This window comes from Pinus tabuliformis, chromosome 2_1 (genome assembly GCF_031772625.1).
Source record: "Pinus tabuliformis cultivar Carrire ecotype Pingquan chromosome 2_1, CPIR1, whole genome shotgun sequence".
Lineage (NCBI taxonomy): Eukaryota > Viridiplantae > Streptophyta > Pinopsida > Pinales > Pinaceae > Pinus > Pinus tabuliformis.
Genome location: NC_142299.1, coordinates 545,886,380 through 545,958,468, shown reverse-complemented (window position 1 = coordinate 545,958,468; position 72,089 = coordinate 545,886,380). Strand labels below are relative to the sequence as shown.

Sequence of the window (72,089 nt, the reverse complement as noted above, 5' to 3'; positions counted from 1 at the left end):
AATAAAAATAATACATGAGCAGATGGATTTGATGGGCCAAGCACATGCGGAAATTCAGAAGGCCAAGACAGTACTAGGAAACAAAACATAACAGGCAAACAGGATGATAGACTTCCTGAATAGACAGGAAAGGGAAGAATTGACAGCCATAGGCATTCCCAACAGAACAGAAGCTGTCCTCTCTGCCAAGAAGGCACTAACTCTAAGAAACTATATACAAACAGTAGAGAGGAAATTTTTTGAAATGCAAGCAGATGTGGAGGAATACAAGGCCAAAATGGGAGTGCTGCAAGCAAAAGGCCTGCCCAGCTTGCTAAGTGGTGCAGGAAAGCTGATCTCCCTAGATCAAATGGCCAACAGAATGGCAACCACTATTGAAAATCAGATTATTGCATCTGGCAGTACATCTGAACCAGCAGGGCCTCCTACAGGACAGAGTTTATATGAAAAACTTGAAGGCATGTTCTTCATTGAGAATGAGGTGAATCACCTGTTTGAGACCCCTCCCAATCTTTACAAACATACAGAGGCAGAGGAAACATTGATAAAAATACGCAGGCATCAAATGCCTAAGGAGGATTGGTGGCAGTTTATGCTTCAGATTTTGCCACGATAGCTTCAGTCATACAGGTCACTGCCAGCTCCAGGTCACTAGAAGACAAACAGCGGAAAAGGGTTAGCATTTAAAAACAGCTAAGAAGTGACTCATCACATAAGACGATGAAAGTTAGCCAAGTTTTGAACAGCGCATCTCCAACCGACTCTAACAGCCATAAAGACCAAATATCTTCTGACTATTTGACAGCTGAAGCATAAAGGAATTTCAGCTGCATTCACTCCTTCAGCTACTGCATTCCAGAGATTAGCATATCATAAATGAGATATTAACAAATTTCGTTGATATTTTTGATGTAAATTTTGTATATAAACTCCCCTGAGTAACTCACAAGGGGTTGGTAATTTTCTCTATGAGAACACTTGTATTGTACACTTTCAGAATTATCTAATACAAAGGGCTGGATGAGCTCAGTGATTTCCTGAAATTATTTGATGTCTGGAGGATGCTCCCTGTGTTGATGCAGAATTCCTGTGCTGTCTAATGAAATAACAAGTTTTCTTCAAAACTCTGTTTCTTGTCTTTCTTATGTTTATCAAATCATACTTATCTCATACTAAGCTAGCAGTGAAGAAAAAGAATAGTACAAGATCTGTTTTATTACACCTTGTGCTCAATTTTTGCTGCTGTAAATGTTTGTCTTCAGGGTTAAATATGCACATGAATTCTTAATTGCTCATGTGTCTGTTAATTCTATGTGTATGAATATCACCTAGAAATTCTTAAATGCTCCTGGGTCAATATTCTCACTGTCTTACTCCAACAGTTAACTGTAAGATTCTTAATTGCCTTGCACTAACTGGATACACTCCATTCCATCATTATTACAAAAGTTATTTCTCAGACACTAATCTGGCTCTGCAGCATCACTACAGTATCACAGCATCACATCAAGCATCTAAAGGACCACTGACTCCATAGCCCAATGGACTAGAACACTTTGGAAATTGCATAAGAACCTAGACTAAAATTATCACCCAACTAAAACCTCAAAACAGACCTGAACTTATACCTAGCCTAAAATCATTACAAACAGAGATAAATTATAAAGAGAGAGCCCTCTCTGACTACAGTTTGGCTAGAAACTGTCGTCCAAAGATTGGTTAGTGGTTACCCCGGCCGTATTCCCTTGGGAGTCATAGGGAACAACCTGGGTGTTAACACCTAGCACGATGAAAATGTAGAATTCTTTAACCCTGATATACTAGCCTACATATGCATCATGGTGGCTAAGTGTAGGTGTTTAGGTGATGGTCATTGGTAAGTTCAAAAAAATTTAGTGCACCATCTTTAGACCTTGGAGGGCGCGAGGGAAAGGTAGAACGAAGGATGGCATAGGTGGGTATTCAATTCGACAATACCCATCTCGTGCTATGCAATCTACCCAGGGTTATAGGCATTGTTTTACCTCATGTTCCTCTAACTTTGGCAACCACTAACTCCATCGAAAGCTCTGTTGATTTAATTCCTCACACCAACCTGGCTCCCCTCCTCTCCCTTCTCCTCTAGTGGCAAAAGTCAAAGGAAAAGGCATTGTTGTCCAAGGATCATTTCCTAGTGAAAAACCTCAATAAAAGGCAGATAATTAGCTGAAGTCTCCCACAAGTGTAAACCACACCACTGAAGCAAAACCCTTTGAGGAAGAAACCATTTCCTATCGCTACTTTATCATCAAAGAAAATGGATAAAAGGGTACACCTAGAAATGTTGGAGTAGGCGAAGAAGACCACAACAATGCACAAAAGCACCAAACAGTTCCAGAGGGAAGAAAACACATTGATGGGGTCTCCCAATATGCTTTATTTGACAATTATTTCTTTATATTATTATGTCATTTAAGTTTCTATGGTCACACTAGTAGGTATCCTTTTTGCAGGGTCTTTGTTCAGTTTTATATGTCCTATCTACATTTTTGTATGGTCCATGATTTCCAACGATATATTTGCTCATACTAAAGGACCAACTGGTTTCCCTTTCACAGGAGATGATCCATCCCTATCTCTTTTCAATCTAGAATTAGCACTTTGCATACTTCTCCTCATCTCAACTATACCTTTATAGTTCTTTTCACAATGTACTCTATGTAAAATATTTTTTGTAATATAATGTTTCTTACTTGCCTACAAAAAAAATAACAATATTGTTAAAAATGTAGTATTAATAAAAAACACTTTTAATAATATAATTAATAATATTATTAAATTTATCATGTTACATTAATAAATCAAATAATGTATTTGGATCCCTTTCTACTGAGGAGCAGAGGAAAATGGCAGGCTAGGGTTTCTAACAAACCCTTCCGTGACACAGCGGCAGAGAAAGAAGACTCTCTGAATCACGCAGTACCACTGCCAGCGCGGGTCTAGCTGAATTGATCAAAACAACCAATGAACATTCATATGGGGGAGGCCACAGGGCCTCCCCCCATAGGCCGCAACACTGGAAATCGGCCTCATGGGGACGAAAATTAACAGCCCTCATCTAGGAGTGCAGAATAGCCATCGGTACAACCTGCGCAGTAGCAGGAGAAGAACGAAACGACAGATCTGAACAGTGAAAAAGAGAACATCCCTACAACACCTGATGAACCAAAGAAGGCAACATATTCCACCTGCAAGCCCATTGCAGCAGAACGCCCCAAGATTGATCTACCCAGTCATAGAATCAGTGCACAAATACAATATATGAAAGACCATGCAGTGATAGGTAAATTCATAAGCTACAGGCCTACCAAAAAAGCCCTTCAAGGATGGATAACCTCAAAGTGGAAGCCCAAGGGACATGTTTCCCTATAGCTAGGCCCCAAAGGTTTTTTCAAAGCCATCTTCAACTGTATTGAAGACAGTAATTGCGTTCTAGATGGAGGACCCTATTTCTTCAATGCTGCGGGTCTGTATCAGCTGGGCACCAGTCTGGATTTGCATGTATTCCTTACCTCTAGAATACTGGGATGAAGAATCACTCAAATCTATTGGCAACAGGCTAGGAGAATTCATAAAGATTGCAGAGGAAGCAAAGCTTCACAGATACACATCATATGCTCGCATTTGCATTTATATGAAACTAGGAAAGACACTTACGGATTTGGTAAGTCTCCTTCACGATGAATTTGAATGGATTCAACCCATAGATTATGAACATGTGCCCTTTAGATGCAGGAAATGCCACGCCCATGGACATTTATTCCGTGATTGTCCTCTAAATACCTCTCCTAATTCTACATACCATGTGGAAAAATCTAACTCTGAAGGGTTTACCAAAGTTTCTCATAGAAAGAAGCATAACAAAAGCCCCCCAATCCCACCAAAAAACGCAATACCATCCTCCGTTGCACCATCTTCTAGCAACAGTTTTGACCTTATGTCAAACCTAGATATGACAGAATTAGATCCTTCCAATATAGTCAAGACAACTCCTGTGCCATCCACCAAACCATTCCTTGTACCTACTCCTAATTTTGTTAGTCAAACAACCTCCGAGACTAACTTAGACCCGCAACCAACAACCTCTCAACCTACCTCCCTTCAAGATTACAACAAAGCCCTCTAGTCTGCAAAAGGAATGGATGTTGACAACTTGTTGACAGACCAACTCAAAACAAACCATCATATGGATGAGAGCAGTCAATAAATTCACATGGAAGAAGAACCTGAAAGGTTTGATTTAGGAGACCTAGACATCTTCAGCCTAGAACAAGCGTGAAAAAAGAAAGAGTTCGACAAAATACAGGACAGGCAGCTCGAAAATCTGGAAGTGGTACTCTCAAGGGTGCACCAGCACAGAACCCTGGGCATACAACAAGGAAGCAGTTGGGATGGGAAACACATCACCAAAGATGGGAATAAAAGTGGAAGAAAGACAGATTTACAATGCACCATCCTTATTGGGGAAATGCTAGTGTAGTCTGGTAGGTGCTCCAAGCTGAATAAATACTATAGATCCTTACCTACTGGTCAACCATGAAGCTCATCTCAAGGAATGTTCGAGGACTTAATAGTCCTGAGAAATACAAGATGATAAAAAACATGATACAGCATGAAAAAGCACATATTCTCTTCATGCAGGAAACAAAATGTAATACTAGCACATTAGCTTCTATTTTATCGAAAGCCTGGTGAGGATGCCAAACTGTCACGGTAGATGCAACTGGAGCTTCGAGAGGGATTGCTATTTCCTAGAATACGCAACACATCTCCCTCACTGACTTTCATGCATCTCATCATAACATCCAATCCACTTTTCACATCATAGGAACTAATATACATGGTCATCTGACAAATGTATACTTCCCTCAAGATTCTATGCAAAAGAATGTGTTGCTCAAATCGTTGGAAACTCTCAACTCCACAAGAACTCATCCACTCTAGATCATAGGCGGTGACTTCAATATGATCACTCGTTTGGAGGGAAAAGGCAGAGGGAAGCTAGACACTGAAAGCATCGGTTTCAAAGAATACATTCAAGATAATTGGCTAATTGATTTACCATTTGATAATGGTCTTTTCACATGGAACAATAAAAGGTCAAGCTCTCAACAAATCACATCTAGGTTGGACAGATTCCTCATCTCAGATAACTCAGTACATCTGGGAGGTGATATCACCACCTCAATACTCCCCATTGCGGGCTTAAATCACTAGCCCATTTCCCTTGAATGGATGGGTCCCGGAAACTCAAACAGGAAACCATTCAGATTTGAAACTTTTTGGCTCACCCACCCTGATTTCAAAAATATAGTCAAATCAACTTGGGAAATATTTATTCCCTTTGGCGGCTCAGCTATGTATAAATTCCAACAGAGGCTAAAGCATATCAAAAGAAAAATCAAGCACTGGAATCATACCACATTTGGTAATATTTTTCAATATCAAAAAGTGCTTGAGCAAAGTATGATAGAGCTACAGCAGAAGATCATTATAGGAGGCCGAACCGAGACTTTAGAAAGTTAAGAACAAACTCTTCTCATGCAAATAGAAGAAAGAAGGAAACAAGATGAAATGTTATGCAAACAAAAATCAAGAATCAGATGGCTAAAAGAGAGGGAAAGAAACACCAAATTCTTTCACTGCACAACTATCCAAAGAAGAATGAACAACACCATTACGCATCTTCAAAATTCACAGGGAGAACGAATGGAGAAACATGAAGACATTGAGCGAGAGCGCACTAATCACTTCTAAACAGTACATCAATAGTTTCCTACAGGTAGACAACCTGCTATAAGCAAAATACTACAGCATATTCCAAGAATTATAATAGAAGAGCATAATCAGCTCTTGCTGCGACGGGTAACTATGATGGAAGTAGAATCTGCTTTAGCTCAACTAAAAGATGGGAAGGCTCCTAGACCTGATGGCTTCACCTCTAACTTCTACCATCACTTTTGGGATTTAATCAAAGAGGAAGTTTGGAAAGTGGTAGAAGAATCACGAGCTATGCATTGGCTACTTCCTTCTCAAAATGCAACATTTGTAGCTCTCATCCGCAAAGAAGATCAGCCATTTACTTCAGAGAAGTTCAAGCCCATCGCTCTGTGCAATGTCACATACAAAATCATTTCAAAAGTCATTACCAATTGCCTCAAACCACTTCTCCCTCTCCTCATTTCGCCAAAACAATCTGGCTATGTTGAAGGATGTCAAATCTTGGATGGCATGATCTTGACTCATGAAATTATTCATTCCTTAAGGAGCAACAAATAGGCAGGTTTTCTTCTTAAAATTGATCTTTCTAAAGACTTCGATAAACTAAGTTGGACTTATATAAAACAATTGCTTAATGCTTTCGGCTTTAACCAGACCTGGTTCAGATGGATTATGAATCTCATATCATCCCCCTTCTTCTATATCCTAGTTAATGGAATCCCCTCCAAACCCTACTTCCCATCCAAAGGAATTCGTCAAGGTGACCCTTTATCCCCCTTCCTCTTTATTCTTATGGCAGAAGGTTTGGGTTGCCTTATAAAGAATGTTGTTCAATCTCACAACCTCATAGGCATTTCTGCCCATGGAACCTCTACTGTAACTCATCAACAATTTTTTGATGAAAATATTTTGTTCGGTCATCCTTCTGTTAATGAAGCCCATGCTTTCAATGCTCTGCTAGACACTCTTTCCATGGCCTCAGGAACCACCATCAATACTGCTAAATCACAATTCTTCTTTTTCCATACTCCTCCTGCTACCCAAAGAATAATTGCCAGGATCATAGGATTCTCACAAGCTAAACTTCCATCTAAATACTTGGGTGCTCCACTGATAGACTCAGCCTTAAAGAATGCCTCCTGGAACCAACCCATTGAGAAAATCAAAAGCCACTTATCGTCTTGGACCTACAAAACTCTCAACATTGCAAGCAAGCTTATTCTGATAAAGGCGATTTTACAATCCACGCCTCTCTATCTCTTCTTAGTTCTTGCAGCACCGAAATGGCACTCAAAAAGATCAAAGATTTGCAATGCAACTTTTTATGGGGCTCCATAGGGGAAAACTGTAAATGGACGCTAGTAAAATGGGCCACCATTTGCACTCCAAAAAAGCGGGGGGTTTAGGATTGCGAGACTCGCAACACAGTAATACATTGATGGGAGCATGAATATGGTGGCAATGGGTTTCAAGCCCACAGAAGCCATGGGCCCAACTATGGACTACAAAATATGCGAATAATCATCCGCAGGAAGAGTTGATTAGTATCACCACTACAGATACAAGATCTCTAATCGGGAATGCAGCAAAACAACATAAAGAGCTAATACAAAAGCACAACTTCTGGGAGATACGAGATGGTTGAGCTGCGCGTTTTTGGGTGGATTCGTGGCAACAGAGGCCAAAAATTGCAGAAATCCTTCCCCCTCCAAATCATGATGGAAATAACCTCAACCAAACTGACCATGTATCACAGTACTGGACTCAATGTAACAATCAAGGCTTTAGACAATGGAAACCAACTGAACAGATAATACATCATGAAACTGAAGACTTTTACTCGGAGTTACACAAGGAACTCACCAGAAGGAAAATCAGATACATAACTGGAAAATATGTTCTGAGATGGGGTTACACTCCAAGGGGAACTTTCACAACAAAAGAAGCATATACGCTGATGCTCCAAACATAGGAACCAGTGGATCCCGCTTGGACTCGTCTCTGGACTACAGGAATATGGCCCAAAATCTCTACCTTCACTTGGTTGCTCTATCATCAGAGAATTCTCACTTGGGATAATTTAATTAAGAGAGGATTCCAGGGAACCTCATACTATCATAATTGTCAAAAAAAAAGGAGGAACTAGCCAACATCTCATGGATTCCTGCCACATGGCTAATCAATTATGGGAAAAACTCACATTCAAATGTCAGCGACCTTGCAGAATCTTGGGGGATATCAAAGGTACCATTCGCAATTGGACCCCTACTCCATATAAAAGTAGACTCTTAAATGCGCTATGGACAACTCTCTTGGGCTTCCTTTTCTGGACAATTTGGAAGGAAAGAAACAAAAGAATTTTCAAAAATCAAAGCACTACATTGGAGATCATCTGGACCAATTTATGTTAGAACATTCAAGAAACCCTCACTCTCCAACAGTGGAATGTTGAGGACTTTCCCACTCAGGCACATGAACAGAGTATATGGGACAACTGGAAATTAAGGATCCCACAGGTTCAAAGTGATCCCAACAAATCAAACATTATCAACAAGAAGCCAGCACATTGGAACCCCCCTCCAACAAATGTGATCAAACTAAATTTTGATGGTGCCTCAAAAGGCAATCTAGGAAAAGCAGGACATGGTGGAATATTCAGAGATCAAGAAGGCCGACCTTTGCTAGTATACTTTGGTTCAATTGGATGGGACACAAATAATTCTGCGGAACTGGAAGGGTTGTGGCGAGGTATGAATCTAGTGCACCAATATAGTTTTCACCCTATTATAATAGAAGGGGATTCCCAAATTCTGATAAACATGGTTACCCAAATACAAATGGGAACCATAGCTTCGAGAGTTGCTACCAGCTGGAGACTAGCGACTCGGCTTGAACTAATAGAGAAATGGATGGAAAATAGACAAGCCACCACTTTCATTCACGTCAAAAGAGAAAACAACAAGGTGGCTGATCTTTTGGTAAACATAGGAGTTGAACAGGATCACGTACAACAATATGGAACAATCAACATTTCAAATGACCAAACTCAATTACAAGCCTACACAGACCTGGTGCACAAGGAAGCACAACTCCCGGATGCGGGTGCTCAGCAAGGATAGTAAGGTGGTAGCCGAAATGGACGGCAAGTAGCCATTCCCACATGGCCCTCTGTAATTCGGCACATCAGTCTAAAAATTGCATTAACACTAGCCATAAATGGAATTTAAGTTGGTACCACCTTCAACCACCCTGCAACTACTCACCTCAGCTTCACGCAAAGATGACCTCTGGTGATAATCATACAACCACACCTGTCTCTTATCCTCTACCTCTACAATGTCTATGCCCTCAGGCAGCTGCAACACCTAGCTCTCGCACTACTATGGGGAGGTGCTGCAACATCCTTTGCTGCATTGATTTAGCCCCAAGAACTCACTTCACTCATAGCCTAGCATGCCATTTTGTTTTCCACTCAGCCTCTGCAGCTAATCCCTCCACTGAACTGCCCGCTTATCCTTCCGAGCCTTCTCAACACTTTGAGCCTAATCCCAGCAGAAATTCTCATACACCTGGAGTCAACATGTCGAGAACTTGATATCGAATGTGTAGTCGCAGGGGTGGAAGTAGAGGAAGATTGAATTGTCCCCTTCATTCTCCAGCCTCTGAAACCACATCCTCTTCAGCTCAATAGAATATTGGCTACTACCCAAACACTCGTAGTGGCAGAGGCCACTCATGACCTCACCGCCTCAATCCGACCCCCCCTGCTTCGCCTCCGAGTGGAACTCCTTCCAATCCACAGCCGCCTCTCAATTCCACCCAATTCATCTTTCGTTCCTCCATGAACAGGCCCATTATTACTGCCACCATCTCTTTAGCCTTTCATGAGAAGGACTAAGAAATTGAGGGTGGAAACCATTCCAAAACGCCAGCCAAAGCTGCGGGGAGCTCCCATCCCATCACCTCTAGCAAGGAGGAGTAGACCATTGAAGGTGGTTGCCACACCAGAGCAGAACTAGCCATGGTTTAGAAGAGCACTCACATTGCAGGGACACAACAAAGTGGGAAGGAGACGGACCTGGACCAGCATGACGACAAAGACATGGATCCTTACCACTGTTTTATCGAGGAGGAACAACCGGCGCAGCAAGCAGACAACATGGAGGCTTCAAAGCAGGCAGGGGTCGACATGGAGGCTTACCGATGATTCATTGTTGAGGAACACCCGTCGTCTTCGCCACGTACCTGATCGGCCACACAACCTGCCACGTGTCTGCTATTCTCAGGTTTTGGGAATTTTGCTTTCTGGTTTCTTTTACGGGGCTATCGAAAAAATGATGGTATTTGGTTACTTGGGTGTTTTTTGGTTCTCCTTGAAAAATTGATAAAAAAACTATGCGTAATTGTTGGTTTCCCCTGCGTGAGCAGCAAGATAATTTTGGCAAACTAATTTTGATTCGGACTGGTTTCCCATTATGGATAGTCTAGAGTATGTTTTTGTTGTTTTTGCCCAATACTCAGGCACGGACAAGCACAGGCTAAAGCCTCAGTGTACTATATTTTTCAGTAATAGAATTAGCATAACTTAGAAAATAAATAAATAAATCAAATATATTATTAAAAAATTTAACACTATTAACAACATTAATAATATTATATACAAATATTAGTAAACTTAATAACTCACTTATTGAGCCGAGAGGCTCATTCTACAACGAGTGTGAAGGTGATGTGTAAGTATGTCGACGTGTGTTCCTTTTAAAATGAAAATAAAATATTCTCTAAATAGAAAATCAATGTCAACTATAATAAAAGGGAAAAAATTATATGCTATGCGTGTTTAATTAGTTGTCCATATGAACGAATATAATTTCATGTGAACTAATTAGAATTAAAAAAAATGTGTGAGTAAGATGCTTAAGCCTTACACTTTTTAAAATATTTTAACACGTGATTTAAAAAAAACCTATTTGAAGATCTACATTAACTAAATTTTGTTGACATCAATTTTATATATCTCTATATATAGAAAAAAGTGTTAAAAGAAATTATTTGAATGTTGTATATAACAAAATATCCAATGTGGTTTACGAATAAATTTTTTTAATATGAATTAAAAATATATTAATAACCAAAAAACCATTTTAATGTGCCCTAATAAAATCACTCAATTCACATGTTATGTTTGAAATATTTTATATATTGTTTTAAAAAATAATGAATATCATATAAACTTATTGAAAAAGATAAGTTTTTTTTGGTTAAAACATTTGAAGTGGTCTATGCATTTTAAAGTTTAACACTTTTTTAGGTATATGTTTGTTTGTCAAAATCTAGCAAAGATTTTTTGGAATCATAAGTTTAAGTAATGTAATCTCTATAGCATTCAAAAATAAAATTTAAACAATGAAAAATTACACATTATTTTTTGCACTCTAAACTGAGTTTGCACCTGTACAAATTTGATCCCTCGAAGCTCATGTTAGATCCCTACTTAAGATGGATCTATGTTGGTTTTATTATAGTAAATTTTTATTAATGTTAAGAATAACATTAGAATTGTTATTAGTATTTATGTTATTAATAACATTTAATAATGACGTTACTATTACCAATAATACAATTATTATTAGCATTAACAATGGTAAGTTATTAATAATGATACATTAATTATAACATAAATACACTATTGATATGATTAGTGTAATAATATTATTATAAGTAACGAGTCATGTTATTATTACATATGATAATTCATTTTACTTTAATGTAATAATGTTATTATACTATTATAATGTTGTTGTTAATGTTATTTAATATATTAGTGGTATTATTAATATTACTATTCTTAATAACATTTAGGTCATAGTGTTAACATTAATAATAATAATAATAATGTTGATGATGATATTGTTATTAATACATATAAGAAAGGAGGAAGGAAATTAATACTAACAAACCATCATCATTATTACTAATATTAATAATAAGATTAACAATGTTCTATTATTAATATTAATTTATTAATTATAACACACCCATATACACTTAATATTTTTAATATAATAATATTTATGTAAGGATAATATTGTTATTATTAATGTTAATATGAGTAACAATAATAATGTTAGTATAAATAAACTTAAAAGTGTTATATTTCCTTAATACCCAATAAACTTATTTGTAATTTTCCAAGGGTAAAAATCTAGAAATATAAACAACAAATGTTCTAGAAACTTAAATCACAAATGCGCTGAATTTTCTAACATGCACAACAAAAGATAAATTAGAAAACAAAAGATAAATTAGAAGACAAACACGTCAATACATAAAAACACAAGATATACCTAAGACACCCCAACTCTTGGAAAACTGCAACGTTGTGCGTATTCTATTATTCTAATCTCTAGCAAAGGATTTTCATCTAAGAATTACAAGGGAAAAATTCCTAGTTTACCACAAGTAAAATACTTGTCCACCCCTTAGCTAAATTGATTCCCTTCATGGCTATTGGATCTACAAAATTCCTGCACAAACAAACAATTTGATCCACACATGCAAGCACACTTTCTCTCTCGTACATGCACATGTGAATGGACCATTGCACTTAGCTGTAGATGCTCAAATCTCCCTCGATTTATTCTTCTCAAATGTGGAGGTCTACAATCTGCCAAAACCCTCAATCTTCCTTCGCTTCTCTTTCACACCTACTTATGCTCAACTGAATTTCCACCAACTCCCATGCACCTATGCCGCAACTCTCCAATCTCACTTCCTGAGTCATGCCCTCCTTTTCTAGTAAATTTTGTGATTGTATCAAACTTAAAATCTCTGCAAAGGTTGCTATGTTGTCCTTCTTGTACCCTTTCTTTCTCTTAGTGAATTTAGTAGTGGAATGCCCAAACTAGTGGCACGAGAAATACTTGATCTTGCTGTGATATTTGTTCTTATTCTCTCCCTTGGAACCTAACCGCCCACCAAAACTACTCTTTTTATCCTTATACTTGGTCCCTTTCCGGCCTAAAGTTAAAATTTCTTGATCTTCCTTCCCTTTAACATGAGATGGAACTTGATTTTATCTACGAATCCCCCCTTTGAAATAGTCAACCCACAAATTCTTCCAATCTAGAAAGTTTTCTCAAGCACATATCCCAAATGTGAAGGCTTGCCATGATTTGGTGAAACCCAAAACAACAAAATTTACTAGTTCCCTTTCTTGAACTATCTCACCCCCATTCGACAACTTTTCCCTTACTTTGGGAAACTTGGTAAGGCAAGAAACCACTGAATCTGACTTAGACATTTTAATTCTCCTGAGCTTGTCGTTCAGTACCAGCTTTCTGGCCTCACTCAAACCTTTATAAAGAATAATTATTGTAGACCACATTTATTTGGATTTTTTCTTCCCAATTAGGTGAGGAATAATGTGGTCTTTGACTCCTTCAAGGATAGTCCTTTTTTCCTCAGCATCCATTTTATTATTCTGAGCCAACTACTAAGGATCTATTGGTGTGGTTGGGATATTATGAACAAAATGCCAAGCCCCTTATAACACCACATCTATCCTTTCATTCCATAAATGAAAGTTAGATGCATCATTAAATTGGTCTTCAAATATGACACCCTAATATGCCATACTGCCAAATTACATTGTTAAATACAAATCACACTAGTAGATTCAATGCACACTACTCAAAACCCTAACAACTAAATCGATATGATAACTTTCTTCCTCTGAATCGCATAATTTTCTCTTAAAGATAAAATATGTTCTTGTACCTCAATAAAAAACTAAACCCCCATACCATGTTAGATTTCCTTAAAACTCGTTGAACTGATTTGTAATTTTCTAGAGGAAAAAACCAAGAGATATAAACTACTGATATTATAGAAACTTAAATAAAAAACACACTGAGTTTTCTAACATTCATAATGGAAGATAAATCATAAGGTAAACGTGACAACACATAACACAAGATATACCCACGAAAAACCAACTCTCGGGAGAACCTTCAACGTTGTGTGTAGTTTATTATTCTTCTGCAATAAATTCTTTTGTTTAGATAATTACAACAAGGGAAAAATTTCCAGTATGTCACAAGTGAAATACTCATCCACTCTCCAACTAAATCGATTCCCTTCCTATGCACTAGATCTGTGAAATTCCTGCACAAATCAACAATTTAACCAACCTTAGTCGTTTCTCTGGAAAGAAATCAAAGCATAATTTTCAACCATATTCAATCATAGGCATTATATTCAACATTCCAAAGTCAACAAGGGAATAAACATTAATATAGTCATTAAAGTTAATATATATAACATAAATAATGATTTGCGTTTATGTGATTATAGATAATTGAAAACAATTTTAGACCTCGAAAAGTGTTTTTTCATCCATCGCATTGGGAATGATTCCCTTGAGTTACTGGTCATAGCTTAAATGAGTGATTTAACATAGTAGTTAAGCTAGTCTTCGATATTGTATTTAGATTTTTTACACCATAAAAATGGAGTGTTTGTGAGCTTTGCATCTTTTGTTTACATATGTACTAATGACAATTTATTGGAATTTCAAAATAAGGCGTAATTAGACTCATATTTTACAAATTCTCATTTTATCATTTAATGTGTATTGAAAATCAATGTACCATAAAATTTCTAGCTTTCATTGCATGCTAATATTTTTTATTAATTTTATTTAAATTTTGGTAAAGAATTATATGAAAATGTAATTTTGAATTATTGAAACTGTATAATTTTAATTAATGGGCTTACACATTGTTAGTTAAATAAAGAATATCAATTTAGGAGATAATTACATTAGTTTGTTAATAAAATAATATCAATTTAGGAGATAATTAGCTTAGCTCCCTTGATCATCCTTTGAAGCACATCCTAAGAGCATAGAAGCTCATATTGGAACTCATATCCCTAACGACCTTTTACATAAGGCATGTTTTGTGTTTTGCAATTTTATTTCTTACTCATGGTCTATTGAAACTTCATCTAGGACCAAAAGACTTTATGTTCTTCCCATAGTAATTTCTAAGGCCTCGAGAGCAATCACCACTATGCAATTATATGAGCAATAATATTTCACTTAAAATGTGAATATCCCTTTTAAAAATACTATGAGATAACTCAAAACTCTACTAATGACTTATAAGTCTTAGAAACTTCAGCTCAAGTTTAATTCCCAAATTTTCCTCCTTTTAGGGTAGTTAAAATCCCCAATCCCCAAAACTTATCCCTCTTATCAAAAAGCTCTTTAAAACGAACTCATATTATTATTAGAGATTAAATATCTTACTAAAAAAATTATATAAAATTTAACCTGTCTATCCCTTTTATGAAAACACTCCCAAAAAAACCATATTATTATTAGAGATTAAATATCGTACTAAAAAAATTATATATAAATTTAACTCAATATCCTACTAAAAAATTATATATAAATTTAACTTTGTTACCATAATTTATTACTATTTCAAATATAAACGAATTTGCAGTGGTATGATCCGGATTATCCACAGTTTCATGTTCATTCCGTCGACGTTTCAAACCCCAAAGGGGGTCCATCATCAGGACTAAATCAGAAAGAATATTAATGAAAACTTATTGAGAGAAGAGCTATAATGACCTGGGTATAAATAAACCTAGAACCCTAATTTTCAAGAAGCTGACACTTATGTAAATAATTTTTTTCTCATTTATTTTTATTTATTTATATTATTATTATTTCCAAATTAATTATTCCTCTTAATTTACCTAGAACCTCAATTATTTTAATTGATATATCTGATTCATGAATACGTTTAATTTTTCATTTCCTTCCAACTGTTTTTATTAATTTAACAAATTTTAATTTTATTTAATTTTTTTTGATTAATTAATTAATTAATATAATTCTTACTTATTGTTTTTATTTTCATTTAATTAATTAATTTGAATTTAATTGATTAATTAATTTAATTCATTGTTATTTACCATTCTAATTAATTAGTTAATTAATTACTTTAATTAATTACTTTAATTTAATTAGATTAATTTATAATCTTAATTATTTATTAATCCAATGTTAATCCTTGGTTATTATTAATTCTTTTAATTAATTGACTAATTTTATTTAATTTTTATTTTAATTAGAATAGAATAACTAAATTAATTAATTTTGATTTAATTGATCTATTTAGATTAATTAAATAATTGATTTATAATCCTTCCTATTATTTTTATTCGATTAGTTAATTAAATTAAATTTATTGATTAATTAATCTTATTGATTAATTAATTTTATTTTTATTTAATTAATTAATTAAATTAAATTTATTTATTAATTAATTTTATTGATTAATTAACTTTATTTAAATTAATTATAACCATAATTCTTTTTAATTAATTATTGATATTTACAATTTTAGCCTATTAAGCCTTCATTGCCTAATTAATTAATTGATTAATTAATTAATTAATTAATTGATTAATTAATTAATTAATTAATTGATTAATTAATTAATTAATTGATTGATTAATTGATTGATTAATTAATTGATTAATTAATTAATTGATTGATTGATTAATTAATTGATTAATTAATTAATTAATTAATTGATTGATTAATTAATTAATTAATTAATTTTATTTTATTTTATTTTTATTTTATTTTAATATTTTTAATTATTTGAGAAATTTTATTTAATTCTTATTTAGAATTAATTACAATTTTTATTAAATTAATATAATTAATTAAATAATAAAATTTAAATTTAATTAATTAATTTTGATTTAATTAATCTAATTAAATTCTAATTAAATTTATCTAATTAAATTTTATTTTTATTAAGAGACCCTGATATTATGCTTCCAAAGCCCTGGAGGGGTTTATTTGTCTGATCAGGGGAAGCCAGTTTCCACTAATTTCACTCCCATTGTCCCTGTCGAGGTTTTGAGGAAATTTCATAATTTCGATGGCCTCTCTGATTTTTATTTTGTGATAATTATCCTCTCTTGCAATCACTTTAGCATCCTCCACACACACATGATGTTTGGTTTTGGACGAGCGTTCCGCAAGGGCCGATGTACGGGATCTCTCATTCTTTATATCAGCCACGTGCTCCTTTAGTCTTATTTTCAGAGATCGATCTGTTTCCCCAATATAACTCTTACCACAAGAGCAGTCAATCTTATACACACCCTTGAGTTGTTGAGGATCGATGTTATCCTTTACTGACCTCATCATCTGCCTTATAGTTCCACATGTTGTAAATTGAGTGTTTATGTTCTTCTTCCTTAAAAATTTTGCAATCTTATCTGTAATCCCCTGGATGAATGGACGGTAGACCTTCCCAAAATCTTCTTTCTTGTGTTCAGGAGGATGCTTGGAGAGGGCCTTATCCTGAGCTCTTCTTATAGCCTTCTTGATACTCCATTCTTTGTATCCAAGGTTTTTGAAGACAGAGGTTAAGTGCTCAATCTCTTCTTTTAGGTGATCCGGGTCAGAAATCCTGAAAGCCCTAACAGCTAGAGTGTTTAAGACGCCAGATTTTTGGGAAGGATGATGGTAAGAGTCAGCGTGAAGATAGCTATCAGTATGAGTTTTCTTTCTGTAGACCTGGTGTCCCAAAGTACCATCCTCTTTTCTACTGATTAGAACATCTAGAAAGGGGATCTTACCGTTCTCTTCAAGCTCCATAGTAAATTTGATCTCGGAAGATATAGAGTTAAGATGACTGAAAAACTTCTCCAGCTCCGCCTTACCATGAGTCCAATTCAGGTTAGTGTCATCGACAAATCTTTTCCACCAAGCTGGCTTCAAAGGGTATGAGTCAAGGGCTTTTCTTTCAAAGTACTCCATGTATAAGTTGGCAACAATAGGTGAGAGAGGGGAGCCCATGGCGACACCAGATATTTGCTCATAATAGTGATCTTGAAAACTGAAAAAAGTGGACCGTAAACAAATCTCTGCAAGCTTAGCTGTCTCAGGATCGGTGGCCATCTTTATAACATGGACATCTTCATCTAGAGGAATCTTTGTAAACAAAGAAACCACATCAAAAGTTACTAGAATATCGTCTTTATCCACCCTTTTATTCTTAATGAGTTTTACAAAATCATTTGAGTCTTTTATAAAAGAGTCTGTGTTACCAACCAGAGGTTTTAGGAGCTTAGCTACATACTTAGCTAATTCATAGGCAGGGGAACCAATGGTGTTAACAATTGTTCTAAGAGGGACCCCTTCCTTATGGATTTTTGGTAATCCATATATTCTAGGAATAACCTCACAGGAGGGAATCAGCTTCTTTTTTATTTTATCATCCAGGCTGGTTTCCATGATGGCTTTCTTGACTTGTTTCATCACCTTGGGAATAGGGTTGGAGTTGACTCTTCTATAACTCCCACAATTTAAATGCTCATTCATTTTATGAATGTAATCTTCCTTATTTAACACAACAGTGGCTCCTCCTTTATCAACTTTAAGAACCACTATCTTATCATTATTTCAGAGAGATCTAAGAGCCTCTCGCCCCTCTTTATTCAGATTACTCTTTGGACGTTTGGATTTCAACATAGCTAGGGAACATTCTTGTCTTAATATCTCTTTATTGTTTTATGAAAGGCCTTGAGTCCCATACTCAATGTTGCAAATGATTCTTTCGAATGGAATGTTCCTAGGAGAGACCGCAAATCCCAAACCTTTGCTCAGGATATTGATTTCTTCAGAAGTGAGCATCATGGATGAGAGATTAACAACCCTCTTATCATGTTTATTTGGAACATTGGGGTTACTAATAACAGGTCTGCCATTGCCTGAAAATTTAGATCCTGCCTCAGATTGATTATCACTTGAAGCACTATCCTTTTTAATATTACAATCCGCATTAGTTTTTTTATTCATACCTACTATGCTGCTTTTTTCTTCCATATACCTATTAAAATAATAGTGAGCTGGAGTATTTCCACTCTCCATGATCTTGTTTTCAACAACCTTAATCGCTTCATCCATGTTAATAACGGGTGCACTGCCCTCATTTATTCTTGCACTGGCCTTATTAAAATTAATGTTGTAGGAATCAATGTTAATCATTTTATCTATGTTAATAACGTTCTCACTACCAATGCTTGCATCGGCCTTATTATCAGCGCTGTTTGTGCAGGCAATATTGTGCTTCTTATCACCAACGTAGCTGGAACTACTCTTGTTATTCATGATGTTGTTATTCATGTTGCTGGTATAGGTGCTAGCGTAAGGAACAGCGTGGGAGAAGCCCATTATGCGTTCTGGTGGATGGCAGGGAACAGCGCAGTCAAAGGGACCAGCCCAGGAAGCTATCAGGTGTTCTGCTGGCTCGACAATGTAGGAGTTTATCACTGGTTCTGCTGGCATGATTTCAGTGTACTGCTTCATCTTGCTGGAGCATGAGTTTTCAGCGCTATCATCCCCAGCTACGCTGATTGCTTCTTCGTTCTCTTTTGATGGAATCCTCTTGCTACCCTTTTTTGAGGCTTCATTGTCAACATCAGCGTTAAGATGTAAACCCACGCCTTCTTCTAACCTGGCCAGCTTCCTGGACTGTCTCTCCCTGGCAATTCTACCCTCCGAGCCTTCAATGCAGCTTTTGCATCAATTATTCTCCATAGATTGAAGATGATTATTATGGTTAGTTTTAGATGAGTGGAAAGGGCCAAGCGATTGAGCTTGTCTAATGATGCCCTCGTTCTTTTGATTTCACTTCGAATAAGGGCCAGACTTAATTTTAAAAATGATTTATTATTGTAATGATTAAGAAGTCTATGATTTACCTTAGCAAAAGGAGGAATGATCTTCTTGTTTCTACATTGTTTCAGAAATTGCAGGTCTGCAGTTCTCCTCTGAATTTTTATCCTCAAGATTTCGAGAAGACAAATCTCTTTCCACTACGCTAGCACCTATACCAGCAGCATGAATAACAACATCATGAATAACAAGAGTAGTTCCAGCTACGTTGGTGGCAAGAAGCACAATATTGCCTGCACAAACACCGCTGATAATAAGGCTGATGCAAGCATTGGTAGTGAGTCCGTTATTAACATAGATAAAAAGATTAACGTTGATTCCTACAGCATTAATTTTAATAAGGCCGGTGCAAGAATAAATGAGAGAAGTGCACCCATTATTAACATGGATGAAGCGATTAAGGTTGTTGAAAACAAGATCATGGAGAGTGGAAATACTCCAGCTCACTATTATTTTAATAGGTATATGGAAGAAAAAAGCAGCATAGTAGGTATGAATAAAAAAACTAATGCGGATTGTAATATTAAAAAGGATAGTGCTTCAAGTGATAATCAATCTGAGGCAGGATCTAAATTTTCAGGCAATGGCAAACCTATTATTACTAACCCCAATGTTCCAAATAAACATGATAAGAGGGTTGTTAATCTCTCATCCATGATGCTCACTTCTGAAGAAATCAATATCCTGAGCAAAGGTTTGGGATTTGCGGTCGCTCCTAAGAACATTCCATTCGAAAGCATCATTTGCAACATTGAGTATGGGACTCAAGGCCTTTCATCAAACAATAAAGAGATATTAAGACAAGAATGCTCCCTAGCTATGTTGAAATCCAAACGTCCAAAGAGTAATCTGAATAAAGAGGGGCGAGAGGCTCTTAGATCTCTCTGAAATAATGATAAGATAGTGGTTCTTAAAGCTGATAAAGGAGGAGCCATTGTTGTGTTAAATAAGGAAGATTACATTCATAAAATGAATGAGTATTTAAATTGTGGGAGTTATAGAAGAGTCAACTCCAACCCTATTCCCAAGGTGATGAAACAAGTCAGGAAAGCCATCATGGAAACCAGCGTGGATGATAAAATAAAAAAGAAGTTGATTCCCTCCTGTGAGGTTATTCCTAGAATCTATGGATTACCAAAAATCCATAAGGAAGGGGTCCCTCTTAGACCAATTGTTAACACCATTGGTTCCCCTACCTACGAATTAGCTAAGTATGTAGCTAAGCTCCTAAAACCTCTGGTTGGTAACACAGACTCTTTTATAAAAGACTCAAATGATTTTGTAAAACTCTTTAAGAATAAAAGGGTGGATAAAGACAATATTCTAGTAAGTTTTGATGTGGTTTCTTTGTTTACAAATATTCCTCTAGATGAAGTTGTTCATGTTATAAAGATGGCCACCGATCCTGAGACAGCTAAGCTTGCAGAGATTTGTTTACGGTCCACTTTTTTCAGTTTTCAAGATCACTATTATGAGAAAATATCTGGTGTCGCCATGGGCTCCCCTCTCTCACCTATTGTTGCCAACTTATACATGGAGTACTTTGAAAGAAAATCCCTTGACTCATAGCCTTTGAAGCCAGCTTTGTGGAAAATATTTGTCGATGACACTAACCTGAATTGGACTCATGGTAAGGCGGAGCTGGAGAAGTTTTTCAGTCATCTTAACTCTATATCTTCTGAGATCAAATTTACTATGGAGCTTGAAGAGAACGATAATATCCCCTTTGTAGATGTTCTAATTAGTAGAAAAGAGGATGGTACTTTGGGACACCAGGTCTACAGAAAGAAAACTCATACTGATAGCTATCTTCACGCTGACTCTTACCATCATCCTTCCCAAAAATCTGGCGTCTTAAACACTCTAGCTGTTAGGGCTTTCAGGATTTCTGACCCGGATCACCTAAAAGAAGAGATTGAGCACTTAACCTCTGTCTTCAAAAACCTTGGATACAAAGAATGGAGTATCAAGAAGGCTATAAGAAGAGCTCAGGATAAGGCCCTCTCCAAGCATCCTCCTGAAGACAAGAAAGAAGATTCTGGGAAGGTCTACCTTCCATTCATCCAAGGGATTACAGATAAGATTGCAAAAAATTTAAGGAAGAAGAACATAAACACTCAATTTACAACATGTGGAACTATAAGGCAGATGATGAGGTCAGTAAAGGATAACATCGATCCTCAACAACTCAAGGGTGTGTATAAGATTCACTGCTCTTGTGGTAAGAGTTATATTGGGGAAACAGGTCGATCTCTGAAAATAAGACTAAAGGAGCACGTGGCTGATATAAAGAATGAGACATCCTGTACATCGGCGCTTGTGGAAAACTCGTCCAAAACCAAACATCATGTGTGTGTGGAGGACGCTAAAGTGATTGCAAGAGAGGATAATTATCACAAAAGAAAAATCACAGAGGCCATCAAAATTATGAAATTTCCTCAAAACCTCAACAGGGACAATGCGAGTGAAATTAGTGGAAACTGGCTTCCCCTGATCAAACAAATAAACCCCTCGAGGGCTTTGGAAGCATAGTATCAGTGTCTCTTAATAAAAATAAAATTTAATTAGATAAATTTAATTAGAATTTAATTAGATTAATTAAATCAAAATTAATTAATTAAATTAAAATTTTATTATTTAATTAATTATATTAATTTAATAAAAATTGTAATTAATTCTAAATAAGAATTAAATAAAATTTCTCAAATAATTAATAATAATAAAATAAAATAAAAATAAAATAAAATAAAATTAATTAATTAATTAATTAATCAATCACTTAATTAATTAATTAATTAATCAATTAATTAATTAATTAATTAATCAATTAATTAATTAGGCAATGAAGGCTTAATAGGTTAAAATGGTAAATATAAAAAATTAATTAAAAATAATTATGGTTATAATTAAATTAAATAAAGTTAATTAATCAATAAAATTAATTAATCAATAAATTTAATTAATTAATTAATTAAATAAAAATAAAATTAATTAATCAATAAGATTAATTAATCAATAAATTTAATTTAATTAATTAACTAAATAAAAATTAATTAATCAATAATATTAATTAATCAATACATTTAATTTAATTAACTAATCGAATAAAAATAATAGGAAGAATTATTAATCAATTATTTAATTAATCTAAATAGATCAATTAAATCAAAATTAATTAATTTAGTTATACTATTCTAATTAAAATAAGAATTAAATAAAATTAGCCAATTAATTAAAAGAATTAATAATAACCAAGGATTAACATTGGATTAATAAATAATTAAAATTAATCTAATTAAATTAAAGTAATTAATTAACTAATTAATTAAAATGGTAAATAACAATAAATTAAATTAATTAATCAATTAAATTCAAATTAATTAATTAAATGAAAATAAAAACAATAAGTAAGAATTATATTAATTAATTAATTAATCAAATAAAATTAAATAAAATTAAAATTTGTTAAATTAATAAAAACAGTTGGAAGGAAATGAAAAATTAAACTTATTCATGAATCAGATATATCAATTAAAATAATTTAGGTTCTACGTAAATAATTAATTTGGAAATAATAATAATATAAATAAATAAAAATAAATGAGAAAAAAATTATGCTTCTTAAAAATTAGGGTTCTAGGTTTATTTATACCTAGGTCATTATAGCTCTTCTCTCAATAAGTTTTCATTCATATTCTTTCTGATTTAGTCGTGATGATGGACCCCCTTTGGGGTTTGAAACGTCGACGGAATGAACATGAAACTGTGGATAATGTGGATCATACCACTGCAAAAAACTACCACAGAAACTTAAAATCTAAATAAACGAATTTTTTTAATTAAAACGTGTAACATAAATTTCCTAAACACCTTTTCAAAGAGGTAATATATAACTTCTCCGGTGAATCATGATAACTCGACGTACCTGGTTGATCCGGCGAGTAGTCATATGCTTATCTCAAAAATTAAGCCATGCATGTCTAAATATGAATATTGGAATGTGCATACTTTATTTGTCCATGAGCATTTCTAAATCATGATTACGCTGCTAAATAACGTGTGTTTAGTTTCCCATGGTTTTAATCACTATGTTGCACTTTATCGATCTATCTTAAACCATGTTTACCTAAAAAGCTTTACTCTGTGTACCATGAACCATTAGTCTGATTCCGATTCAGTTAACTCGCGGTTATGCATGACGTTAATAAAATCAATGTAACGGCCCCGCGTAGACCTGTTATAAGCGTGATTTAAGTTTATTAATTATTAATATTCGTTTCTATGTGGTCGCCGCAGCCACTCTGGAAGCTGCACGAACGCGTTGTCCATTCGGTTAACGATGTCAAATTAGCGCACCTCCGATCAAACACACCTTCCTCGTCAGTCTTCTCTATTGGATAAGGAGAGACCATGCAGGCACACCGGCCGTTTGGAAACCGTGCACGCGTGAACGCTGTTTCCACGCGGTATACCGTGTTTAATATTCAACTCTGGCTATATATATACCGGACTAATTCCCTACCATTCATTCATGTAATCTAATCTGCTCAGGAATTTGAGTATTGTCAGCGGGTAAAAGTCATTGTCTGCATTTCCTTACATTGCATTGGGATCTACAGATTTGATTATTGTAAGGGTATATAAGTGGTTTTCGAATTTCCTTTCAAACCGTTGTAATTGAAATCAATTTCGGAAAGCATGTCTGAGAATAAACACCATCACTTCCACCATCACAAGAACCAGAACGCCAACTCGGAGGCGACGCCGTACGAGAAAGCGATGAAGGAGGAGAAGCACCATAAGCGAATGGAGCATTTAGGTGAACTGGGAGCAGTCGCTGCTGGAACGTTTGCACTGGTACTATATATATATCTCTCTTATTCTGTAATTTTTAGTAAGTTGATAAACTAAATCAGGTTTATAGAGTTTACCTATACAATTATAGGATTACTAATTCTCTCATTGGGTATGCAGTACGAGAAACATAAAGCAAAGAAGGATCCAGAGAACGCGCACAGGCACAAGATTGAGGAGGAGATTGCAGCAACAGCTGCAGTGGGAGCTGGGGGCTATGCCTTCCACGAGCATCACAAAAAGAAGGCAGCCAAAAAGGAAGTGAAAGATCATCATTTCTAGCCACCTGCGCCCCGTACCTATGCTTTAAAACAGTTTTCATTCTTTCGCTGAAAAAGTCATCCGTCATGTTGACACTGGCTTCAGCTTCATTCGTTCATTGTATCTCTTTATGATCCTAACAAGCATTTTAACGTAAATACTTAATAGTATTGTGATGCTGTTATTGTTATTAATATTTGTATGGTGATTCTCAGTCCACCAACACCTCTATTCCAATTCCATACCTCCAAAATTCCGAAATCAATCAATTCCATACCTCCAAAATTGTCATACCTTAAAAAGACAAATTTTCATACCTTAAAAGACTGATTTAACATATTAGTCAACCTAATTATACCATTGGGAATGAAAGATACTTCTTAATATCTTCCGAGTTGGGAAAAATTGTTTTTGTTTTATCTAAATGCATTTATAATTAAAAATGGATTGTGTCTTTTATAATTGACTATACATGTATGTTGATGAAATTACATTCCATTACATTCAAAAAAATATTTTATAAAAAGTATATATCTTCCAAATTTTATTTTGCAAATGCCGTTATAAAATGTTTGGTTATTTATCAAATGCCTAGATGTTCATTCACATTCCCCACTTTCCCATGACAAGTGGCTTAGCCCTTAGGAATGTGGACTACTAAAATGCCCTCTCATTCTCGTTCTCCTCCACTCTTGGAATAAAAAAATCCAAAAAATCTATACCCCATTTATGGCCCATCATCAGAGCCCTTAATTCACTATTGTATTTCAACTTCAATTCTCCCTTTAGATGTTTAGCTTCTTGGAGTTAGATTTGGGATTTGGGTAGAGAATATTAGGTTTTTTAGCCTAGGTAATTTTAGCATTTATGGCGAGGGTTTGAGAAGAGCTTTTGCTTGGGACTGAGAGTGGTGGAACTTCTGCTAAGTGGTGGAACTTTCGGTAAGATCCAGTGGTACCAATGGAATGATTATGTTGACAACAATGAAATGATTCTCGCAAATTTTTGGATTTTATAACAACAATGGAATGATTTTAGATTGTGCTATTGGTAAGGTTTTGTGTCATTCTTCATTTATTTTTTTTAACAATTATAATATTCCTGGTAAGGTTTTGTGTCATTGTTAATTTTTTTTAATAATTGTGCCAATTTTCTTTAACTTAGGAAATGATGTTTTTTTTAGAAATTGTCTCTCCATTCTAATCCATCACATGTATTTGCTTCATTTTAAATAATGTGTTAGCCTAAGAGCCTCAGCTTGTAGAATAATTTGATTTTTGATGTTGCACATAAAATAAGTTGTGAAATATAATTGGCTTGCAAATCACCCACAATAGGAAATAGGGAATTACATCAACCTCGACATGACTAGAAGCAAGGAATTACATCAACTTATTTGGATAAGACAATAAGTATAATTAATACTCCAATAAACTCACTAACCACTTATCACTTAATCAAAAAAATAAACCTTGATCACTCATCCAAGAAGCTTGCTTTTTGCCATCACTAGAGCTCAAGACTACAAATATCTAGATGCGTACAATGTAGCTAGAAATAAATGAAGAATTGGAGCCAGTGCCTTTGTAATCATATTCCATAACTAATAACTTATTTGATAATCGTATGTGGTTATGGATTGACTATACTCTTGATAAGAAATAACTAATGTTGAAGCTTGCTTATGGATTTAACATGGGTTGTTGAATTGATTGACAATATTCTTGATATGTAATAATTAATGTTGAAGCTTACTTCTAGATTTAACAAGGGTTGTTGAATTTCACTATTGCAACTTCTTTTTTGTGAAATTTAATTTCTTCATTTTGTCTTTTCAAAATCAATACACACGTAAATCTCGCAGAAAAAAACTTATTAAAGAAACACAATTCATAGAGATTTAGATTTCAATACAAGTACAATTTATAAACATATAATTTTTTTTAATATGTTTGATAAATTTATATTGGAAAAAATAAATAATTATAATTATAATTTAAATATTAAATATATATAAATTTTCATGTTAAGAAATTTGTAAATTAATTATATTTTAAATAATATATATAATTTAAATATGTTATAAAAAATTAAATGAGATATTTTTTAATATTAATATTAAAATTGTCAGATTTAGTAACCTTTCCTTTAAATTATATATAAGTGTTATTTTTTTATATCTAATTACATTATAACCAATTGTTTATGCTACCATGATTGCGAAATAAAAGCACTTGAGTAACTCGCACGTTCTAACCTTTATTTTTACTTTATTTCATCAATTTGCTTCCTTTCTTTTGTCTCTTTCACTCATTTTTTTTTACTTTATTTCATCAATTTGCTTCCTTTCTTTTGTCTCTTTGACTCATTTTTCCGTAGTTGTATTCAACCTTTTTTACTCCAACCTTTCCTTATCAAACGTATTCGATTCGCATCTTTCTCTACTAGGGTTAGTGGTTAGGCATGGGCATGGATAAACGCAATAAAAATAATTAAATGTGATTGTGATTAAATGTGGTTATTTGTTGGCCGCCTTATGAGGTTTCGTTGTTGAAGAAATGCGGAGAAAAGCTACCATTAGGGTTTTCCTTGCATTAAGGTTTTAAGTGGTTAAATGCGGTTATTTGGTGGCTTCTTTATGTGGTTTGTTGTTGAAGAAGTGGAAATAATAAGAGGGTTTTCTTGCATCAAGGTTTAGGTCTTAATGCTAAATGGTGAAATATTAAGATTTTATTTGATGTATTATTTATTTTAGGTTTAAAATAATGGTTAATATTAAAATAAATTTGATATTATATTATTCTTGTATTATTAATTTTTACTTTAATATTATAAAATTATTTTCAATATTTAGTTATATTATTAATAATATTAATAATGTTTTTGATATTAATATTAATATTATTATTGTTCATAAGTCTGATTGGGTGCTATGTTAACGTATTCTTTGATGTGAAGTTAATAGTTTAATTCCCTGTCTCGATTAGGATGATATATTGGACATGATGAAGATGTAGTCCTGCTAAGCTTACAAAAAGAAATGTCAATAATATCATTAATAATAATATTTGTAATTCCTTGATTGGGATTCTATTTTGGCATAGAAATATAGTCCTCCATCAAAAATGTGATCGATGTCTTCCAGGTTCGCAAAGACAATAGTGAAGAACCCTTTGGCCCCCAGGTGTAACCTGACATCTCCCTTAGGCTTCCATTGTTCCTTGATCCAGAAACAGAGGACTTTTTTCGTAGGCCAAAAGCCCATGAACTTACAGATCACTACATGTATTGACATATGGTCTCTATAAGCTTGCATTTCAGGGTCGGTGATAACAACCCGCAGAATCTCTGTCTTTTTGGGATTGCAGAGCCCCAGGTCCTCCTGTTTTCTTGTCTTTGTGGCAGATCCCTTTAGATTTGGGCCATGCTAGGGCAGGGCCTCAGTTCCCATAGTTTTTTTGTTTTTCCTTCTGTTCGTTGTGGTTCCTTCTCGGGACTGGGGTTCTTGTTGTCTTTTCCTTCCAGAATCTTAATTCCATTTGTCTATTTTTGACTTTTGGTTTCCTTGGTTTGCCCATCGGCCTTTTTCTTCTTGCTTAGCTCATATTTTCCTACATTTTTAGATCCAGAGATCTGCACCTCTTGTCCCTGTGTGCCTTGTTTGTTGGGCCAAGGCAAGCCCACGCCTCCGAAGCTCTGAGAACAGGGCACTGCCCTCCGCCAGAGTTTGTGACAATATTCAGATTGTAGACCGAACCCCTCTCTGAACCTTCCTCTCCCGAATTCACAACTTTGTCTATTATTATATAAAAACATTATAATAATTTTCAAAATTTCTTCTCTATTTAATTATTAATTATAAGAAAAATAAATAATGATAGACCCTCTATTGGAAATTCACACGTTAATCCCTTTCAGAATTATAGATTCCAATTATATGATTGGTATTGAAAGGCATTGACATATTCTCGTAATGTCCTATAGATGGATTGAGGGATTTTCAAACAATAACTTCTTTTTATATCTAAATGTTATGCTCAAGCAATGTTTAAACTAAAAATTAACTAAGTATAATCTAGATTAATGAAAATTAGATTTACATACATTGAAAAAATACCTTGTAAAAGGTACATATCTTTGTAACCTGACTTTGGAAAGGTTCCCATGGTTATGAAATTTTTGGCCATTTATCAAATGCCAATAAGGTCATGCACATTCCTCATTTCCCCATGGTAGTTCATTCACACTCTTCATTGTAGTGTGTCGTAGAGTGACTACCTAGGGTTCCACCTTTGTTAGTATCCTTGATGAAAGAAAAGATTTTCTTTATTCATCCACCATAATCTTTTGTTGCATTTATGTATTTAAGATGGTAATTTTTTAATAAAGGGTATTGTTTACTATACTATATTTTTATAAAGACTTACCATGATTAACAATTAATGAGAATTATCAAAAACCTATTCTCATTTACCTCTACTCATCTTGGCGTCATGGTTAGTAGTGTGGTTCCTGGACTTCCAAATCACACTCATATTAGCATTCACATCCAATGGTGGCAAAAACAAATCCAAAAAAATTGAAAATCGATTCATTCCCCTTCATCGAAGCCTTGAAGCCATTACTCTATTTTAAATTAAATTCCTCTTTCACATATTCAGGTTCTTGGAGCATGATTTTAGATTTGGGTGGAGAGAATTAAGGTTTCTAGCATTGGAAACTCTAGCATTTATGGCTAGGGCTTGAGCAGTGGAGCAGTTGGTTAAATTCTCCTTGGGACTAAGAAATTAAACTTTTGCTTTACACTGAGTGGTGAAGTGCCAATGCTAGGATCTAGTGAAAACAATGGAATGATTTTGGTAAATTTTGGGATTCTGTCACAACAATTTAATGATTTCAGATTCTTCTATTAGTAAGTTTTTTTGTCATTCTTTTATTAAATTCTCGTTAACAATTGTGCCCTTCTTTTAACTTAGGCAAGGGTCTTTTTCTATAAATTATCTGATCCAGGTGGATATTGGTGGCCACCTGCCAGGTCCACCTGGACCCCCACCATTGTCTTTCTCAGCATTTTCAGTTTCCTTAATTGTAGCACAGTTTACTATTTTTAGCAGTTTTTCGGGTCCTGAACTTCCGGAGCCGTTTTGAGGCCCTAAACGACGTTTTTTTGGAATTCTGGGGCGACCGAGCCCTATGTTTCCTCCCAAAGTGGTAGTACTCGGATAGATCTTTCTAACGAGCTATCGTACGCGTCAAACGGAGATCGTATGCCAAAGTTACGACCCCGGGAAATTGATGTACCAATTTACCCAAACGGGGCCCACAATTTGGCGTTTCATCTTCTAGGGTTAGGTTTCGGTATGTGAAGGGTTTTCCATTGTTTCTCAACAATAAATAGGCCTTCGAGCCTCATTGTAATACAGTTCAGAACAGTTCAGAGGCATGTAGCCATCACATCTCTTCTCAGAGATAAGCTACCATCGCCCTAGCTAGTTTATTGCCATTTCTGTTTGTAAGCATATGTCAGTATTTTCCATTAATGAAATGAAGTATTATTTCCGCTGCATCTTTGTGTATATGGTTATCTCTGTAATTTGTTACGTTCCTGCTTAAATCTGGATCAGTGGTATTAGAGCGGTCTGCTTTTTCTCTGTTTTTCTTTGCATGTCCCCAACAAGGTCGGGATATAAGGTGTTAGGGCTTGAACTGGTTGAACCTTTGCAAGACCAGCCTCGCAAATCCCGACGGCCTCCCATGGCGGACGAGAAGAAAGACGAGGAGGCAGGAGATCCCATCAAAATCTTGCTCGAAGAAGCACTCGAGCGACAACGGAACGCGATGATGGACAGCTTTGCGCAGATCCTTCAGCGGCTACCCAGAAGCGGCGCATCGGCTTCCAGCAGCTCCTCTGGAAACGCCACACCCTTTAAGGTACAAGTTAATTTTGAAATCCCCATATTCGAGGGTCAGATAGACGCCGATGCCGTAGATAAATGGTTAAATCTGCTAGAGGGTTATTTTTCTGTTCATGAATTTTCGAGTCGGGAAAAGATTGTTTTTGCTCTTCTCAAAGCAGCCCCCCACGTCAAGGACTGGTGGGAAACCTACTGCGAGCAGAAGGATGAAAGTACTGGCTCACTATTTTCAGCCGCACCCACCTGGGATTCGTTCCGGGATGCCATCAAGGAGTAGTACTACCCTGTCGGAAGCTATGAGGATGAATACATAAAGTGGACCACGCTGCGGCAGGGAAGGGACCAAGATGTGCCGGAGTTCACCAATCTTTTCCATACCCTTCGCACAAAGTTGGGTATCAAGGATTCGGAGCAACATTTGATACTCAAATACCGTGGCTGCCTGCACAAGTACATCCAGGAAGAAATACAGTTCCTAAACATCCCCTCGCTCGGCGCAGCATACCGGTATGCCGTCAAAGTCGAGCAGAAGTTTAAACAAAAGAAGCGAGACTTTGGATCTGCGAATCCAAAGTAGGGGAAAGGTGCCCCTAAACCACAGAACAAAGGAAAAAGCCAAGGCGGGACAGCCCAAGACAACCAGCTGAAGCTGCAAGCAAAGAGCAACGCCGCGAAGCCGAGAAAGGACACTGGAAAATGGTGCGAGTTCCATAAGAGCTCCACTCACAACACAAGTGAGTGTCGGGCCAAACAGTCACTGGTGGCTGAGCTAAAGGTTTCAGAATCATATGCATGTTCCGACTCTGAGTCAGAACCCGATAAGGGGTATGAAAAAGGGAAGCAGATCATTGATGCGGATCCCAGCGCCACTGTTGCTACCGCAAAGATCCAGAAAAATGAACCCGAAGATCCAGAGGAGGAGGAGCGTCTCTTCCACTCCCAGATGTGGGTCAAGGGCTCCCCGATACAGTTCATTGTTGATAGCGGGAGTCAAAAGAACCTCATTTCGGCAGAGGTCGTGAAGCGGTTGGGCTTACCGACCACAGCACATCCACAACCATACACCATTGGGTGGCTTTACCAAGGGCGAGATCTTCGCGTGAGCCAGCAGTGTCGCCTTCCATACAACATCAAGCCCTTCACGGATGAGGTATTGTGTGACATTGCTCCCCTTGAAGTTTGTGATGTATTACTAGGACAACCATACTTGTGGAAGCGACATGCTGTGTATGAATCAAGGCCCCGTGCTGTTATTATTACATTGGGAAATAAGTTGTTCAGGATACCAGAGGTACCACCACCTGCCGCCATCTCTTTGATTACTGCAAAACAATGCAGTAAGATCATTTCGAAAACCAGGAAATTTGTTTTCCTGATGATACACCCTCAAGGGAAGAAGAAGACAGTGGCCGCGGCCTCCAAACGAGGTCCCTCTGCACGGCAGCTACAAATGGACAAGATTGTGGAGGAGTACAAAGACATCTTCACCTCCCCGGCAGGGGTTCCTCTGCACTGTCAAGTCAAGTACTCCATTGATCTGACCCCAGGTGCGCCGCTACCCAATGGACCAATTTATCGGTGCTCCGTTCTGGAGAACAATGAAATCAAGAGGCAGATTCAGGAGCTCCTACAGAAAGGTCAAATCCGTCCGATTTCTTCGCCCTGTGGGAGCCCGATAGTGTTGGTACAGAAGAAGGATGGGACGTGGAGACTCTGTATTGACTATCGGGCGCTGAACAAGATCACTGTCCGTAATAGGTACCCGATCCCGCGGATTGATGACCTCCTAGACCAACTAAAGGGGGCGAAATATTTCAGCAAGATCGATCTGAAGTCAGGATATCACCAGGTACCAATTGAACCCTCAGATGTGTGGAAGACTGCCTTCAAATCCAAGGAGGGCCTCTTCGAATGGTTGGTCATGCCTTTCGGATTGACGAATGCTCCTGCAACCTTTATGAGGCTAATGGATGACATCTTGCGGCCATTCACCAACTCCTTTGTAGTAGTATACTTGGATGACATTCTGATCTTCAGCCAGAGTTGGGAAGAGCACCTCCACCACATCCGACAGGTTCTCCAAACACTGCGGCAACACAAGCTATGTGCCAATTTGGAGAAATGCACTTTTGGCATGACCGAGGTCTAGTATCTGGGATACATCATTGATGAACAGGGGGTGCATGTCGATCCAGCCAAGGTCCAATTCATTCGGGATTGGCCCTCTGCAACCACTCTAACAGAGCTCCGCAGCTTTCTAGGTCTTGCCAACTTCTACCGCAGGTTTGTGTTGGGATTTTCTCATATTTCTTGGCCCTTGAGTCAAGTCACCAAGGGCGGGGCGAAAGAAAAATTCTTTTGGTCTGAATCTCAACAGAAGGCATTCAGGGAGTTGAAGGATCGCCTCTGCACGACACCAGTGCTCACGTTACAAGATTTACAACAACCATTTGAGGTTGAGACAGATGCCTCTGACTATGCTATTGGGGCAGTCCTTACTCAACATGGACATCCAGTGGCATATCACAGTGAAACACTTTCAGACACAGTCCGGAAGTACCCCACTTATGATAAAGAGATGTATTCCATTGTACAGGCCTGCCGACAATGGAAGCATTACATTTTGGGGAAGGAAACGGTCATCCACACAGACCACCGACCTCTGCAATTCATACAGACCCAAGGGAAATTGCAGAATGATCGCCATCAGAAGTGGTCTACATACCTGCAACAGTTTCACTTGAATATCAAGTATAAAAAGGGCAGCACCAATAATGTTGCAGATTGCCTCAGTCGACCACCGATCATGGCGCTAACCACCGTGCTCAACTCTTGCGGGCACGAGACTTCTGATTGGCCACTTCTCTACAAAAGCGACCCAGAATTCGGCCACACATACCAGACACTCTTGGAGGGTCGGCAGGTTGCAGATTTTCACCTCCAGGATGCCCTATTATGCCACCTCGGTCACCTTTGTGTTCCTTCAAGCGAGCGTGCCAAGATGATTTGGGAAGCACACTACAGTCGGGCTGCTGGGCATTTCGGGGTCGAGAAAACAGTGGCAGTACTGCAAAACTATTTCTATTGGCCGAATCTTCGACAGGATGTTGGGAAGTACATCCGATCATGTACTGCCTGTGCCATTGCCAAACCGACCATTAAGAAGCAAGGCCTTTATACCCCGTTGCCTAACCCTAGTCGACCTTGGGAATCCATCTCCATGGATTACATGTCAGGCCTTCCTTCCACTAAGCATGGAAATGACTGTGTTTTTGTGGTCGTCGACAGGTTCTCAAAGATGGCCATTATGATGGCCTGCAAGAAGAATATCACAGCAGAAGCCACTGCTAAACTCTTCTTTGAACGAGTGTGGGTGCACTTTGGGATCCCACAGTCTATCATCTCAGATCGGGACAGTCGGTTTCTCAGCACATTTTGGTCCAGTCTCTGGTCAATGCTGGACACCAAACTCACGAAGTCCACAGCCTTCCATCCTCAAACTGATGGCCAGACAGAGGTTGTCAACAGGATGATTGTGCACATTCTGCGCATGTATAACTCAAAGCATCCACGCACATGGGACGAGAGCCTCCCCTATGTTCAGCACAGCTACAACCGAGCTCTTCACAGCTCCACTGGCCATAGCCCTTTTCAGGTGGGTTTAGGATTCCAGCCACTATGCCCCATTGATGTGGCCATGCCACTTGCAGCTACTCACATGAATTCAGCTCATGTCCAGTCCGAAACAGATAAGGCCACCAGCTTCATTGAGCGCATCCAACATATTCGCCAGCAGGTCCATGACATTCTTGAGAAATCAAATGCCAAGTACAAGCAGCGACATGATCAACACCGGGTGCCACACAAGTTTGAGGTGGGCGACAAAGTCTGGTTGCATTTGCAAAAGGAACGCCTTACTTGAGCCTATCGGAAATTGAGACCACTTCGATATGGTCCTTACACCATTACTAAGGCTATGGGAGACAATGCATTTGAGCTCAGCATTCCCCCATTCCTTGGCCTGCACCCAGTGTTCAATGTGGACCGCCTTCGGCCATACTTTCCACCATTGCTAGACACATCCGACATTGCAGAACAGCTCAAACCCACAGAATTAAATCCAGATTGCATGGAACAAGCTGCAACTGATCGGATCATGGACACACAGATCAAGAACACTCGCCAACAGCATATCCAACTGTATCGAGTTGTCAAAGCAGGCCAACTCCTTCAGCAGGGCAAGTGGCTCACCAGGGAACAAGTTCAGCAGAGGTTTCCTCATCTCATGGAGGAGCTCAACGCAATGGGGACCATTGCTTCCTAAGGGGGGAGGAATGATCCAGGTGGATATTGGTGGCCACCTGCCAGGTCCACCTGGACCCCCACCATTGTCTTTCTCAGCATTTTCAGTTTCCTTAATTGTAGCACAGTTTACTATTTTTAGCAGTTTTTCGGGTCCTGAACTTACGGAGCCGTTTTGAGGCCCTAAATGACGTTTTTTTGGAATTCTGGGGCGACCGAGCCCTATGTTGCCTCCCAAAGTGGTAGTACTCGGATAGATCTTTCTAACGAGCTATCGTACGCGTCAAACGGAGATCGTATGCCAAAGTTACGACCCCGGGAAATTGATGTACCAATTTACCCAAACGGGGCCCACAATTTGGCGTTTCATCTTCTAGGGTTAGGTTTCGGTATGTGAAGGGTTTTCCATTGTTTCTCAACAATAAATAGGCCTTCGAGCCTCATTGTAATACAGTTCAGAACAGTTCAGAGGCATGTAGCCATCACATCTCTTCTCAGAGATAAGCTACCATCGCCCTAACTAGTTTATTGCCATTTCTGTTTGTAAGCATATGTCAGTATTTTCCATTAATGAAATGAAGTATTATTTCCGCTGCATCTTTGTGTATATGGTTATCTCTGTAATTTGTTGCGTTCCTGCTTAAATCTGGATCATTATCTCTCCATTCTAATCCATACTATGGATTTGTTTCATTTTATATAATGTGTTACATCATAGATGTGAGAATTAGATTCTATAATAATTTGATTTTTGTGGTTCCAAATAATATGTATTATGAAATCTCTCATGATTGGAAGGAGGGAATTGCATCAACGTCTTTGGACGTGACTGAAAGCAAGGAATTAGATCAACTTATTTTGAAATGACAATAAGTATAATCAATAAACCAAAGTATCTCGCAAAGCACTTATCACTTAATGAAAAAAATAAAACCAAACATCAATGTTTTTGGCTCATCCAAAAATCATGCTTTTTTACATCACCAAAGTTCATGACTTCATATACCAAGATGAATACAACTTAGCGAGCAATACATGTAGAATTTGTTCACGATAACCGTCTTTGAGGTTATCCCTTTGTAAACATATTATATAGCTAAATTTATAATTATATGTGGTTACTTGATCGACTATATTCTTGAACCTTCCATGTGTATTTAAACATTGACTATTGAATTTCACCATTAGAACCTCTTTTTCATAAATTGAATATATCCACTCTCTCAACCATGTTAAGCAATTTAACAATCTATCTATCCATGAGAAAACATATAGCTTATTCTTGTTTCATGTGAAACATATATTTATTTCCAATGGAAACTAACTAAATATTGCATGGAAATATAAACACATTTATTTTCCATGAGATCAAACACATAACATTTATTGTTTCATGCATGAACAAAAACACTTTCCACTTACCAAAATATCTAGCCCAATAACTATACATAATCTTCTCCCAAAAGAAAACTAATACCATAGCTAATCCCTTTAGTGGTGCAAATGCATATTATTCTTCCCAAAATAAGGCTAATACAATCAATATTATGTGATTGCTACTTCCATTTCTCCAGAAATCCAATACCAAAACTATATTTTTCCATGCATGCAAGTGTATATGTTTCTCTAAAGATTATTCCAAAAGAATATTAACACAATAAAGAATATGTTTACCAATTTCAAGGATATAATTCCATAATATATACAAGGACATGTTTTTATTTTCTCTTCTTTTTCAAGAGTTCTAATACAAAAAATACTTCATTGCATACAAATATATATATTTATTTTCCAAGGATTATTATTTTTCCAAAAGTTAGCTAACTCACTAGCTATTATGCATGCAATACAAAATGTTTTCCTATCATTTCACACATTAGACAAATTTGTCATATTTCATCAAGAAATAGCATGAATAAAAAATCATTCTCAAATAACACAACAAATGGTATTTTATGCAAATGTTTTATGTGAACTCTCTCTCAAAAACGTTACTCACATATTCATCTCCAGTAGATCAAATATAGTAGGTATTCTTCATATGCACAACTGGAAATGAAGTTTTGAAAACCAAACATAGTTTTTGCTGGCAATGGGTGCATTAGAAAAACATTCTCTAAGGTTTGACACAGGTGTCATGGTTAGGAATATTCGAAAGAATCTTTCAAGGCCATTTTTCCAGATGTAAATATTACATAATTATTCTATTTTTCCATAAACTTTTGACATCGTTTTCTAGAGGTTGGAAATGAATTTTTCAAATATGAAATAGGTGTCTGGAGAGAATGGTCTCATTTACAAAAATATATTTCGTTTTTTACACACCTATCAAAATTTGGGATATACGAAGACATATTTGAACCCTATTTTCTAATAAATCATGCAGTTCACACAATTATTTATCCATGAAGATATTTTAAGAATTCAATGCACATGAAATATTTTAAGAATTGAATGATAAAAACACTTACTCCTACATGCATGGAATTCCATGGATGTTTTCCCAAGAAACATATCCTCGACTCTTTATCATACAATCTTTTTCAGGGAAATAAATTTGATTCTTATTTCTTCATGCACCATATGCAAATAGAGTAATTTTCAAATAACATAGTTACTTGTCTTTTAATGCATGCTTGGAATCCCATTTTAAAAATTGAATGATAAAAACACTTACTCCTACATGGAAATAGGTAACCCACAAATTCTTCCAATCTAGAAATTTTTCTCAAGCACATATCCTAAATGTGAAGGCTTGCCATGATTTGGTGAAAAAAAAAATTACTAGTTCCCTCTCTTGAACTGTCTCACACCCATTAGACAACTTTTCCCTTACTTTGGGAAACTTGGTAAGTAAAGAAACCACTTAATCTGACTTAGACATTTTGATTCTCCTGATCTTGTCACTCAGTACCAGCTTTCTAGACTCTCTCGAACCTTTATAAAGAATTATTATTGTAGTCCACATTTATTTGGATTTCTTATTCCCAATTAGGTGAGGAATAATGTGGTCTTTGACTCCTTCGAGGATAGTCCTTTCTTCCTCAGCATCAATTTTATTATGCTGAGCCAACTACTGAGGATCTATTGGTGTGGTTGGGATATTATCAACAAAATGCCAAGCCCCTTATTCATGCAACACCACTTCTATCCTTTCATTCCATAGATCAAAGTTAGATGCATCATTAAATTGGTCTTCAAATATGAGACCCTCATATGCCATACTGCCAAATTACATTGTTAAATACAAATCACACTAGTATATTCACTGCACACTACTCAAAACCCTAACAAGTAAATCGATATGATAACTTGCTTCCTCTAAATCGCATAATTTTCTCTTGAAGATAAATTATGTTCATGTTCCTCAATCAAAATCTAAGCTCCCATACCATGTTAGATTTCCTTAAAACTCGATGAACCGATTTGTAATTTTCTAGAGGAAAAACTAAGAGATATAAACTACTGATATTATGGAAACTTAAATCACAAACACACTGATTTTTCTAACATGCATAATGGAAGATAAATCATAAGACAAATGTGACAACACATAACACAAGATATACCCAGGAAACACCAACTATCGGGAGAACCTGCAACGTTTTGTGTATTTTATTATTCTAATAAAATTGTTTCTTTAGATAATTACAACAAGGGAAAAATTTCCAATATGTCACAAGGGAAATACTCATCCACTCTCTAGCTAAGTTGATTCCCTTCCTATGCACTAGATCTGAGAAATTCCTGCACAAACCAACAGTTCGACCAACCTTAGTCATTTCTCTTGGAAAGAAATAAAAGCATAATTTTCAACCATATTCAATCATAGGCATTATATTCAACATTCCAAAGTCAACAAGAGAATAGATATTAATATAGTCATTAAAGTTAATATATATAAACTAAATAACAATTTGTGTTTATGTGATTATAGATAATTGAAAACAATTCTAGACGTCCAAAAGTGTTTTTCTAGCCATGGCATTGGGAATAATTCCCTTGAGTTACTGGTCATAGCTTAAATGAGTGATTTAACAAAGTAGTTAAGCTAGTCTTCGATATTGTATTTAATTTTTTTACACCACGACAATGGAGTGTTTGTGGGCTTTGCATCTTTAGTTTACATATGTACTATATAAGGTCGCATATGTGTAATTACAATTGATTGGAATTTCAAGATAAGGCGTAATTAGACTCGTATTTTTCAAATTGTCATTTTATCATTTAATGTGTATTGAAAATCAATGTACCATAAAATTTCTAGCTTTGATTGTGTGTTAATATTTTTTATTAATTTTATTTAAATTTTGGTAAATAATTATATGAAAATGTAATTTTGAATAATTAAAGAGAAGTTTTCGGAAAAAAATGAAAAATATAAAAGTTAATTATTTAAGTTTTAAAAATCACAAATTTATCTATTATTATATAACAACATTCTAATAATTTTCAAAACTTCTTCTCTATTTAATTATTTATTATAAGAAAAATAAATAATGATAGACCCTCTATTGGAAATTCGCACATTAATCCTTTTCATAATTATAGATTCCAATGATATGATTGGTATTGAAAGATGTTTAGATATTCTCGTAATGTCCTATAGATGGATTGAGGGATTTTCAAAAAATAACTTCCTTGTACATCTAAATATTATGTTTAAGCAATGTTTAAATTAAAAATAAACTAAGCATAATGTAGATTAATGAAAATTAGATTTACATACATTGAAAAAATATCTTGTAAAAGGTACATATCCTTGTAACCTGACTTTGGAAAAGGTGCACATGGTTATGAAATGCTTGGCCATTTATCAAATTCCTATAAGTTCATGCACATTCCTCATTTCCCCATGGTAGTTGATTCACACACTTCACTGTAGTGTGTAGTAGAGTAACTACCTAGTGTTGCACCTTTGTTAGTCTCCTTGATGAAAGAAAATATTTTCTTTATTCATCCACCATAATGTTTTGTTTCATCTATGTATTTAAGATGGTATTCTTTTAATAAAGAGTAGTGTTTACTATACTATATTTTTATAAAGACTTACCATGATTAACATTAATGAGAATTATGAAACACCTATTCTCATTTACCTCTACTTGTCCTAACATCATGGTTAGTAGTGTGGTTCCTGGACTTCCAAAGCACACTCATATTAGCATTCTGATCCATTGGTGGCATAAACAAATCCAAAAAAATTGAAAACACATTCATGCCCCTTCATCGAATCCCTGAATCCATTACTCTGTTTCAAATTCAATTCCTCTTTCACATATTGAGGCTCTTGGAGGATGATTTTAGATTTGAGTGGAGAACATTAAGGTTTCTAACATTGGAAACTCTAGCATTTATGGCTAGGGCTTGAGAAGTGGAGTAGTTGGTTAACTTCTCCTTGGGACTAAGAAATTAAACTTCTCATTTACACTGAGTGGTGAAGCGCCAATGCTAGGATGTAGTGAAAACAATGGAATGATTTTGGTAAATTTTTGGATTTTGTCACAACAATGTAATGATTTCAGATTCTTCTATTAGTAAGTTTTTTTGTCATTCTTTTATTAAATTCTCGTTAACAACTACGCCCTTCTTTTAACATAGGCAAGGGTCTTTTCTATAAATTATCTCTCCATTCTAATCCATACTATGGATTTGTTTCATTTTATATAATGTCTTACATCGGAGATGTGAGAATTAGATTCTATAATAATTTGATTTTTGTGGTTCCAAATAATATGTATTATGAAATCTCTCATGATTGGAAGCAAGGAATTGCATCAACGTCTTTGGACGTGACTGAAATCAAGGAATTAGATCAACTTATTTGGAAATGACAATAAGTATAATCAGTACACCAAAGTATCTCACAGGGCACTTATCACTTAATGAAAAAAATAAAACCAAACATCAATGTTTTTGGCTCATCCAAAAATCATGCCTTTTGACATCACCAAAGTTCATGACTTCATATACCAAGATGAATACAACTTAGCAAGAAATACATGTAGAATTTGTTCACGATAATCATCTTGGAGCTCATCCCTTTGTAACCATATTATATAGCTAAATTTATAATTGTATGTTGTTACTTGATCAACTATATTCTTGAACCTTCCATGTGTATTTAAACATTGACTGTTGAATTTCTCCATTACAACCTCTTTTTTCATAAATTGAATTTATCCACTCCCTCAACCATGTTAAGCAATTTAACAATGTATCTATCCATGAGAAAACATATAGCTTATTCTTGTTTCATGTGAAACATATATTTATTTCCAAAGGAAATTGACTAAATATTGCATGGAAATATAAACACATTTATTTTCCAAGAGTTCAAACACATAATATTTATTGTTTCATGCATGAACAAAAACACTTTCCACTTACCAGAATATATAGCCCAATAACTATACATAATCTTCTCCCGAAAGAAAACTAATACCATAGCTAATCCCTTTAGTGGTGCAAATGCAAATTATTCTTCCCAAAATAAGGCTAATACAATCAATATTATGTGATTGCTACTTCCATTTCGCCAAAAATCCAATACCAAAACTATATTTTTCCATGCAGGCAAGTGTATATGTTTCTCTAAAGATTCATCCAAAAGAATATTAACACAATAAAGAATATGCTTACCAATTTCAAGGATATAATTCCAAAATATATACAAGGACATGTTTTTATTTACTCTTCTTTTTTAAGAGTTCTAACACAAAAAATATTTCTTTACATATATATATATATATATATATATATATATATATATATATATATATATTCATTTTCCAAGGATTATTATTTTTCCAAAAGTTAGCTAACTCACTAGCTATTATGCATGCAATACAAAATGTTTTCCTATCGTTTCACACATCAGACAAATTTGTCATATTTCATCAAGAAATAACATGAATAACAAATCATTCTCAAATAACACAACACATGGTATTTTATGCAAAGGTTTTATGTGAACTCTCTCTCAAAAAAGTTACTCACATATTCATCTCCAGTAGATCAAATATACTAGGTATTATTCATATGCACAATTGGAAATGATGTTTTGAAAACCAAACACAGTTTTTGCTGTTAATGGGTGCATTAGAAAAACCCTCTCTAATATTTTACTCAGGTGTCATGGTTAGGAATATTTGAATGAATCTTTGAATGCCATTTTTCCAGATGTAAATATTACATAATTTTTCTATTTTTCCCATAGACTTTTGACACTATTTTCTAGAGGTTGGAAGTGAATTTTGAATATGAAATAGGTGTCTGGCAAGAAATGTCTCATTTACAAAAACATCTTTTGGTTTTTACGCACCTATCAAAATTTTGGGATATACGAAGACATATTTCAACCCAATTTTCTAATAAACCATGCAATTCACACAATTATTTATCCATGAAAATATTTTAAGAATTCAATGCACATGAAATATTTTAAGAATTGAATGATAAAAACACTTACTCCTACATGCATGGAAGTCCATGGATGTTTTCCCAAGAGAATAATCTTGACTCTTTTTCATATGAATTTTTTTCAAGCAAATAAATTTCATTCTTATTTCTTCATGCACCATATGCAAATAGAGTAATTTTCAAATAACATAGTTACATCTCTTTTATTTCATGCTTGGAATCCCATTATAAGAATTGAATGATAAAAACACTTACTCCTACATGCAAGGAATTCCATGGATGTTTTCCCAAGAAAATAATCCCGACTCTTTATGATATGATTTTTTCAAGTAAATAAATTTGATTCTTATTTCTTCATGCACCATATGCAAACACAGTAATTCTTAAATAACATAGTTACTTGTCTTTTAATGCATGCTTTGAATCCATCCTTATTCTCTCTTGGCTTCATTCTACATTTATTATGTCATTAATTCTCATATTTTCCCATAGGCTTACAATAAGTATAATTGAGAAAACACAATAGCTTTTCTAAATTCTAAAAGAATTCCATAGATCACCGATAAATCACTCCATAAATCAGATTTTTCGTAAATACTAAAATCACTCCATAAATTATCCATAAATCATATTTTTCTAAATTCTAAGATCACTAAACAAATCATCCATAAATATCCCATGCTTTCCTTTTGAAGGTAGATTTGTTTTTTCCTTACGAACAAAATATCACTTATCCATAGTTTTTATAAAACTATTACTCTCTATATCTAAAACTCATAAAATATACCAACTTGAAAATATAATATATTTAGATAGAAGAATCTAAATTATTCTAAATAAAATAATTAAGAATAAATTCTTGTAGCATTCTTATAGTAATGGATTACAAGAATATTTTCATGTAATATCAATATAATAATGTTTAATGTTTAATTATTCAACAACCCTCATTTTACGAGAGTTTTTACTTTGACATACCCTATTAGATGGTTTTACCTGATGTATATATGTAATAAATGAAATAGAGCCAAACATTTGGATTAATTATTGTAAATATTTTGTTAATAAAAGAAATTATTATTTGAGGAAATTATGCACTCAAGAGAGACACTCCAGATAAGATTGTCAATTCTTCATGATTAGAATCTTTAAAGATTCTAGATAATATTAAGCATGGGAGGTAAATTCCCTTAGAAACAGCTTAGTTGGTGAAAAATTCTAAGACTGGTTTCCTTTAAAGTATCATGGGTGAGAAAGGTCGCCTTTAAAAGCAAAAGCCTAGGAAAGACAACATTAAATCTTACGAAAGAGGGACGCCTCAGAATTGGAAACATTATCATGAAGAAGGGAATAAATAACCATTGAGGAGATCAACAAGAGGTTTTATATTCTAGGAGGACCATCAAGCTCGGGGGAGAACTGGAGGTAGTTCGTGGTTGGGAGGATGATGTCTCCTACTGCAGGTTTCTCTGCAGCTGATTTCTTAAAGTCTCTAATTTTGTTTATTATGATTTTAGATATAAATTAAGTGTTGTATATTACTATGTTGTGTATAATTATATATTAATATTTTTAGTTTCAAATGTTGATGATGGATTGAACTTTACTTGTTGTAGATTAACATTTTGTGAATCAATATATGTTAAAGACTGTAGATCGTTTAACTGGTTATTGATTCAAACAAAATACTTTAGATTAAAATGCCGTTGTGATCGTACATCAAGTACTGTAGAACAATGCGACTTCCGCGCCATCACCTCATCTAATCTAATATGCTCAACAATCTAAGTATTACAAGACGTTAAAATTCGATATTTGCATTCGCTACCATCTCGTTGCATTCTAATTCAATTTTGGTTTCTTTATTTTTAAAGGTATAAAAATGATTTTTGGATTTCCTTTAAATTCATTGTAATTGAAATTTTGGAAAGGATGTAAACATGAGCTCAGTCATCACTTCGACCATCCAAGAAGCAAAAGTGTACTTTAGAGGTGACAATATACGAGAAGGCGATGGAAGAGGAGAAGTATCATAAGTGAATTGAGCATTTAGGGGAATTGGGAGGATTTGATGCCAAAATGTTTCCACTGGTGTCCCTTGTTCTTTAATATTAAATTTAATGGTGATGATGTCAAACTTTTTCTAAAACTTAAAATGTATGAATCGATCTATGAAATTTGAATTCTCATAATTTTCACAGAGTTGATAAACAAGGGCAACCAAAAAAATATATTTATTAGAAATATAACCCTATAACTACTATTATTGCAATACTAGTTATGTCATTTTGTATGCAGTAGAAGAAATATAGAGAAAAGAAGGATACAGTGAATTCCCACAGGCACAAGATTGAAGATGAGATTAGCTGGGGGTTTCACCTTCCATGAGAATCAAAAAACAAGGAAACTCGGAAAGAAGTAAAAGATCTTGACGTGTGACCAATAACTATTCTTTCTAAATAGTTTTCCTTCTTTCACCAAAAACATCATCGATCCTCTTGATATTGCATTCAAATTTATTTGTTTGTTGTATCACTTTATCTTCCTCATAAGCATTTTGATGTGAATATTTAATAATATTGCGTTGTTTTTAGTAATCTTTGTATTGAGCATCTTGATTTCACTAGCACCCTGTAAAATTTTAGAATATTTGGATTTAAAATGTAAACTATGGATAAGCTAAATAACATATCAAAATTATGTTTTTGTTCATTGCATGGGAATAATCACATAGTTTAAATCAGTAATTTATCATATTAATTAAGGACATATGTGTGTATATTTTGGAATAAGGTTTCTAGAATTTCAATTTGATTATCAATAATTATTAACAATTTAATTTAATTAGAAATAATTATTAAGTGAATGTTAGAGGCTTAATCTCAATTGAATATTTTAAAATATTTTTAGTGATATCAATAAATCAAAAGTTTAGATTTATCTTCAATGTATTTATTTTCTTTTTTGTTATTTTAATTAAATTAATTAATTAGAAAAAAAATATGAACAAATGCCACATAGTTTATTAAGTATGTCCTATTCATAAGCCATCTTATTTTAACAAAGCCTATTTATATATTAAGAATCTCCATAGTGAAGTGACATTGTGAATATGGATGAGAAGAATGGTGTGACATGGTTTTTTAAATGTATATATTTGGATTTCTTAAATAGAGGCCCAAGTGCTCCAACTCTCTACATTGTTCATCAATGATAAAATCAAAAATGCTTTTAAATATGTCGAATAATGTAAAGGGTAAAATTAAGATGAAGAGGGTAATGGATTCCTTACCGAATTTTGGATCTTTCTAGCAATGTTAAGTCCATATATTACGGTTTTCAATGTTAATAGATAAATGGAGAGAGGGAAAAAGCATAGAAAAAATGAAAAAAAAACTATGCTTAGGGGAATTGTGAGAACAAAATATTGAAGAAAAAGCATTCATAGAGAATTGCTCCTCCTATATGAAGTGAAGAGGATGGTTTCCTCAAAATTCTTCACCGTCAATGACCACCAACCAGAAGACAAGTGTTTCTGGTACACTATGTCATATACATAGGGACAATCGATTACATTGTCATGAGTGATAGAGGGAGAGATGAGTAGGGTTAGTAAAATGCTCAGCTTTGATAAAGTGGTCAGAGCTAACGAGCGAGAATGAACAAGGAGTTACTGAGGGCGGAATATGAGCATAGAATTTGTGTTATGATGCTATGATAAAAAAATCACTTTAAACGATTAAATCTATTGTTAATGGGCTTACACTTTGTGTTAAATAAATAATATCAATTTAGGAGATAATTACATTATCTCGTTAATAAAAAAATATCAATTTAGGAGATAATTAGCTTAGCTTATCCCTTGATCATCCTTTGAAGCACATCCTAAGAGCATAGAAGCTCATATTGGAACTCATATCCCGTAACAACCTTCTATATAAGGCATGTTTTGTGTTTTGCAATTTTATTTCTTACTCATGATTTATTGAAACTTCATCTAGGACCAAAAGACTTTATGTTCTTCCCATAGTAATTTCTAAGACCTTGAAAGCAATCACCAGTATGCAATTATATGAGCAATAATATTTCACTTAAAATATGAATATCTCTTTTAAAAATCCTATAAGATAACTCAAGACTCTACTAATGACTTATAATTCTTGGAAACTTGAGCTCAAGTTTAAGTCTTAAACACCTTTTCAAGGAAACTACTTGTGTATTGGAATGTGCATACTTTATTTGTCCATGCGCATTTCTAGAGCATGATTACGCTGGTAAATAACATGTGTTTACTTTCCCATGGGTTTAATCACTATGTTGCACTTTATCGATCTATGTTAAACCATGTTTACCTAAAAAGCTTTATTTTGTGTACCATGAACCAGTTATTCTAATTCTGATTCAGTTAACTCGCGGTTATGCATGACGTTAATAAAATCAATGTGACGCCCCGCCTAGACCTGTTATAAGAGTGATTTAAATTTATTAGTTATTAATATTCGTTACTTCACAATGTCACATTACTCCATCCAATTAAACGTACCTTCCTCGTCATCATTCACTTTCTGATAAGCACAGGCTATGTGGTCGCCGCAGCCACTCTGGAAACTGCACGAACGCGTTGTCCATTCGGTTAACGATGTCAAATTAGCGCACCTCCGATCAAACACACCTTCCTCGTCGGTCTTCTCTATTGGATAAGGACAGAAGGCCATTTGGAAACCGCGCACGCGTGAACGCTGTTTCCACACAGTATAGCGTGTTTAATATTCAACGCTGGCTATATATATACCGGACTAATTCCCTACCATTCATTCATGTAATCTAATCTGCTCAGCAATTTGAGTATTGTAAGCGGGTAAAAGTCATTGTCTGCATTTCCTTACATTGCATCGGGATCTAATTATTCATATCTGTTTTGATTATTGTAAGGGTATATAAGTGGTTTTCGAATTTCCTTTCTGAGAGTAAACACCATCACTTCCACCATCACAAGAACCAGAAAGGATGTCTGAGAATAAACACCTTCACAAGAACCAGAACGCCGACTCGGAGGCGACGCCGTACGAGAAAGCGATGAAGGAGGAGAAGCACCATAAGCGAATGGAGCATTTAGGTGAACTGGGAGCAGTCGCTGCTGGAACGTTTGCACTGGTACTATACTATACTATATATATATATATATATATCTTATTCTGTAATTTTTAGTAAGTCGATAAACTAAATCAGGTTTGTAGAGTTTACCAATACAATTATAGCATTACTAATTCTCTCATTGGGTATGCAGTACGAGAAACATAAAGCAAAGAAGGATCCAGAGAACGCGCACAGGCACAAGATTGAGGAGGAGATTGCAGCAACAGCTGCAGTGGGAGCTGGGGGCTATGCCTTCCACGAGCATCACAAAAAGAAGGCAGCCAAAAAGGAAGTAAAAGATCACCATTTTTAGCCACCCGCGCCCCGTACCTATGCTTTAAAACAGTTTTCATTCTTTCGCTTAAAAAGTCATCCGTCATATTGACACTGGCTTCAGCTTCATTCGTTCATTGTATCTCTTTATGATCCTAATAAGCATTTTAACGTTAATAACCATTTTAACGTAAATACTTAATAGTATTGTGATGCTGTTAATAGTACTTAATAGTATTGTGATGCTGTTAATAGTATTGCGACGCTGTTATTAGTCCCTGCTTCCGGCATAGTAGGGACTATAGTGTTCGATCCAAAGTTTGACTGCTATTAATTCATCAGTTGACTGGATTTTTTTGGGGTTTTTTGTATTTTAATTAAAGTTGATTGCTAATAATTTTGTAGCAACTTTGCCTCAGAATTTTAACCATACTTTTGAATTTAGCCTTTTATTGCAGGTTTGTTCCATTATAATTATATCCGCCTCTTGCATGTGTGCCATCTGCCATGGTGCATCTTCCATCGTTAACCATATGTTCGCCATGGTTGCACACATCTGCCATGGTGCATCTTCCATCGTTCACCATATGTTCGCCATCGTTTTTCACACACCATTTTTCATGAAAACTGTCCATATGGCTCGAAGGAGAAACGTTCAGGTACGACACCCTACCTCTACTCGAGGGAAAAACAATCCAGAGGCGCAAAGCTGCAATCTTGCAGAAAAACTGGCTAGAGGCGCAAAGCTACATTCTTGTAGAAAGCAATATCTGTAAGAAATATATGTAATAGCTGCCACAAAATATATGGAAAAAAGGTTGCAATTTTGCAAAACAAAATAGCTACATGAAGCTGCCACAAAAAAAAGAAAAGGTTAGATAGAAGCTGCAATTTTACAGAAAAAAGAGCTAGAATTTCTGGGTAATTTGACAAATTTGAGAATTTCATTTTAAGTAAATGTTATACTTCTACCTAAAACTGTATTTTCTACAATAATATTGAATTTTCATGAAAATTTGATCTAGAGATTTCTAAATTTGAGATTAGATATTTTGCTCATATTTGCAGTTTGATAAACTTTCTAGGAATCCAATAACATTAAAAGCAACCCTATTTTTAGATGTCTTCAGTTCATACTTGCAGAAAAAAGTTGAAACTTGTAGAAAACAATCACAAATTAATGATGGGGAGATGGATTTTGGAGATTCAGGGCAGATGGAATTGCATTTAGTTCTGGTTTTAAAATTTTTCCTTACCTTGGAGGCATCCCTTCTAGTTGATGTAGCACTTCAAGGGATTGAAGACCACAGATATAGCCATCGCATTCCCCCATTCTTTTTCTTTGCGCTGCTCTCTACAATAACAAGAAAGCCATGGCAACCGTCAGCCGACGCCATAATCAAGCCGGTCATGCAATTGTTGAAGGATGTTATTATAATGAATAATAGCTATCAGATTCTTCAAACTGGCTTGAGACGTATGGAAAGCCTTCTGCAAGATATCGGAGTCTTCATCCGAAATCAATAGAAAGAGCCTCCAGAGATGAAGATTTGGTTGCAATTTCTGCAAAATTCGCTTACAGAGGCAGAAAGCCTAATCCATCAGTGGGGACGATGCCAAAGGTGTCTCGACTGTGTCGTGTGCAAGCCAAGGAGACTGTCCGAACAAATAGGAGCATGTAAAGCATTTTTTAATCATCTTTTGCACCGTTTTGCAAGTGACTGGTATGACCACCTTGGTTTTTCAAGCAAGGCCATCATCACCCATCTGGTTGGCCAGGTCATCAAACTGTTGGAAGGGGTTATTAACAAGGAGGATAACGGTTATATTATTAAAACTGACTTGAGGCATATGGAGAGGCTTCTACAGGATATTACCACCTTGTTTAAGGATGAACTAGATATTACCACACTTTTCCCAAATCAAAAGAGAGAGCCCTGGAAAATTGTGAAGAACTGGTTACAATCGCTGCAAAATTCTCTTACAGAGGCAGAAGCCTTGCTCGATCGCTCCGCACGAAGCCTTTCCTAAATGGCCAACAATTCCTCGATGGAGATTCCCAAAGACGCTACGGAGGCATGCCATTGCATCACCCTCGACACCTCCTCACTGCAAATTGATGTAGTCGAATAATCTATCGACCTCCCTATTCCAGAAACAATGGTCTCCCTTCCAGGTTACCATGTGACCTCCATTGCCCAAAATTTAGACTGGGTGAACGTCATATGCTTCGAGTATCACAAGTCTTGGGACACTTCTGCCACCAAAGCTCATGCGACATGACTCGTGGGACACTTCTGCCATCGTTGTCTGTCCCAAGCAAACCTTGTGCAACCAAACGTGTTGAACAATGTGAGAACTTTTTAGAAAAAATTTGAAACAAGCGACACTCACAGGGATGCATGTGGAGTATGTGTATCACTTTCAATTAGAATTAATAATGCAATTAGAATAAAAAAAATAATAATAAGATTGTTTAACCTCTGATTTAATGAATTATAAATTATAATTAAAACTATTTTCCACCACCTGTATATATTACATGTGGTTTTCGGCCTATGTGTTTAAGTAATTTCTCTGTATTACTGTATGTGTTTGAATAAACGATTTCCGCTCCTTACAGTTTGCTTGACAAAAATTCATAATTATTTCATAGTGTTAATTTAGGTATCTATAACCAGTCTTTACTGACTACTGCACGGCTAAAGGACCAGAAGGATTTCAAAAAGATAAGAGGTGTAAAATCTGAGTACAAATGCCAGCCTGTGTCTATACAACAGAACTTAAGTTCCCCAACTACCTAGACTTGAATGGTATTCATTTTATTTTCTGAAAGTCCTCATTCACTGAAAATCTTTGCTTGCATACGCGGTTTCCATTTGTAATAACTATGTGCTTACTTATGGAACTGCAATCAAAGCTCTTCCATCTTGTCTTTCATGGATGCATTCAGAGGACGACAAATCGCGCAGTTTCCATGTGAAAATCCCGCAGCATCTATGTTGAAATTACTTTAATTTAATTTAAGGAGAATGAATCGATTCTTCCCAGACGCGGTATCCGTTTGAAAAATACCAGTATCGCTGTGGATTTTCATAAAACTTTGAGGAAACATGTTATTATCGTTGTGGATTTTGATAAAACTTTGAGCAAAGATGTTCAGTATTGTCCATTTCAATAGAATGAAACATCTTCAATCATGTGTTGTGCTTTGGCAGAAAACTTAAACCAAGTATCTTAAAGAGAAAAACTTTCCTTAATAAACAAAGAGCCAGATGTCTACAAAGTCCGACGCTGTCGTGAAACTTGATCGTACCATAATTATATTGTTAAAATGGGGAGTTTTCCGAACCGAGGGGCACTCTACCCAATGCAATATTAATGACCATATAAATTGGATATATACCTTCTAATGATGCACATATTTCCAGATGTTGACATCCCATTGACAATTGAGGTTTTCAATCTTTTTACTTCACCAAAAAAGCTTTTTAGGGCTTTGCAGCAGCAATCTTCCTTGAATCTCTATGTGTGGAAGGGTGTGCTGACAAACAATGTGAAAGCAACAAGTTTGATGCTTCAAGCAAGGGAGACCTGAGTGTAGCAGATGGCCTTGCTTCCAATCATACTAAATGATTATAGCCCTACCAGTGCTACTGCTACCACGTCTCTTTTCATCAATTGCGAAGCTGTAATTAGTTTATTATCTGATTTTAGGCCCGGCAGGTACTACCGCCGCTTGCGGATCTTGTTGTTGTTACAATTTGTATGGTGATTCTTAGTCCACCAACACCTCAATTCCAATTCCATACCTCCAAAATTCTGAAATCAATCAATTCCATACCTCCAACACCTCAATTCCAATTCCCTACCTCCAAAATTCCGAAATCAATCAATTCCATACCTCCAAAATTCTCATACCTTAAAAGATTGATTTAACATACTAGTCAACCTAATTACACCATTGGGAATGAAAGATACTTCTTAATATCTTTCGACTTGGGAAAAATAGTTTTTTTTTTTATCTAAATGCATTTAAAATTCAAAAATTGATTGTGTCTTTTATAATTGACTATACATGTATATTGATGAAAATTACATTCCACTACATTCAAAAAAATAGTTCATAAAAAGTACATATCTTCCAAACTTGATTTTTCAAATGTTTTTATAAAATGTTTGGCTATTTATCAAATGCCTAGATGTTCATTCACATTCCCCACTTTCCCATGACAAGTGGCTTAGCCGCTAAGAATGTGGACAACTGAAATGCCCTCTCATTCTCATTCTCCTCCACTCTTGGAATAAAAAAATCCAAAAAATCTGATACCCCATTTATGTCCCATCATCAAAGCCCTTAATTCACTAATCTATTTCAACTTCAATTCTTCCTTTAGATGTTTAGCTTCTTTGATCCAAATCGGATCCATAAACGACTGTCATAGAACCATGACTGAAACAGGTCAAACAAATCTCGAATGAAATCCAAAACAGCCATCAAAAACACCCTGAACCAGTGGCCATGGAAGCCGGTGTGAAACGACGAGGACCTCGGTCAAAGCGCACTGACCGAGGTCCATGGAGGCTGTGCAGGAGGTCAATGTATCCCATGGGAGCCTAGGAATGGGAAAAGGAGTTGATTTTCGATGCTCGTTAGCGCTAACGTGCATCACTGGGCAAACAGGGTTGAAATGGTAGGGCTTAAGCACTCGGTCACGTTGGGAGCCAGAGGACCGTGGGCGGAGAACTGTAAAAGGTCCATCGTATGAAGGTGGGAACCACGACCTGGAAATTGGCTGTTTTACCCGGGGTGCCCTTGAACGGTAAAAGGTTTTGGGAAAAAGCAAAGCGAGCACCCTCAGCGATCGACGCATGGTGGAAGAGGTGAGAGAAAAACGCCATGATCACGCGCTATTGGTCGAGCAAGTCAACCACGCTCGGCGTGCGAATGACGATGGATCTGAAGGAGCCCAGATCGGACAGTTGAGATTATGCCCGATAGACAGAACGGAACTGACAGGGAACTAAGCCGCGATTAAAAGGGATTTGGAATCCGTTAATCGCCATGATGGAAAAGGAAACGAATCGACGAACAGGTTGGCGCTGTTCCAGTAAGGACATGTGGCTACTTCTCGAGCGATCATGCTGATGCCAAATAGGGAATTCCACACACACAGGCGACAGGCAAATCGACGCAGGCGGGAGAGGAAACAAACATGCATGGAGGCTGAATGGATAAAGCCATGAATAGAGACAATGAATGGGATTTGAAGAAGAGATTCAGAGCGAAGAGTCCAAGAGACCAAGAGAGACAGTGAACAATGAACCTTGAGAGGAGGACTGAGCACAAAGAGTAGTAAATCCAAGCAGAGGAGACAGAGGGCCAAGCTGACCACAGACAGCATCGAGCACCAGAGAGCTTGAATAATCAAGCCTTCCCATAGAGGAATCTATTCGGATTGAGCATCACAGTTGGCTCTTTCCACTATAGACCGAGGGTCACAGAGGTAGTAGGAAAAACAAGAGTCTCTGTACTCCAAGTGGCTTGGGGAATCCAAGAACCACCCTGCCAAGCAAAATCTACTTCAGGAGAACTCACATTGAGTCCCTGTGCTGTAATTTCTCTACTGAAAGACATAATGAAATAAGGCCACCATTGGAGCTGGACCGGAGACGTAGCCCTAGAGAATGGGGTGAAATCCTTATTAAAATTGTTTGTGTCTTTGTGTTGCTTACTGTATTTCTCTGTTGTCTTTCCATTCAAAATGTTTGTGTATTGGCAATCTGATCGATCCGTTGTTTCAATAACATAGATGACACACTAGCACATGAGTCTGTAATACCTTTCTTTTAATAAATCTTAACTGAGGTCAGTTATAGGGTGATATTCAAATCAAGTGGTATCAGAGCTCTAGGCTGTAAGGTTGGACAAGCTTGTGTTGGTTCAGCTGTGAATGATCACTAGATCAATGCTCAAATTGGGAGAAGGAGAGTTGGTGGAAACTAATCCTAAACTTGGGAGAGTCTATTCTCGAAAGACAATCTCAGAAGAAGGTTCCATAGGGCCAGACCCTCAATTCCTAGAAAGTTTCCTAGCTATAAAGTCCATGGTAGAAGAAATGTATAGGGAATTTAGATAGCAAAAGGGGGAAGATTCATCAGGCTCTAAGCAAGATAAAGAAGAAGATGAATCTCATTCCCATGACCACTCCAAAGGAAAGGGGAAAGAAGAAAGCTTTCCTACACCTCCTAATAGCCCTGTGCATAATAAGAAAGCATCTTTGATTAAGTTGGATGTTAAATTTGATTTGCCTATATATGATGGAGAGTTGAATGCTGAAAAGCTGGACAACTGGATAAGACAAATTGATGTGTATTGCAGAGTACAAAATATAGACTTAGACAAGAGCAAGATTCAGTTGGAAAGCCTTCGCCTAGGGGGCATTGCCTTGGTTTGGTGGGAAGGCAGAACCCAAGCTAATGTGAAGAAGCATGGTAAGCCCCTCTCTGTCTGGAGTGACTTTGTTTCTGCTATCAGAAAGCAGTTCTATCCGTTGGCCTACATGCAACAAGACATGATGAGTTGGCAAACTCTTCAGTAGTTGAAAGGGCAAAGTGTACAAGGGTATACTCAAGAGTCCAGAAAAAGAGCATTGATGTTGGGTATTTCATTAGACTCACTAGAAAGTCTTTTGAAGTACATTGGGGGTCTACATAGCTACATGAGGCGTACCATCCTCATGTTTAATCCCACTAGTATAGATGAGGTATCTGTACAAGCTACTCATCTTGAAGCTAGAGGAAAGAATGGAAATCCAGAAGTTGGAGGACCATCCCAACCCACTGTAAGCAAGAGCAAGGAGAAAAGAAAGCAGAAGTGGAAAGTAAGGAAGGCTAACACTGCACAGAAAGGAAAAGCCTCATGCACTCACTGTAAAAAGGAGGGGCATGATGATGAGCACTGTTGGATTCTGCATCTAAATCTAAGGCCTAAGAAGTCCAAGGGCAAGAAGAAGAAGACTGCTTCAACTATTTAGAAGGATTTGGGGTTAGACTCAGGAGATGAAACAGTCATTGCAGCCACAGGTATAAAAGGTAAGAAATCTGAAGCATCTACTAGTAATTCTGTTCAATCTGTTATTGACGAAGAACATGAGAGAAAAATGCATGAGATTTTTCATATTCGAGTTGTTTCCAAATATCAAAAGATCGATACTTTGTTTGATATTGGCTCACAAGCAAATCTGATTTTTGAAGCAATTGTAAAGAGATTGGGATTAGCAACTACACCTCATAAGAAGCCATACCCATTAGGATGGTTGGATGATAAAGCACAACTACAAGTGACTAGACAGTGCAAACTCAAGTTTTCTTTTGGGTCAACATTTGTAGATGAGGTTGAGTTAGATATAATTCCTTTGGATATATGTGGAATTGTTTGAGGAAGTCCTTACTTGTATGATAGAAAGGCTATTTTCTATAGAGATAAGAACAAGTATGTACTTGTTAAAGATGGAATCGAATATTTTGTAGGAGCTCATAAGCTCAAGAATAATTATACTCTCATAAACTCAATACAGATGAAAAGAATGATAAATTCATGTAAACAGTTCTTACTGATGGTTGTAAAAGAAAAGAAAACTGATAAAACCAATGTATTTGAGGGCTGTAATTCTGATCAGCAAGCTGATATAGAAAGGATTGTTTCAGAATATGATGTCTTGTTTCAAGAACCTCAAGGTCTGCCACCCAGAAAGGGAATAGAACATGATATATTTTGCAGCAAGATGTTCCTTTGCCTAACGTTGGGATGTACAGGTTATCTGCTTTAGAGAATGTTGAAATCATGAAGCAGGTGCAAGAGTTGCTCGAGAAAGGGTTCATCAGGCATAGCACGTCACCATGTGGATCACCAATCATTTTGGTGAGAAAAAAAGATGGCTCATGGAGAATGTGCATTGATTACCAAGCACTGAATAAAATAACGATCAAGAATCGTTATCCCCTTCCTCGCATAGATGATCTTTTAGATCAATTGAAGGAAGTTGTTTATTTCACCAAGTTGGATTTGCACAGTGGATACCATCAGGTCAGAGTTGCAAAGCAAGACGCATGGAAGACTACTTTCAAAACAAAGCAGGGAGTGTATGAATGGCTGGTTATGCTTTTTGGCTTGACCAGTGCCCCTGCTACTTTCATGAGATTAATGAATGATGTACTCAGACCTTTTCTTGATGATTTTGTTATTGTGTATCTGGATGACATTCTGATTTTTAATAAAACATGGGAAGAACATTTAAAGCATGTTAAGCAAACATTAGATGTTTTGAAAAGAGAAAAACTTTATGTTAAACTCTCCAAATGTGAATTTGGAAAAACCTCTCTAAATTATTTGGGTCATATAGTAGCGGGAGGTGAATTGAAAATAGATCCCTCTAAAGTGGCAGTCATTGTAAACAGGCCTAAACCCAAGTCTGCTACAGAAGTGAAAAGCTTCATAGGAGCAACACAGTATTGCAGGAATTTCATTTCAAATTTTTCCTCAATTGAAGCTCCCTTACATGCTTTGACAAGATTGAACAAGGTGTTTCAGTGGGGAGGCAAACAACAGAAAGCCTTCGACACCTTGAAAGAAAAAATTAGTACAGCACCTGTACTAGCACTGCCAGATCTACAAAGGCCATTTGAGATCCAAATTGATGCCAGTGACTATGCCATGGGAGCAGTGTTGACACAGCATAGTAAACCCATATGTTATCATTCTGAGACTTTTAATCCTGCAGTAGTTAACTATCCTACATATGATAAAGAATTGTATGAACTAGTTCAGAGTGTGAAAAAGTGGAAACATTACTTAATGGGCAAAGAAACGGTAATACATAATGATCATCAACCACTTCAATACCTACACTCCCAAACTAAGTTGAAACAATGAAGTCATTACAGATGGATGGGTTTTCCACAATAGTTTCATTTAGTCATAATATATAAAAACGGCATACATAACAAGGTTGCAGACATGTTATCTAGACCCATTATAAATGCATCTACCATACTCAAGCATAATTCTGTGCTACATGAAAGCTACATAGAACAATATCTCAGGATATGGACTTTAAAGATGTATATGCAACTTTGGGTCAAGGTAAAAGAGTAGAAGAATTGGACTATCACATAAAGGACCGACTCTTATACCATTGTGGGAAACTCTGCATTCCACAAACTGAGAGAGCAAAGATAATTAGGGAAGCACACACTTCTCTGATATCAGGTCACTTTGGGGTAAGTAAAACAGTTGCACAGCTGCAAAGGTTCTGTTATTGGCCAAGAATGAATGAGACAGATTCTAGATATGTAAAGAGGTGTGCTATGTGTGCTAAAAGCAAGCCCAGTAACAGAAAACTAGGCTTATAGACTCCATTTCCAGTTCCTTCTCACCCTTGCAAAAGAATTTCCATGGATTTTGTTGGAGGACTGCCCAAATCTAGGAAAGGTCATGATTATCTATATGTTGTTGTGGATAGGTTCAGCAAAATGTGTATTTTGATACCCTGTAGTAAACAGATTACAGTTGAACAAACTAAAAAATTATTTTTTGAACATGTATGGGTTCATTTTGGATTACCCACTTCAATTATATATGATCGAGACACTCGATTTGTGGGAAAGTTTTGGTTCAGTCTATGGGAACTAATGGACACCAAATTAAAGAAAAGCACAACTTTTCATCCACAAAGAGATGGCCAGACAGAAGTAGTTAACAGGATAGTGATCCAGTTACTGAGAGGATATTGCAGAAAACACCTTAAGCTTTGGGATGAACACTTGTGTTATGTGCAGCATGCTTACAATAGAGCCAAACATTCTTCTACCCAGAGATGTCCTTTTGAGACCTGCTTTGGTTTCATACCCAGGTCACCCTTGGATTTTGTCTTCGGTAAAGATACCATGGTTGATGGACACAATGATGTGGACAAAACAATTAGGTTCATTGAACAGATCCAAGAGATCCATCAGGTAGTACAGGAACAGCTAGAAAAGAGCCAGGCCAAGTACAAGGCTAGGCATGATAAGCATCGGATGCAGCATAGTTTTCGAGTTGGAGACCAAGTTTGGCTGTATATCAGCAAGGATAGGATGCAAGGTGAAGGTAAGAAGGTAAAACCTATCAGGTATGGACTCTTCAAGATACTTTGGAAGATTGGTGAAAATGCTTTTCACCTTGATCTACCAGCTTACATGCACATCTACTCAGTCGTGAATGCAGATTGCTTGAGATTGTTTGTACCTTCAATGATTGAGGACCCTGAAGAGTAGAGTCAATTGCCTTCTGTTGATGACCTACTACCTGAATATCTTAATGAGTTACAGGAAGATACAGTGTTGGATCGGAAGGTAAGGATGACGCACAATGGACAGGTGGAATACCTCAAAATTGGACCTAAAGGTTTGAAGCCAAGCAGTGCGAAGTGGATTGAGATTGGACAAGTGAGACAACAATTTCCTCACTTAGTCGATGCTTGAAGAAAACAAACTTTTGGTGGTCCAAAATATTTTCAGTTGGGAGGCCATGATCTGAATCGGATCCATAAACGACTGTCATAGAACCATGACTGAAACAGGTCGAATAAATCTTGAATGAAATACAAAACAACCATCGAAAGCACCCTGAACCAGTGGCCATGGCAGCCAGCGTGAAACGATGAGGACCTCGATCAAAGATGTTGACCGAGGTCCATGGAGACTATGCATGAGGTAAATGTAGCCCCTAGGAGCCTCAGAATGGGAAAAGGAGTTTATTTTCAATGCGCGTTAGGTGGGCAAACAGGGCTTAAATGGTAGGGCTTAAGCACTCGGTCACGTTGAGAGCTAGAGGACCGTGGGCGGAGAACCGAGAAGGTGCCATCGTACGAAGGTGGGACCCACAACATGGAAACCGGCGGTTTTACCCGGGGTGCCCTTGAATGGTAAGAGCTTTTGGGAAAAAGTGGAGCGAGCACCCTCAGTTATCGATGCGTGGCAGCGGAGGTGAGAGAAAAACTGCTGTGATAGCACGTTATCGGTCGAGCAAGTCAACCACGCTTGGCGTGTGAATGACATTGGATCTGGAGGAGCCCAGATCGGACGGCTGAGATTACGCTTGATAGATAGAACGAAACTGATAGGGAACTAAGCTGCGATTAAAAGGGATTTGGAATCCGTTGACCGCCACAATGGAAAAGGAAACGAATCGACAAACAGGTTGGCACTGTTCTAGTAAGGACACGTGGCTACTTCTCGAGCGATCATGCTGACGACGAATAGGGAATTCCAAGCAAACAAGCGACATGCGAATCGACGCAGGAGGGAGAGGAAACGAACAGGCATGGAGGCCGAATGGATAAAGCCGTGAACAGAGGCAGTGAACGGGATACGAAGAACGGATTCAGAGTGAAGAGTCGAGGAGACCAAGAGAGATAGTGAACAGTGAACCTTTAGAGGAGGACTAAGCATAGAGAGAAGTGAAGCCAAGCAGAGGAGACAGAGGGTCGAGCTGACCACAGGCAACATCGAGCACTAGAGAGCTTGAAGAATCAAGCCTTCCCATAGAGGAATCTATCTGGATTGAGCATCATAGTTGGCTCTTTCCACTGTAGACCGAGGGTCACAGAGCTGGTAGGAAAAACAAGAGTCTGTGTACTCCAAGTGGCTTGGGGAATCCAAGAACCACCCTGCCAAGAAAAATCTGCTTCAGGAGAACTCACATTGAGTCCCTGTATTGTAATTTCAAAGACATATTAAAATAAGGCCACCACTGAAGCTGGACTGGAGACATAGCCCTGGAGAATAGGGTGAGCTCCTTATTACAATTGTTTATGTCTTTGTGTTGCTTACTGTATTTCTCTGTTGTCTTTCCATTCAAAATGTTTGTGTATTGGCAATCTGATTGATCCGTTGTTTCAATAACACAAAACACACACCAGCACATGAGCCTGTAATACCTTTTGTTTAATAAATCTTAACTGAGGTCACTCATAGGGTGATTTCCAGATCATTCTTGGAGTAAGATTTGGGATTTGGGTAGACAATATTATGGTTTTTAGACCAGGTAATTTACCATTTATGGTGAGGGTTTTAGAATAGCTTATGCTTGGGACTTAGAGTGGAGGAACTTCTGCTAAGTGGTGGAACTTTTGGTAAGATCCAGTGATAGCAATGGAATGATTATGGTGACAACAATGAAATGATTCTGGTAAATCAACAATGCAATGATTCTGGTAAATTTTGGGATTTTGTAACAACAATGGAATGATTTCACACTGTGCTATTGGTAAGGTTTTGTGTCATTCTTCATTAATTTTTTTTAATAATTATACTATTCTTGGTAAGGTTTTGTGTCATTCTTAATTTTCTTTTTCTTTAACAACTGTGCCATTTTTTAAACTTAGGAAAGGATGTTTTTTTAGAAATTGTATCTCCATTCTAATCCATCACATGGATTTGTTTCATTTTAAATAATGTGTTAGCCTAAGAGCCTCAACTTTTAGAATAATTTTATTTTTGATGTTACACATAAAATAAGTTGTGAAATATAATTGGCTTGCAAATCACCCATAATTGGAAATAGGGAATTACATCAACCTGGACATGACTAGAAGTAAGGAATTACATCAACTTATTTGGATAAGACAATGAGTATAATTAATACTCCAACAAACTCACTAACCACACTTAATAAAAAAAATAAACCTTCACCACTCATCCAAGAAGCCTGCTTTTTGCCATCACTAGAGCTCAAGACTACAAATATCAAGATGCGTACAATGTAGCTGGCAATAAATGAAGAATTAGAGCTAGTGCCTTTATAATCATATTCCATAACTAATAACTTATTTGATAATGGTATGTGGTTACTTGATTGACTATATTCTTGATAAGAAATAACTAATGTTGAAGCTTGTTTATGGATTTAATATGGGTTGTTGAATTGATTGACAATATTCTTGATATGTAATAATTAATGTTGAAGCTTACTTCTAGATTTAACAACGGTTCTTGAATTTCACTATTGCAACTTCTTTTTTCTTAAATTTAATTTCTTCATTTTGATTTTTCAAAAATCAATACACACTAAAATCTCGCAGGAAAAAACTTATTAAAGAAACACAATTCATAGAGATTTAGATTTCAATACAAGTAAGTACAATTTATAGACATATAATTTTTAATATGTTTAATAAATTTATATTTGAAAAAATAAATAATTATAATTTAAATATTAAATATATATATAAATTTTCATGTTGAGAAATTTTGTATATTAATTATATTTTAAATAATATATATAATTTAAATATATTATAAAAAATTAAATGAGATCTCTTTTAATATTAAAAGTTCTAAGATATAGTAACATTTCCTTTGAATTATATATACGTGTTATATTTTGATAGCTAATTACATTATAAGAAGTTGTTTATGCTACCATGCTTGAAATGTCCACATAGAAATATTTGAGTAACTCGCACGTTCTGAGCTTTATTCTTACTTTATTTCAACAATTTGCTTCCATCTTTTGTCTCTTTGACTCGTTTTTCTGTAGTTGTATTCAACCTTTTTTATTCCAACTTTTCCTTATCAAACGTATTCGATTCGCATCTTCCTCTACTAGCGTTAGTGGTTAGGCATGGGCATGGATAAACGCAATAAAAATCATTAGATGTGGTTATGATTAAATGTGGTTCTTTGTTGGCCGCCTTATGAGGTTTCGTTGGTGAAGAAATGCTACCATTAGGGTTTTCCTTGCATTAAGGTTTTAAGTGGTTAAATGTGGTTATTTGGTGGCTTCTTTATGCGGTTTTTTTGTTGAATAAGTGAAAATAACTATGAGAGATTTCTTCATCAAGGTTTAGGTTTTAAATGCTAAATGGTGAAATATTAAGATTTTATTTGATGTATCATTTATTTTAGGTTTAAAATAAGTGTTAATATTAAAATAAATTTGATATTATATTATTGTTGTATTATTTAATATTTAATATTTAATAATATTAATAATGTTATTGATATTAATGTTAATAATATTATTGTGCATGAGTTTTACATAGATGGTGATTGGGTGCTATGTTCATGCATTCTTTGATGTGAAGTTAATAGTTTAATTCCATGTCCTGATTAGGATGATATATTGGAAATGATGAAGATGTAGTCCTGCCAAGCTTACAAAAAAAATGTTAATAATATTATTATTAATAATATTTGTAACTCTTTGATGGGATGCTATTTTGATTTACGATTTTTGTTAGGTCTTGCCGGACAACGATCACGCCTGTAATCAATAAAGTGTCGAGGTTGCAGACATGCACCGCACAATTCCTCCAAGTGAGATATGTCTCAATTAATTTAGGTTTTGTGAAACATTCCCCTCGAAATCATCTTGATTCCTCGTGATAGGTCTTAAATTGGATCTCATGTTCCGGTTAATATGTATACCATAGTCCCTTTCTTTCCTCCTCCATTCCATCTTCAAGGAGGTAGTTGTTGACACAAGCAGCAAAAACATTATTTTCTCTTCCAAAACTATCAGAAGCCAACGCTCTTGGTTCAATGACTGTCATATATGAAATATGGTTAGAGAAAGGGGTAGAGAGAGACGAGAAGGCCGAGGATGAGGGAATTCACCTCTCTGCCTAGCACGATGAAAATGTAGAATTCTTTAACCCTGATATACTAGCCTACATATGCATCATGGTGGCTAAGTGTAGGTGTTGAGGTGATGGTCATTGGTAAGTTCAAAAAAATTTAGTGCACCATCTTTAGACCTTGGAGGGCGCGAGGGAAAAGTAGAACGAAGGATGGCATAGGTGGGTATTCAATTCGACAATACCCATCTCGTGCTATGCAATCTACCCAGGGCTATAGGCATTTTTTTACCTCATGTTCCTCTAACTTTGGCAACCACTAACTCCATTGAAAGCTCTGTTGATTTAATTCCTCACACCAACCTGGCTCCCCCCCTCTCCCTTCTCCTCTAGTGGCAAAAGTCAAAGGAAAAGGCATTGTTGTCCAAGAATCATTTCCTAATGAAACCTCAATAAAAGGTAGATAATTAGTTGAAGTCTCCCACAAGTGTAAACCACACCACTGAAGCAAAACCCTTTGAGGAAGAAACCATTTCCTATCGCTACTTTATCATCAAAGAAAATGGATAAAATGGTACACCTATAAATGTTGGAGTAGGCGAAGAAGACCACAACAAAGCACAAAAGCACCAAACAGTTCCAGAGGGAAGAAAAAACATTGATGGGGTCTCCCAATATGCTTTATTTGACAATTATTTCTTTAGATTATTATGTCATTTAAGTTTCTATGGTCACACTAGTAGGTATCCTTTTTGCAGGTTCTTATGTTCAGTTTTATATGTCCTATCTACATTTTTGTATGGTCCATGATTTCCAACCATATATTTGCTCATACTAAAGGACCAACTGGTTTCCCTTTCACAGGAGATGATCCATCCCTATCTCTTTTCAATCTAGAATTAGCACTTTGCATAGTTCTCCTGATCTCAACTATACCTTTATAGTTCTTCTCACAATGTACTCTATGTAAAATATTTTTGGTAATATAATGTTTCTTACTTGCCTACAAAAAAAATAACAATATTGTTAAAAATGTAATTTTAATAAAAAACACTTTTAATAATACAATTAAAAATATTATTAAATTTATCATGTTACATTAATAAATCAAATAATGTATTTGGATCCCTTTCTACTGAGGAGCAGAGGAAAATGGCAGGCTAGGGTTTCGAACAAACCCTTCCACGACACAGCGGCAGAGAAAGAAGACTCTCTAAATCACGCAGTACCACTGCCAACGTGGGTCTAGCTGAATTGATCAAAACAACCAATGAACATTCATATGGGGGAGGCCACAGGCCTCCCCCCATAGGCCGCAACACTGGAAATCGGCCTCATGGGGACGAAAATTAACAGCCCTCAACTGGGAGTGCAGAATAGCCATCGGTACAACCTGCGCAGCAGCAGGAGAAGAACGAAACGACAGATCTGAACAATGAAAAAGAGAACATCCCTGCAACACCTGATGAACCAAAGAAGGCAACATATTCCACCTGCAAGCCCATTGCAGCGGAACGCCCCAAGATTGATCTACCCAGTCATAGAATCAGTGCACAAATATAATATATGAAAGACCATGCGCTGATAGGTAAATTCATAAGCTACTGGCCTACCGAAAAAGCCCTTCAAGGATGGATAACCTCAAAGTGGAAGCCCAAGGGACATGTTTCCCTACAGCTAGGCCCCAAAGGTTTTTTCAAAGCCATCTTCAACTGTATTGAAGACAAAAATTGTGTTCTAGATGGAGGACACTATTTCTTCAATGTTGCGGGTCTGTATCAGCTGGGCACCAGTCTGGATTCACATGTACTCCTTACCTCTAGAATACTGGGATGAAGAATCACTCAAAGCTATTGGCAATGGGCTAGGAGAATTCATAAAGATTGCAGAGGAATCAAAGCTTCGCAGATACACCTCACATGCTCGCATCAGCGTTTATATGAAACTAGGAAAGGCACTTACGGATTTGGTAAGTCTCCTTCATGATGAATTTGAATGGATTCAACCCATAGATTATGAACATGTGCCCTTTAGATGCAGGAAATGCCACACCCATGGACATTTATTCCGTGATTGTCCTCTAAATACCTCTCATAATTCTACATACCATGTGGAAAAATCTAACTCTGAAGGGTTTACCAAAGTTTCTCATAGAAAGAAGCATAACAAAAGCCCCCCAATCGCACCAAAAAACACAATACCATCCTCCGTTGCACCATCTTCTAGCAACAGTTTTGACCTTATGTCAAACCTAGATATGACAGAATCAGATCCTTCTGGACAATATAGTCAAGACAACTCCTGCGCCATCCACCAAACCATTCCTTGTACCTACTCCTAATGTTGTTAGTCAACCAACCTCGGAGACTAACTTAGACCCGCAACAACCAACCTCTCAACCTACCTCCCTTCAAGATTACAACAAAGCCCTCTAGTCTGCAAAAGGAATGGATGTTGAAAGACCCACTCAAAACAAACCATCATACGGATGAGAGCAGTCAACAAATTCACATGGAAGAAGAACCTGAAAGGTTTGATTTAGGAGACCTAGACATCTTCAGCCTAGAACAAGGGTGAAAAAAGAAAGAGTTCGACAAAATACAGGACAGGAAGCTCGAAAATCTGGAAGTGGTACTCTCAAGGGTGCACCAGCACAGAACCCTGGGCATACAACAAGGAAGCAGTTGGGATGGGAAACACATCACAAAATATGGGAATAAAAGTGGAAGAAAGACAAATTTACAACGCACCATCCTTATTGGGGAAATGCTAGTGTAGTCCGGTAGGTGCTCCAAGCTGAATAAATATTATAGATCCTTACCGACTAGTCAACCATGAATCTCGTCTCAAGGAATGTTCGAGGACTTAATAGTCCTGAGAAATACAAGATCATAAAAAACATGACACAACATGAAAAAGCACATATTCTCTTCATGCAGGAAAGAAAATGTAATACTAGCACATTAGCTTCTATTTTATCGAAAACCTGGTCAGGATGCCAAACTGTCATGGTAGATGCAACTGGAGCTTCGAGAGGGATTGCTATTTCCTAGAATACGCAACACATCTCCCTCACTGACTTTCATGCATCTCATCATCACATCCAATCCACTTTTCACATCATAGGAACTAATATACATGGTCATCTGACAAATGTATACTTCCCTCAAGATTCTATGCAAAAGAATGCGTTGCTCAAATCGTTGGAAACTCTCAACTCCACAAGAACTCATCCACTCTAGATCATAGATGGTGAATTCAATATGATCACTCGGCTGGAGGGAAAAAAAAGAGGAAGAAGGAAGTTGTACACTAAAAGCAGCGGTTTCAAAGAATACATTCAAAATAATTGGCTAATTGATTTACCATTTGATAATGGTCTTTTCACATGGAACAATAAAAGGTCAAGCTCTCAACAAATCACATCTAGGTTGGACAGATTCCTCATCTCAGATAACTCAGTACATCTGGGAGGTGATATCACCACCTCAATACTCCCCATTGCGGGCTTCAATCACTAGCCCATTTCCCTTCAATGGACGGGTCCCGGAAACTCAAACAGGAAGCCATTCAGATTTGAAACTTTTTGGCTCACCCACCCTGATTTCAAAAATATAGTCAAATCAACTTGGGAAATATTTATTCCCTTTGGTGGCTCAACTATGTATAAATTCCAACAGAGGCTAAAGCATATCAGAATACAAATCAAGCACTGGAATCATACCACATTTGTTAATATTTTTCAATATCAAAAAGTGCTTGAGAAAAGTATGATAGAGCTACGACAGAAGATCATTAGAGGAGGCAGAACTGAGACTTTAGAAAGTCAAGAACAAACTCTTCTCATGCAAATAGAAGAAAGAAGGAAACAAGACGAAATGTTATGGAAACAAAAATCAAGAATCATATGGCTAAAAGAAAGGGAAAGAAACACCAAATTCTTTCACTGCACAACTATCCAAATAAGAATGAACAACACCATTACGCATCTTCAAAATCCACAGGGAGAACGAATGGAGAAACATGAAGACATTGAGCGAGAGCGCACTAATCACTTCTAAACAGTACATCAAGAGTTTCCTACAGGTAGACAACCTACTATAAACAAAATACTACAGCATATTCCAAGAATTATAACAGAAGAGCATAATCAGCTCTTGCTGCGACGGGTAACTATGATGGAAGTAGAATCTGCTTTAGCTCAACTAAAAGATGGGAAGGCTCCTGGACCTGATGGCTTCACCTCTAACTTCTACCATCACTTTTGGGATTTAATCAAAGAGGAAGTTTGGAAAGTGGTAGAAGAATCACGAGCTATGCATTGGCTACTTCCTTCTCTCAATGCAACATTTGTAGCTCTCATCCGCAAAGAAGATCAGCCAATTACTTCGGAGAAGTTCAAGCCCGTCGCTTTGTGCAATGTCACATACAAAATCATTTCAAAAGTCATTTCCAATTGCCTCAAACCACTTCTCCCTCTCCTCATTTTTCCAAAACAATCTGGCTATGTTGAAGGATGTCAAATCTTGGATGGCATGATCTTGACTCATGAAATTATTCATTCCTTAAGGAGCAACAAATAGGGAGGTGTGCTTCTTAAATTTGATCTTTCTAAAGACTTTGATAAAATAAGTTGGACTTATATAAAACAATTGCTTAATGCTTTCGGATTTAACCCTACCTGGGTCAAATAGATTATGAATCTCATATCATCCCCCTTCTTCTATATCCTAGTTATTGGAATCCCCTCCAAACCCTACTTCCCATCCAAAGGAATTCGTCAAGGTGACCCTTTATCCCCCTTCCTCTTTATTCTTATGGCAGAAGGTTTGAGTCACCTTATAAAGAATGTTGTTCAATCTCATGACCTCATAGGCATTTTTTCCCATGGAACCTCTACTATAACTCATCAACAATTTTTTGATGATAATATGTTGTTCGATCATCCTTCTATTAATGAAGCCCATGCTTTCAAAGCTCTGCTAGACACTTTTTCCATGGCCTCAGGAACCACCATCAATACTGCTAAATCACAATTCTTCTTTTTCCATACTCCTCCTGCTACCCAAAGAATAATTGCCAGGATCATAGGATTCTCACAAGCTAAACTTCCATCTAAATACTTGGGTGCTCCACTGATAGACTCAGCCTTAAAGCATGCCTCCTGGAACCAACTCATTGAGAAAATCAAAAGCCACTTATCGTCTTGGACCTACAAAACTCTCAACATTGCAAGCAGGCTTATTCTGATAAAGGTGATTTTACAATCCACGCCTCTCTATCTCTTCTTATTTCTTGCAGCACCGAAATGCGCACTCAAAAAGATCAAAGATTTGCAATGCAACTTTTTATGGGGCTCCATAGGGCAAAACCGTAAATGGGCGCTAGTAAAATGGGCCACCATTTGCACTCCAAAAAAGCGGGGGGTTTAGGATTGCGAGACCCGCAACACAGTAATACATTGATGGGAGTATGAATATGGTGGCAATGGGTTTCAAGCCCACAGAAGCCATGGGCCCAACTATGGACTGCAAAATATGTGAATAATCATCCACAGGAAGAGTTGATTAGTATCACCACTACAGATACAGGATCTCTAATCTGGAATTCAGCAAAACAACGTAAAGAGCTAATACAAAAGCACAACTTCTGGGAGATACAAGATGGTCGAACTGCACGTTTTTGGGTGGATTCGTGGCAACAGAGGCCAAAAATTGCAGAAATCCTTCCCCCTCCAAATCATAATGGAAATAACCTCAACCAAACTGACCATGTATCACAGTACTGGACTCAAAGTAACAATCAAGGCTTTAGATAATGCAAACCAACTGAACAGATAATACATCATGAAACTGAAGACTTTTACTCGGAGTTACACAAGGAACTCACCAGAAGGAAAATAAGATGCATAACTGGAAAATATGTTCTAAGATGGGGTTACACTCCAAGGGGAAATTTCACAACAAAAGAAGCATATAAGCTGATGCTCCAAACATAGGAACCAGTGGATCCCGCTTGGACTCGTCTCTGGACTACCAGAATATGGCCCAAAATCTCTACCTTCACTTGGTTGCTCTATCATCAGAGAATTCTCACTTGGGATAATTTAATTAAGAGAGGATTCCAGGGACCCTCATACTATCCTAATTATCAAAAAAAAAGGAGGAACTAACCAACATCTCATGGATTCCTACCACATGGCTAATCAATTACGGGAAAAACTCACATTCAGATGTCAGCGACCTTGCAGAATCTTGGGGGATATGAAAGGTACCATTCGCAATTGGACCCCTACTCCATATAAAAGCAGAATCTTAAATGTGCTATGGACAACTCTCTTGGGCTTCCTTTTCTGGACATTTTGGAAGGAAAGAAACAAAAGAATTTTTAAAAATCAAAGCACTACATTGGAGATCATCTGGACCAATTTATGTTAGAACATTCAAGAAACCCTCACTCTCCAACAGTGGAATGTTGAGGACTTTCCCACTCAGGCACATGAACAGAGTATATGGGACAACTGGCAATTAAGGATCCCACAGGTTCAAAGTGATCCCAACAAATCAAGCATTATCAACAAGAAGCCAGCACGTTGGAACCCCCCTCCAACAAATGTGATCAAACTAAATTTTGATGGTGCCTCAAAAGGAAATCTAGGAAAAGCAGGACATGGTGGAATATTCAGAGATCAAGAAGGTCGACCTTTGCTAGTATACTTTGGTTCAATTGGATGGGACACGAATAATTCTGCGGAATTGGAAGGGTTGTGGCGAGGTATGAATCTAGCGCACCAATATAATTTTCATGTTTTAGACCACATTCTCGTCCATAGTAATTGGTGCACAAGGAAGCACAACTCCTGGATGCGGGTACTCAGCAAGGATAGTAAGGTGGTCGCTGAAATGGACAACAAGTAGCCATTCCCACATGGCCCTCTGTAATCCAGCACGTCAGTCTAAAAATTGCATTAACACTAGCCATAAATGGCATTTAAGTTGGCATTGTCTTCAACCAGCCTGCAACTACTCACCTCAACTTCACGCAAAGATGACCTCTGGTGATAATCATACCACCACAGCTGTCTCTTATCCTCTACCTCTACAATGTCTATGCCCTTAGGCAGTTGCAACACCTAGCTCTCGCACTACTACGGGGAGGTGCTGCAACATCCTTTGCTGCATTGGTTTAGGCCCAGGAACTCACTTCACTCATAGCCTAGCATGCCATTTTGTTTTCCACTCGACCTCTGCAGCTAATCCCTCCTTTGAACTGCCCGCTTATCCTTCTGAGCCTTCTCAACACTTTGAGCCTAATCCCAGCAGAAATTCTCATACACCTGAAGTCAACATGCCGAGAACTCGATATTGAATGTGTAGTCGTAGGGGTGGAAGTAGAGGAAGATTGAATTGTCCCCCTCATTCTCCAACCTCTGAAACCACGTCCTCTTCAGCTCAATAGAATATTGGCTACTACCCAAACACTCGTAGTGGCAGAGGCCACTCATGACCTCACCACCTCAATCCAACCCCCCCTGCTTCGCCTCCCAGTGGAACTCCTTCCAATCAACAGCCGCCTCTCAATTCCACCCAATTCATCTTTCGTTCCTCCATGAACAGGCCCATTATTACTGCCACCATCTCCATAGCCTTTCACGAGAAGGAGTAAGAAATTGAGGGTGGACACCATTCCAAAATGCCAGCCAGAGTTGCGGGGAGATCCCATCCCATCACCTCTAGCGAGGAGGAGTAGACCATTGAAAGTGGTTGCCACACCAGAGCAGAACTAGCCATGGTTTAGAAGAACACTCACAGTGTAGGGACACAACAAAGTGGGAAGGAGACGGACCTGGACCAGCATGACGACAAAGACATGGATCCTTACCACTGTTTTATCGAGGAGGAACAATCGGCGCAACAGGCAGACAACATGGAGGCTTCAAAGTAGGAAAGTGTCGACATGGAGGCTTACCGATGATTCATTGTTGAGGAACACCCGTCGTCTTCTCCACGTACCTAATCGGCCACACAACCTGCCACGTGTCTGCTATTCTCAGGTTTTGGGAACTTTGCTTTTTGGTTTCTTTTACGGGGCTATTGAAAAAATGATGGTATTTGGTTACTTGGGTGTTTTTTGGTTCTCCTTGAAAAATTGATAAAAAGCTATGCGCAATTGTTGGTTTCCCCTGTGTGACCAGCAAGATAATTTTGGCAAACTTATTTTGATTCGGATTGGTTTCCCATTATGGACAGTCTAGAGTATGTTTTTGTTGTTTTTGCCCAATACTCAGGCACGGACAAGCACAGGCTAAAGCCTCCGTGTACTATATTTTTCAGTAATAGAATTAGCATAAGTTAGAAAATAAATAAATAAATCAAATATATTATTAAAAAATTTAACACTATTAACACTATTAATAATATTATATACAAATATTAGTAAACTCAATAACTCACTTATTGAGCCGAGAGGCTCATTCTACAACGAGTGTGAAGGTGATGTGTAAGTATGTCGACGTGTGTTCCTTTTAAAATGAAAATAAAATATTCTCTAAATAGAAAATCAATGTCAACTATAATAAAAGGGAAAAAATTATATGCTATGCGTGTTTAATTAGTTGTCCATATGAACGAATATAATTTCATGTGAACTAATTAGAATTAAAAAAAATGTGTGGGTAAGATGCTTAAGCCTTACACTTTTTAAAATATTTTAACACGTGATTTGAAAAAAACCTATTTGAAGATCTACATTAACTAAATTTTGTTGACATCAATTTTATATATCTCTCTATATAGAAAAAAGTGTTAAAAGAAATTATTTGAATGTTGTATATAACAAAATATCCAATGTGGTTTACGAATAAAACATTTTAATATGAATTAAAAATATATTAATAACCAAAAAACCATTTTAATGTGCCCTAATAAAATCACTCAATAAAAGTACTTGAGTACTTGAGTAACTCGCACGTTCTAAGCTTTATTTTTACTTTATTTCATCAATTTGCTTCCTTCTTTTGTCTCTTTGAATCATTTTTCCGTAGTTGTATTCAACCTTTTTTACTCCAACCTTTCCTTATCAAACGTATTCGATTCGCATCTTCCTCTACTAGGGTTAGTGGTTAGGCATGGGCATGGATAAACGCAATAAAAATAATTAAATGTGATTATGATTAAATGTGGTTATTTGTTGGCCACCTTATGAGGTTTTGTTATTGAAGAAATGCGGACAAAAGCTACCATTCCTTGCATTAAGGTTTTAAGTGGTTAAATGTGGTTATTTGGTGGCTTCTTTATGTGGTTTGTTGTTGAAGAAGTGGAAATAACCAAGAGGGTTTTCTTGCATCAAGGTTTAGGTAGTTTAGGTTTTAACTGCTAAATAGTGAAATATTAAGATTTTATTTGATGTATTATTTATTTTAGGTTGAAAATAATTGTTAATATTAAAATAAATTTGATATTATATTATTTTTGTATTATTAATTTTTACTTTGATATTATAAAATTATTATAATAATATTATTATTATTCTTCATGAGTTTTAGATAGATAGTGATTGGGTGTTATGTTAATGCATTTTTTGATGTGAAGTTAATAGTTTAATTCCCTCTCTCGATTAGGATGATATATTGGACATGATGAAGATGTAGTCCTGCTAAGCTTACAAAACGAAATGTCAATAATATCATTAATAATAATATTTGTAATTCCTTGATTGGGATGCTATTTTGATTTATGATTTTTGTTAGGTCTTGCCGGACAACAATCG

The 72,089-nt window shown here is 36.4% G+C and overlaps 2 protein-coding genes across 2 annotated transcripts; both read left to right on the top strand.

Annotated features, from left to right (window-relative positions):
* Positions 1-24,091: 24,091 nt before the first annotated feature.
* Positions 24,092-24,745, top strand: LOC149201486 (uncharacterized). The gene is made up of 2 exons (XM_089399748.1): positions 24,092-24,394; positions 24,512-24,745. The coding sequence occupies exons 1-2, from the start codon at positions 24,236-24,238 to the stop codon at positions 24,671-24,673; spliced, it is 321 nt and encodes a 106-aa protein (XP_089255874.1). The 5' UTR covers positions 24,092-24,235; the 3' UTR covers positions 24,674-24,745.
* Positions 24,746-47,118: 22,373 nt separating this feature from the next.
* On the top strand, positions 47,119-47,883 carry LOC149201485 (abscisic stress-ripening protein 1-like). Its single transcript, XM_089399747.1, has 2 exons — positions 47,119-47,445; positions 47,579-47,883. Exons 1-2 carry the CDS (start codon positions 47,299-47,301, stop codon positions 47,738-47,740), a joined length of 309 nt encoding a protein of 102 aa, XP_089255873.1. The 5' UTR covers positions 47,119-47,298; the 3' UTR covers positions 47,741-47,883.
* Positions 47,884-72,089: the final 24,206 nt, after the last annotated feature.

Bases quoted from the DNA above. Each gene is read 5' to 3' on its own strand.
- LOC149201486 (XM_089399748.1), top strand. From the start codon at position 24,236: ATGTCTGAGAATAAACACCATCACTTCCACCATCACAAGAACCAGAAC. The intron at 24,395-24,511 runs GTACTATATATA...TTGGGTATGCAG, and splicing joins CTGCTGGAACGTTTGCACTG to TACGAGAAACATAAAGCAAA.
- LOC149201485 (XM_089399747.1), top strand. From the start codon at position 47,299: ATGTCTGAGAATAAACACCTTCACAAGAACCAGAACGCCGACTCGGAG. The intron at 47,446-47,578 runs GTACTATACTAT...TTGGGTATGCAG, and splicing joins CTGCTGGAACGTTTGCACTG to TACGAGAAACATAAAGCAAA.